The following is a 72,089-nucleotide window of genomic DNA, read 5'->3' as shown; positions in this document are numbered from 1 at the left end:
ATTCATTTTAATACATAATTTTTTATCCAGTCTAGCAATTTTAATTTTAATAAGTGTGTTTAGACTGTTTGCACATAACATGATGATTGATATGGTTGGATTTTGAGTTGATCATCTTATTTCCTTTTCTCTCTCGCTTTTTTTTTTTTTGGCCTTCTTTTGATTTTTGAGTATACCTTTTATTCTAATTTATCTCCTTAGTTGGATTCTTATAGTTAACTGTTTATTAGTCATTTTATGTTTATGATTGGTTTCTAACTCAACACATCTACCTTTAAGTATTATTATACCATTTCACACATAGTATATGAATCTTAAAATAATCTGTGTACTTATTTTTTCTTTCCAGTCACTTGTGTATTATTGTGTATTTTACTTCTTCATATGTTTAAGTTCTATATTACATTGTTATTGTCTTTAAACACCTAATTATCATTTAGAAACCTGAAAATATAAAAATTTTTATGTCTTCACTCATAAGGAAGGGTATCCTCTTCCTTCAAGGATTTCCTTTAAAAATTTCTTATAGTGTATGTCTAATATAATTCTTTCAGTATTGTAACTCTTGAAAAATATGATATTTTGCTTTTAGAATATGTTTGATGCATATAGGATCTAAGATGGCAGTTCTTTTTGTCCACAGTTCTTTAAGTATATTCCTTGACTGTCTTCTGCTTGCATTACTTCCAATGAGAAATCAGTTACCATTCTTAAATTTGTTTTTCTAAGCATAGTACGTTTTTATCTCCTCCATCTGGCTTTTTGTAAATTTTATTTAAATTCCATTAGCCAGCATATAGGAAATACTTAGTTTCAGATATAGTATTCAGATATAGATTCAATAGATTCAATTAGATTCAGATATAGGATTCAATAACTTACCAGCTCATCACATCATGTGCCCTCCTTATTGCCCATCACCCAATTCCCCCATTCCCCCACCCCCTTCCTCTCCAGCAACTCTCAGTTTGTTTCCTATAATTAAGAGTCTCTCATGGTTTTTCTCCCTCTCTGTTGACTTCCCATTCAGTTTGCCCTCCCTTACCCTATGATCCTCTGCCCTGATTTTTATATTCCACATATGAGTGAAATCATATGAAATTGTCTTTCTCTGATAGACTTATTTAGCTCAGCATAATGCCCTCCAGTTCCATCCAGGTTGATGTAAGTATTAAATATTCATCCTTTCTGATGGCTGAGTAACATTCCATTGTATATATATGTACCACATCTTCTTTATCCATCCATTTGTTGATAGACATCTTGGTTCTTTCCAGTTTGGCTATTGTGGACATTGCTGCTATGAACATTGGGGTGCAGGTGCTCCTTCAGATCACTACATTTGTATCTTTGGGGTAAATACCTAGTAATGGAATTGTAATAGTAGTGGGTCCTAGGGTAGCTCTATTTTTACTTCTTGAGGAGCCTCCATGCTGTTTTCTAGAGAAGCTGCACCAGTTTCATTTACACCAATAGCTTAGGAGGGTTCCCTTGCTCCACATTCTCTCCAACACTTATTTCATCTTGTTACTTTTAGCCTCTCTGAGACGGTATTTCATTGTGGTTTTGCTTTGTATTTCCCTGATGCCATGTGATGTTTTGCATTTTTTCTTGTCTGTTGGCCATTTCTTTCTTCTTTGGAAACATGTCTGTTCATGTCTTCTGCCCATTACTTGACTGAATTATCTGTTATTTTGGTGTTGAGACTGATAAGTTTTTTGTAGATACTAGATTCTAGCCCTTTATCTGATATGTCATTTGCAAATATCTTGTCCCATTCTGCATTTGCCTTTTAGGTTTGTTGACTATTTCCTTCACTATGCAGAATTTTTTTTTTTTTATCTTGATGAAGCCCTAGTACTTCATTTTTGTTTTTGTTTTCCTTGCCTCTGGAGATATGTCTAGCAAGAAGCTGGTGTGGCCACAGTTGAAGAGGTTGCTGCCTGTGTCCTCTAGGATTTGGATGGATTCCTGTCTCATGTTTAGGTCCTTCATCCAGTTTGAGTTTAATTTTCTGTATGGAGTAAGAGAATGGTCCAGTTTTATACTTTTACATGTGGCCGTCTAATTTTCCCAGCACCATTTATTGAAAGGACTGTCTTTTTTCCATCAGGTGTTCTTACCTGCTTTGTTGAAGATTAGTTGTCCATAGAGTTGATCATCCATTTCTGGGTTCTCTGTTCTGTCCTATTGACCTGTGTATCTGTTTTTATGTAACATACTGTCTTGAAGATTATTGCTTTGTAATGTAGCTCTAGGTCTGGCATTGTGATCCCTCCAGCTTTGGTTTTCTTTTTCAACATTCCTCTGGCTATTTACATTCTCTTCTGAGTCCATGCAAATTGTAGAATTATTTGTTCCCTCTCTGAAAAATGTCGATGGTATTTTGATAGGGATTGCATTGAATATGTAAATAGCTCTGAGCAGCATAGACATTTTAATGATACTTATTCTTCAAATCCATGAGCGTGGAATGTTTTTCCAATTCTTTTTGTCTTCTTCAATTTCTTTCATAAGTGTTATGTAGTATTTAGAGTACAGATTCTCTTTGGTTAGGTTTACTGCTAGGTATCTTATGGTTTGGGTATAATTATAAATAGGATTGATTCCTTAATCTTTTTTTGTCTGTCTCATTTTTAGTGTGTAGAAATTCTGCTGATTTCTGCGCATTGAATTTATATGCTGCCATGTTGCTGAATTGCTGTATGAGTTATAGCAATTTGGTGGTGGAGTCTTTTGAGTTTTCCACGTAAATTATCGTGTCATCTCTGAAAAGTGAGAATTTGACTTCTTTGCCAATTGGAATCTTTTTTATTTGTTTTTGTTGTCTGGCTACTGAGGTTAGGACTTTGGTACTATGTTGAACAACAGTGGTGTTGATAGTCATCTGTGTCATGTTCCTGACCTTATGGGAAAAAGCACTCAAATTTTCCCCATTGAGAATGATATTTGTTGTGGGCTTTTTGTAGATGGCTTTTATGATATTGAAGTATGTACCCTTTATCCCAACACTTTGAGAGTTTTGATCAAGAAAGGATACTGTACTTTGTCAAGTGCTTTTTCAGCATCTATTGAGAGTATCATATGGTTCTTGTTCTTTCTTTTATTAATGTATTGTATCACATTGATTGATTTGCGGATGTTGAACCTACCTTGCAGCCCAGGAATAATTCTCACTTGGTCGTGGTGAATAATCCTTTTAATGTACTATTGGATCCTATTGGCTAGTATTTTGGTGAGACTTTTCTCATCTAAGTTCATCAAGAATATTGGTCTATAATTCTCTTTTTGATAGGGTCATGTCTGGTTTTGGGATCAAGGTAATGCTGGCCTCATAAAATGAGTTTGGCAGTTTGCCTTCCATTTCTATTTTTTGGAACAGTTTCAGGAGAATAGGAATTAATTCTTTTTCAAATGTTTGGTAGAATTCCTCTGGGAAGCCATCTGGCCCTGGGCTCTTGGTTGTTGGGAGATATTTGATGACTGCTTCAATCTCCTTACTGGTTATGGGTCTGTTCAGGTTTTCTATTTCTTCCTGGTTCAGTTTTGGTAGTTTATACCTCTCTAGGAATGCATCCATTTCTTCCAGATTGTCAAATTTGCTGGCATAGAGTTGCTCATAATATGTTCATAAAATTGTTTCTATTTCTTTGGTGTTGGTTGTGATCTCTCTTAATTCATTCATGATTTTACTTATTTGGGTCCTTTCTCTTTTCTTTTTGATAAGTCTGGCCAGGGATTTATCAATCTTACTAATTCTTTCAAAGAACAATCTCCTAGTTTCATTGATTTGTTCTAATTTTTTTTGTTTCTATTTCATTGATTTCTGCTCTGATCTTTTTTTTTTTTTAAGATTTTATTTATTTATTTGATGGAAAGAAAGATCACAGGTAGGCAGAGAGGCAGGCAGAGAGAGGGAGAAGCAGGCTCCCTGCTAAGCAAAGATTCCCGATGCAGGGCTCAATCCAAGGACCCTGAGATCATGACCTGAGCTGAAGGCAAAGGCTTAATCCACTGAGTCACCCAGGTGCCCCTCTGCTCTGATCTTTATTTTTTCTCTTCTGATAGGTTTAGGCTTTCCTTGCTGTTCTTTCTCCAGCTCCTTTAGATGTAGGGTTAAGTTGTGTATTTGAGACCTTTCTTGTGGTCTGAAAATATGCAGGGAACGATCCCAATCTTTTGGTACCAGTTGAAACCTGACTTGTGACCCAGGATGTGATCTATTCTGGAGAATGTTCCATGCACACTAGAGAAGAATGTGTATTCTGTTGCTTTGGTATGGAATGTTCTGAATATATCTGTGATGTCCATCTGGTCCAGTGTGTCATTAAAGGCCTCTATTTCCTTGTTGATCTTTTGCTTGGATGATCTGCCCATTTCAATGAGGGGAGTGTTAAAGTCCTCTACTATTATTGTATTATTGTCAATGTGTATCTTTGATTTTGTTATTAACTGGCTTATATAATTGGCTGCTCCCATGTTAGGGGCATAGATATTGAAAATTGTTAGATCTTCTTGTTGGACAGACCCTTTGAGTATGATATAGTGTCCTTCCTCATCTCTTATTATAGTCTTTGGCTTAAAATCTAATTGATCTGGTATAAGGATTGCCATCCCAGCTTTCTTTTGATGTCCATTAACATGGTAAATAGTTTTCCACCCCCTCACTTTAAATCTGGAGGCATCTTTGGGTCTAAAATGAGTTTCTTATAGACAGCATATTGATGGATTTTGTTTTTTTATCCATTCTGATATCCTGTGTCTTTTGATTGGGGCATTTAGGCCATTTACATTCAGAGTAACTATTGAGAGATATGGATTTAGTGCCATTGTGTTGCCTATAAGGTCACTATTACTGTATATTGTCTCTGTTCCTTTCTGGTCTACTACTTTTAGGCTCTCTCTTTGCTTAGAGGACCCCTTTCAATATTTCCTGTAGAGCTGGTTTGGTGTTTACAAATTCTTTTAGTTTTTGTTTGTCCTGGAAGCTCTTTATCTCTCCTTCTATTTTCAATGATAGCCTAGCTGGATATAGTATTCTTGTCTGCATGTTTTTCTCATTTAGTGCTCTGAATATATCATGCCAGTTCTTTCTGGCCTGTCAGGTCTCTGTGGATAAGTCTGCTGCCAATTTAATATTTTTACCGTTGTATGTTACAGACTTCTTTTCCTGGGCTGCTTTCAGGATTTTCTCTTTGTTGCTAAGACTTGTAAGTTTTACTATTAGGGTGTGGACCTATTCTTACTGATTTCGAGGGAGGTTCTCTGTGCCTCTGGTATTTTAATATTTGTTCCCTTTGCCACATTAGGGAAATTCTCTACAATAATTAGCTCCAATATACATTCTGCCCCCCTTTCTCTTTATTCTTCTTCTGGAATCCCAATTATTCTAATATTGTTTCATCTTATGGTATCATTTATCATTTGAATTCTCCCCTCATGGTCCAGTAGTTGTTTGTCTCTCTTTTGCTCAGCTTCTTTATTCTTCGTCATTTGGTCTTCTATATCACTAATTCTCTCTTCTGCCTCATTTGTCCTAACAGTAAGAGTGTCCATTTTTTATTTCACCTCATTAATAGCTTTTTTTATTTCAGCTTGGTTAGATTTTAGTTCTTTTATTTCTCCAGAAAGGGCTTTTATTTCTCCAGACAGGGTTTATCTAATATCTTTCATGCCTTTTTTGAGCCCAGCTGGCACCTTGAGAATCATCATTCTGAACTCTAGATCTGACATATTACCAATGTCTGTACTGATTAGGTCCTTAGCCTCCAGTACCGCCTTTTGTTCTTTTTTTTTGTGGTGAGTTTTCCGCCTTATTATTTTATCCCAATAAGAATATATGAACAAGATAATAAAATACTAAAAGGGTGGCAAAAACCCCAGAAAAAAATGTACATTAACTAAATGAGAAGAGACCCCGAATCATGGGGAGAAGAATGGGGGCAAAAAAAAGTTAAAAGAAGTTAAAAAAAATTTTTAATTAAAAAAATTATATATATGTGTGTGTGTGTGTGTGTGTGTATGTATGTATATATACACACACACATATATATACATACATATATGTATGTATGTGTGTATGTATGTGTGTGTGTGTGTGTGTGTGTATATATATATATATATGACTGGTTAATATATGACTGGATAATAGAACAGAGCCACCCACTTGATCACTTGATTTTGCATATATTTTTAAAGAAAAACTTATATATATATATACAAAAGTAAGGGTACACATGACCAAGTGATGGAATATGACTGTAAAGATGAAAATTCTTTAAAAAATTTCTAAAAAAGGAGTTGATAAGTTGGATGGGAAAAGAAAGAAAAAGTGGAGAGAATTTTCTCAGGCTGGAGACTAGAACAAAGCCCTGTGCTAGATTTAGGGTATATTTTGATCTATAAGAAGAATTTGTATTCCAAAAATTTTGTAGAATAAAAAACCCTAACTGTATACAAAAAATAAAGTTAGATACAATGAAGGATAAAATATGACTATAATAATGAAGGTTCAAAAAGTTTTTTTAAGAAAGGTATTGTTAAGATAAATTAGTTTAAAAATGTTAAAAGAAGAAAGAGGAAAAGTTAACAAAACTTAGAATAAGAAAAAGAATAAAATTAAAGAAATTTAATTAACTTTGCAAGACTAAGGAATCATTCAGAGAAAGCCATGAATTCCATGCTTTGCTTCCCCTCCTCTGGAATTCTGCTGTTCTCCTTGACTAGTGAGCTTGGTCTTGTCTGAATGTTCTTGCTGATCTTCTGGGGGAGGGGCCATTTGTAGTGATTCTCAAGTGTCTTTGCCTGAGGCAGAATTGCACTGCTGTCGCCAGGGGCCAGGCTAAGTACTCTGCTCAGGTTCACTCTTGGGAGCTTTTGTTCCCTGAATGCTTTCCATAGAGCTCTGGAGGACAGGAATGAAAATGGCATCCTCCCAATCTCCAGCCGAGAGGAACCAAGAGCTCAGGGCCCCACTCCTCAGTGCGCCCTTGGAGAAAAGCACTCAATCAGTCCCTTCTTTCTGGTCTCTGGCTGCTCTCTGAGCTCACCAGGCCTGTGACCAAACATTTCTGTCTCTGGCACACAGCCCCGTTTGGAGTCTCCAAACCCAGCAGATTTCTGCTGCTCTGCTCTTTCAGGGGTGTCTCCACAGATCTACCACTTCTGGGGTCCCTGTTCAAAGAGCAGTGGTCTGACTGTGCCATGGATCACAGTATAAGGTAACCCCAAGCTCTGAGCTCACTCTTTGGCTACGTCTCTGTAGCCAGCTTCCCTGCTCTAATACCTGTGAGCTCTGCTACACTCAGACACCCTGATCCTTCTGTGACCCCGTGAGACCTGAGGCCACGCTGTCCCCACAAGCGCCCCTCCCCCCCCCCGGTTAGTGTCTGGAGTGATGTCCCTCAGCGGAGCAGACTTTGTTTTTTTAAATTTATTTATTTGACAGAGAGATCACAAGTAGGCAGAGAGGCAGGCAGAGAGAGAGGAGGAAGCAGGCTCCCTGCTGAGCAGAGAGCCCAATGCGGGGCTCGATCCCAGGACCCCAGGATCATGGCCCAAGCCGATGGCAGACTCTCAAACCACTGAGCCACCCAGGCACCCCAGGAGCAGACTTTTTAAAGTTCTAATTTTGTGCTCCTTTGCTCTGCCACTTAACCAGGAGCCGGCCCCTCCTTCCACAGTCTATCTTCCCGTCACTTCAAATTCACTTCTCTACACATCCTACCTTTCAGAAAGTGGTTGATTTTCTGTTTCTAGAATTGCTGCTCTTCTTCTCTTCAATCTCCTGTTGGATTTATAGGTGTTCAGATTGGTTTGATAACTATCTAACTGAACTCCTGCAACCTGATGTCATCTCAGTCTGCTACTCCTCCGCCATCTTGAACAGATGCTATATTTTCTCAATTTTTTTTTGCATTGATTGAGAGGATCATATGGTTCTTGTCCTTTCTTTTATTAATATGATATATGATGCTGATTGATTTGCAAATGTTGAACTACCCTTGCAGCCCAGTAATAAATTTTTCTTTTTCATGGTGAATAGTCCTTTTAATATACTGTTGGATCCTACTGGCTAATAATTTTGTGAGAATTTTGGCATCCATGTTCATCAGAGATATTTGTCTATGATTTCCTTTTTTGGTGGGGTTTTCTTCTGGTTTGGGACTCTAAATAATGTTGACTTCATAGAACGAGTTTGGAAGTTTTTCTTCCAATTCTTTTTTTTTTTTTTTTAAATAGTTTCAGAAAAATAGGTATTCATTCTTCTTTAAATATTTGGTAGAATTCCTTTGGGAAGCCAGCTGGTCCCAAACTCTCTATTTTGTGAGGTGTTTGTGGGAGTTAGGTTTTTGATTACTGCTTCAGTTTTCTTGCTGGTCATGGGTCTGGTGTGGTTTTCTCTTTCTTCCTGTTTCAGTTTTGGTACTCTCTAAGTTTCCAGGAATGCATCCATTTCTTCCAGATGGCCTAATTTGTTGGCATATAGTTGCTCATAATATGTTCTTAACATTATTTGTATTTCATTCATGTTGGTTGTGAGCTCTCCTCTTTCATTCATGATTTTATTAATTTAGGTTCTCTTTTTGAGAAGTTTGGCTAGGAGTTCATTGATCTTACTAATTCTTTCAAAGAACTACCTTTTAGTTTCATTGATCTGTTTGACTGTTCTGGTTTCTATTACATTGATTTGTGCTCTATTGTTTATTTTTTCTCTGAACCTTTTCATTTAGTCTTTATTTGCTGTTCTTTCCCCAGCTCCTTTACTGTAATGTTAGCTTGTGTATTTGAGATTTTTCTAATTTTTGGAGAAAGGTTTGTATTGCAGTGTACTTCCCTCAAAGGACCTCCTTTGCTGTAACCCAAAGGTTTTGAGCAGGCATATTTTCATTTTCATTTGTTTCCATGAATTGTTTAAATACTTCTTCATTTCCTGATTGACCCATTTATTCTTTGGTAGGATGCTCTTTAACTTCCAAGTGTTTGTGTCCCTTCCAAATTTCAAAGTTCCTTCCAACTTTCAAATAATTGTGCTCTGGAAATATGCAGGCATTAATCCTTGTCTTTTGGTTGTGGTTGAAACCTGATTTGTGGCCTAGTATATGATCTATTCTGGAGGATGCTCCATGTCCACTTGAGAAGAATGTGTATTCTCTTGCATTGGGATGAATGCTCTGTCTGTATCTATGAAGTCTATCTGGTCCAGGATATCATTCAAAGCCCTTGTTTCCTTGTTGATCTTCTGCTTTGATGATCTGTCCACTGCTGTGAGTGGGGTGATAAAGTCCCCTACTATTATAGTATTATTATCAATGTTTTCTTTATATGGTTATTCATAGGTTTGTATAATTGGGTTCTCCCAAGATAGGAGCATAAATACTTAAAACTCTTAGATTTTCTTGTTGGAAAGACCCTGAAGTATGATACCATGTTCTTCTTCATCCCTTACTATAGTCTTACTATAGTGTTCAGCTTAAAATCCAATTCGTCTGATAAGAGGATTGTTTCCCAAGATTGCTTGAGGTCCATCAGCATGGTAAATGGTTCGTCACCCCCTTACTTTCAATCTGGAGTTGTCTTTAGGTCTAAAATGAATCTCTCATACACAGCATATGGATGGGTCTTGCTTTTTTATCCAGTCTGATAAGTTGGTTGAAAAAGGAAAGAAGAAAATATTTTTAAAAATTTTTTAGAAAAAGGGGGCACCTGGGTGGCTCAATGGGTTAAAGCCTCTGCCTTTGGCCCAGGTCATGATCCCAGGGTCTTGGGATCAAGCCCTGCATCAGACTTTCTGCTCGGCGGGGAGCCTGCTTCCCTTCCTCTCTCTCTGGCTGCCTCTCTGCCTACCTGTGATTGTCTGTCAAATAAACAAATAAAATCTTTTAAAAAAATTTTTTAAAAGAAATAAAAAAAAATAAAGTTAAAAGACTAAAGAATCATAGGGAGAAAGCCATGAATTCTATGTGCTATATTCCCTTAGGGCTGGAGTTTTGCAGTTCTTGTTGATTGGTAAACTTGGTCTTGGCTGGATGTTCTTGATGCTCTTCTGGGGGAGGGGCCTGTTGCATTGATTCTCAAATGTTTTTGCCCAAGGCAGAATTGCACTGCCCTTGCCAGGGGCCAGGCTAAGTAATCTGCTTAGGTTTGCTCTCAGTAGCTTTTGTTTCCTGAAATCTTTCCACCCAGCTTTAGAGCATGGGAATGAAAATGGCAGCCTCCCAATCTCTGGCCCCAGAGGGCCTGAGAGTTTAGGGCCCCACTGGTCAGTGCGCCCTCAGAATAAAGCAGTCACTCTTTCTCTGGTCTCTGGCCACACTCTGTGCTCCCCAGACCTGTGATCAAGACTTCTGTCTCTGGCACATGACCCCATTTGGGGTCTTGGTACCCACCAGATTCCTGCAGCACACTCCCACACCACGCCTCCTGGGGAGGAAAAGGAGTCTTCCGTCTCCCTGGACCTGCTGCTTGTTAAGTCCTTGCTCAAAGAGCAGTGGCCTGACTGTGCTGTGGATCACAGTTTATGGCATCCCTGAGCTAAGATCCCACACTTCAGCTCACTTTGCAGCCAGTATCCCTTCTCCAATACCTGGAAGCTCTGCCACATTCAGGCATGCCTGGCCTTTCTGTGACCCTGAGGATTCTGAGACGACACTGTCCTACCTAGGGTTTCACCCCCTGCTCAGCCACCAGAATGATGCTGAGCCTAGGATAGCTTATACTCCTCCACCATCTTCTCTCCCCCAAGTTCTTTATATGTTTTCAATATCAGCCCCTTATCAGACATATCATTTGCAAATATCTTTTCTCCTTCAGTATTTTTGTGTATGATATAAGAATGTGGTCCAGTTTCATTTGCATGTAGCTGTCCAGTTTTCCCAATACCATTTATTGAAGAGACTGTCTTTTTTCCATTGTACATTCTTCTCCTTTGTCAAAGATTAATTGACCACATAAGTGTGAGTTTATTCCCAGGCTCTCTATTTTGTGATATTGGTCTATATGTCTGTTTCTGTGCCAGTACCATACTGTTTTGATTACTACAGTGGTTTCATAGAAATTATAGGGTCATTTGTTCTACTTCTGTGAAAAATGCTGTTGGTAATTTGATAAGGTTTGCATTAAATATGTGAATTGCTTTGAGTAGTACAGACATTTTAACAATATTTGTTCTTCCAATCCATGAACATGTAATGTCTTTCCACTTCTTTGTGTTGTCTTCAGTGTCTTTCATCAGTGTTTTATAGCTTTCAGAGTACAGGTCTTTCACCTGTGTGGTTAAGTTTATTCCTAAGTATTTTATTGTTTTGGGTGCAATTATAAATAGGACTGGTTTCTTAATTTCTCTTTCTGTTGCTTCATCATTATGTATAGGGATGCAAAAGATTTCTGTACATAGTTTTGTATCCTTTAACCTTACTGAATTTATCAGTTCTAGTAGTTTTGTTTGTTTGTTTTGTTTTGTTTGTGGTGCCTTTCAGGTTTTCTATATATAATTACCAAGTCATCTGCAAATAGTTAAAGTTTTACTTCTTTCTTACCAATTTGGGTGCCTTTTATTTCTTTTTCTTATCTGATTGCTGGGGCTAGGACTTATCATGTTGAATAAAAGTGGTGAGTGCAGACATCCCTGTCATATTTCTGACTATAGAGAAAAAAACTCTGTGTTTCCCCATTGTGGGATTTTTATATATGATGTTTATGATGTTGAGCTATTTTCCCTCCAACCCTACTTTTTTGAGCATTTTTGTAATGAATCAATGTTGTACCTTGTCAAATGCATCTATTGAAAAGGTTATGTGCTTCTTATCTTTTCTTTTATTAATCTGGTATATCATGTTTATTGATTTGTGAATATTAAACCATCCTTATTGTGATGGTTTAAACCTCACATCATATTGTGAATATTAAACATCCCAGGAATAAATCCCACTTGATTGTGGTGAATCATTTTTTAATATATTGTTGTGTTTGGTTTGTTAATATTTTATTGAGAATTTCTGCATCTAACTTCATCAGGGATATTGGTCTTTAGTTCTTTTTCTGGTGGGGGAACTTTATCTGATTTTGGTAATCCTAGCTCATAGAATGAATATGGAAGGTTTGCTTTTTCTTCTGTTTTTTGAATCTTTTGAGGAGAATAGGCCTTAACTCTTTAAGTGTTTGGTAAAATTCACCTGTGAATCCATCGGTCCTGGACTTTTGTTTTTTGTGAGTTTTTAAATTACTGATTCAATTTCATTGCTGGTAATTGGTCTGTTCAGAATTTTTTTTTTCCCCCTGATTCAGTTTTGAGACGTTATATGTTTCTAAGAATTTGTGTTTTTCTTCTGGGTGGTCCAGTTTTTTGGCATATAATTTTTCATAATATTCTTTTATAATCCTTTGTATGTCTGGGTGTCATTTCTGATCTTATTTATGTGGGTTCTCCCTCCCCTTCCCTCTGTGTCTCTCTGTCTCTCTATCTCTTTTCAGAATGAGTCTGACTAATGATTTACCAATTTGGTTGACCTCTTCAGAAAACTAGTTCCTGTCTTTATTTACTAGTCCTATTTTTTTTTTGTCTTTGTTTCACTTATTTCTGCTTTAACCTTTCCTTCCTTCTACTCTTTGGGCTTTGTTCTTCTTTTTCTAGCTCCTCTAGATGTATAGTTAGCTTGTTTATTTGAAACTTTTCTTGCTTTTTGATGTAGGCTTGTATTGCTATAATCTTCCCTTTTAGAATAGCTTTTGCTGCATCCCAAAGATATTGGACCATTGTGTTTTGATTTTTATTTTTCTCCATGTCTTTTCTGATATCCCCTTTGATTTTCTGGTTTATCCATTCATTGTTTAGTATCATGTTTTTTAACCTTCATGTATTTATGTTCTCTCCATATTTTTTCTTGTGATTGATTTCTAGTTTCAAAAGTTGTGGTCACAAAATATCCATGATATGAGTTCACTCATTTTGGATTTTTTTGATACTTGTTTTGTTGCTTAATATGTGATCTTCTGGAGACTCTTCTCTGTGCACTTGAAAAGAATATATATTTCACTGTTTTGGGATGGAATGTTCTGAATATATCTATTAGATCCATTTGGTCCAAGGTGTCATTCAAAGTCCACTGTTTCATTATTGATTTTCTGCCGGGATGATGTAAATGGGGTTTTAAAGTGCCAGGTTATTATTGTATTACTACTGATTTATTCCTTTATGTCTGTTAATAATTGCTTTATGTATTTGGGTGCTCCCATGTTTGATGCATAAATATTCACAATTGTATCTTCTTCTTAGATTGTTCCTTTATGATTCTGTAGCGTCCTTCCTTGTCTCATTACATTCTTTGTTTTAGTCTATTTTGTTCAATATAAATTTTCTTCTTGATTTCATTTGCAATTGTGTTTTTACATCTCTTCACTTTCTGTATGCATGTCTCTTTAAATTGTAGATGAATCTTTCATAAGCAACACATACATATGTGTTTTCCTTTTTTAACTATTCAGTCTCCTTGTCTTTTGATTCGAACATTTAGTCCATTATATTCCAAATGACTATTGATAGATATACACTTATTTCCATTTCATAACTTATTTTTACAATTGTTTTTGTAGCTCTTCTCTGTTCTTTTCTTCTCTTGCTCTTTTTCCTTGTGGTGTGCTGGCTTTCTTTAGTGATCTACTTGGATTCCTTTGTCTTTATTTTTGCATATATGTTGGAGGTTTTGATTTGCACTTACCATGAGGCTGATATATAACATCCTATGTCTATAATAGTCTGTACTAGGTCAAGTTTTGCTTAAATTCAAATTCTTTCTGAAAGTACTAAATTTTATTCCCCTGCCATGTTTTATGTATATGACATTATACTTTACATCCTTTTATTTTGTCAATTCCTTGACTGATTTTTTTAGATATAATTGATTTTATACCTTTTGTGCTTTAACCTCTGTATTAGTTTTATAGTGATTAATCTACCACTTTTGTTATATTTTATATGTACTTGTGAAATTGTTTTCCTTTTCTTATGTTCTTACTCAAGATTATGGCTTTTCCTTTCTTCCTCTAGGATTCAATTTAATGTTTCTTGTAAGGCTGAGACATTCCTTTAACTTATGTTTGTCTGGGAAACTGTATCTTTCCTATTCTGAATGACAGCCTTGCTACGTAGAATATTCTTGGTTCCAAGGTGGGTTTTGTTTTTGTTTTTGTTTTTTGTTTGTTTGTTTTTGGTGGTGTTGTTTTCTTTTCACTACTTTGAATCTGTTATGCCACTGCCTCTGGCCTTCAAAGGTTTTGCTGGAAAATCAGCTGATAGCTTTATGGGAGTTCTCTTCTATGTAACTGTTTTCTTTTCTTTACTGCTTTTCAAATTCTCTCTTTATCAGTACTTTTTGTTATTTTAAGTATTATGTGTCTTGATGTGGACCTCCTTGGGTTGATTTTGTTACGGGTTCTCTGTGCCTCTTGGATGGATGTCTGTTCTTTCTATGGATTAGGAAGCTTTCAGCTATTATTTCTTCAAACAAATTTTCTTCCCCCTTTGCTCTCTCTCCTTCTGGAATCTATGTAATGTGAATGTTATTACTCTTGGCGATGTCGTTGTGTTCTCTTAATCTTGTTTTTTACTTTTTCTTGTTGAGCTTGGTTGCTTACCATTACTCTGTCCTCTAGCTCACCTCTTCTACTTCCTCTAGTTTACTGTTTATTCCTTCCAGTATATTTCTGATTTCAGTTATTGAGTTCTTTATCTCTAGATGGTTCTTTTTAGATATATTCTATCTCTTTGTTGAAGGTCTTGCTAAAATCCTCCACTTTTTCCTCAAGTCTAGTAAGTAGCTTTACGTCAGGCATATCACTTATCTCTGTCTAATTTAGTTCTTTTGCTGTGGTTTTGTCCTTGTCTTTCATTTTGGACATATTTCTTCCTCTTTCTTCTTTTGTCTCACTTTCTGCATTAGGAAAATGCACTCTGTATTAGGAAAAGCAACTATAATTCCTAATCTTCAGAATAGTGGCCTTATGTAGAAGTCCTAGAGTGCCTTATAGTCCATTGTATCCTATTCACCAGAACCTGGTGCTTCAGGTTTGCCTACTATGTGTTTTGTATGCTATGCTCTCCTATTGTGGTTGAGCCACATTTGCCTTCAGTCCCATTGACTACAATGGTCCAGTTTGCCTGTTATGGCCTGGATTTCCTTTCTGTGCTGTTAAGGGATCAGTCTAAGGCTGCCTTGGGCTTGTAGTTGGGTCAGACCAGGTGCCTTCCTTCAGCCCTTTTGCTGGAACTGTGGTAGCACTCAACTGCAGGGCACTCTACCTATGTTATCCCCTGAGAAGCTTATTGGTAGATGGGGCCTGCAGTCAGGACCAATGTCTGCCCCTATTTTGTCTGTTGGGGCTACAGTAACCCCTAGCTGTAGTTCTTTCTTCTTATGCTACTTCCTGAGAGATTTTTCTTGGTGGATGAGGCTGGCAGTCTGATCAAATATCTTCTCCAAGCTCACTACTGGGACAGCAGTCAAACTGGTGTCTATGGTTATCTTCCCCTCTTCCCAGGACATGAGTCACTTTGGAGTGGTCCTGGCCACTGCTGGGGTTGCTCACAGAGCCATAAGAGGCCACTTTGGATGGACTCCTGCTGAACAGAATGAGTTCAAAGGGCCACTTATAGGAGAAAATGGGAGTTCAGTGCTCAGTGTCAGCAAGGTATGTGACATTGCCTAATAGGGCTGCTTGAAGGATGAGGGCTGGCCAAAGCCACTTGCAGGGGCTCCTGTGAGTGGGTGTGTTGGATGGGGTGGATCTGCAAAAGAACAAGAAGGTGGGGCACATGGTATTAGCAAGTTTCATGGGAAGTGTTTTTTCTAATCTCAGCAGGTGTCTAGATCTAGGCTTGGGGAATGGGAAAGAGAAATGGCACCCTTTAGCTCTTTTGTTCTTGGAGAAGACGTCTAAAGATCCCTGCCCCTCTAGCATGCTTTATGAGATTAGTAAATAAATCACCTTCCCTATATCCCAGGTGCTTTTCAAACTGCTAATTCTATGCTATACCTTGGAGGCATTGTTTGGTATATACTGACTCTTTAAGGACATGGACATAGTTTCTTATCATCCTCTGGCTCTCCCAGAGGCAGGCCTACTGATTTTTAAAGTTCTTTCTGTTAAGCCCTACTGATTGTAGTAACTTGTAAAGTTAAGCCTCTGGTTTTCAAAGCCAAAAGTTATGGAGACTAGTCTCAATGTAGGTCACCCATGTCTAGGGTGCTTGGTGTTGAGTCTTTTACTCTCTCTTCTCTATCCTTGTGGTGTCCCTCTCTTTCATGGTTAGTCTCACTGCTGAGTTTCATTCCTGACCAGGGCTCTGCCCTTCCTAGCATATTTAGATGTGACCACCTCTCTGTGAACTGTGAAGAGTCTGTTCTAGCAGTCTTCAGTTCATTTTCTGGATTAGTTACATTGATGTGGCTGCTACTTAGGTGTATCTGTGGGAGGAGGTAAGCTTAGGATCCTCTTACTCTGCCATTTCCCCAGGATCCTCCCTGTAACTTTGTTTTTGAGTGATATTGGACTAAATTTTCCCTTATTATATCATACTTGTAAAATTTTGGAAATGAGGTTATTCTGGCTTCATTGAATGAGTGGAGGAATGTTCTCCCAATAAGGGTAAAAGGAGCTGACTCTGTTTTCAGATGGCACTATTATGCATGAGAGGAGTTACAAATTATCTTCTTATTTATGACTTGCCTTAACAAAGTCTTCATGGGGATTCTCTTTCCTAGAGTTCATGATGCCCAACATAAACATATCAAATTTTGTGCTTGAGAATAAGGAGATAAATTACTCAAGAGAAGGACCCCTAGAAGTAAAACTATTGGGTCTTGAATACAAGCATATTTTGGTAAAGATACCAAATTGCTTTCTAAAAATTGTTCAGTAATTTTTGACCAAATAGAACTTCCATATTTCCAAATTTTTAGTCCTGTTTAGTATTATTCTTTTGTTTTATCTTTACCAGTGTAATAGGGGATATGGCACATCTCTCGTGTCTTAATTCATATTTTATTACCTGTTAGATTGGGTATTTTTTCTGTTTTTGTTTGTCACTTATATATTTTTCTTTTTTAAAAGATTGTATTTATTTATTTGAGAGAGAAAGAGAACATGAGTGGGGGGACTGGGACAGAGGGGGAGAGGGAAAAGCAGACTCCCCACTGAGCAAGGAGCCTGATGGAGGGCTTGATCCCAGGATCATGACATGAGCCAAAAGCAGACACTTAACTGACTGAGCCACCCAGGCACCCCTGTATATTTTTCTTTAAATTTGCTTGTGATATTTGACTCATAACCTTTTAGATAATGAAATAAAGTTGTCACTTGAGAGTTAAGTTCTCTAAGCACACATAATGGATAGGAAAACATATGCCAGCTCTTGATTAGAATGATTCCTGGAATGGTGTGTCTTATTTTAAACTGGTGAGAAACATTAACACACCTACAAAAAGATTGTATGTAGTCCTGAATGTATAGATAAATAAGAAGAGGAGCCACTGAGACAATTCATTAAATTAATGTCAATTATGAGGTGTTTTCGTGACCAGCCATCTAAATCTCCCATCCTAGCTGTATCATTCTATAACTCTTATACAGAATAAGTCCTTTGTCATTCAAAACTTTTGTGGATCTCTGCTTCGTTAATATTCAGTCATTTCCATGAGGCTGGAAATATTCCTTAATCTTTATGTGTCCATAATACCTGGCATACTTAATTTAAAAAATTGCAGGGGGTTTCTTTAAGTTAAACAAAACTGAACTTTAACACACTGAAATCAACTCAGTATATGTTTTATATCTATTATATCCTACTTGCCTTTATTACCTAATTGCTAACAAACATTTTTATAGCTACCTTGATTGATTTGAAAGCTTTTATTGAACATGGGATTATGAGTTTTGCCTCTTTTGTAATACCTGTAACCACTTATTTTAATATTCTTACAAACTTTTTTTGATCAGTGTCAGTTTATTTAGGTAACATCCAATGAGGTAACCTCAAACATGGAAAACTAAATATGAAAACTACAGAGCACAAGCACTCATAAAAATCTGAGACCTAGATCTGGACCATCTAGTTTTCCACTGGCTTCCTATTCCATCACTCCAAATTGCCTTGTTTGTATGAAACAACAGTAGAATTTACCTGGAAATCAATGCTCTGTGTGCTTGTATTCTCCCTAGGGCACTTACTGTATGTGCTAGCCTGTTAAACTTTTGGCAAATGGTCACATATGGTAAGAACTAGAACAATAATGGTCTGAGGGACTTACAATCTGTTCTAAGTAGTAAAAACAAAACCATAATCATATCTTCAGTTCAAAAACCACAGATTTGAACATAAAGCTGACATAAATTGAGTAAACTCCTCATGGCATGGAATCAGTGATGCAGTGATGATTCTGTGACTAATAAGAGACTGAATCAATCAGCTCACCTTCCTTCTCCTATTCTTTCCATGATATGGCAGGATCCTCCTCAAATTGCATTTAAAATTTTAGAAAAATAAATGCTACAGGATGCTTTTTTAAACAATGCCTATATAAGGGAAAAAACTACTTAGGAATTTTAATATATATAGTTGATTGTTTCAGGGAAGATGAGATGAGCCTTAGAGTATTAGAACTAGTATCATATGAGATTTTGCACTGCATTTACCAGCTTTAGATCACCAGATGAAGGTCCTCTAGTAGCAAAAGACTAATTGTGACAGAAACACAACAATAAAGTCATACACGTGCTTTGCAAAGGACATTAAGTATGGATTTGTGTTACAGCTTCACAGTCGTCTAAAAGACTTCCTTGGAACCCACATGTCGGTTCCTTAGCTTTTTCATGGCTTCCTTTACATCTTTATTCCTCAATGTGTAGATCATGGGGTTCAGGACAGGAGTAAAGACAGTAAAAAACACAGAAATAAACTTGTCAATTGGGAAGCTTTCAAAGGGCCAAATATAAATGAAGATTAATGGACCAAAGAACAGAACCACAACAGTAATGTGGGCAGACAAGGTGGAAAATGCCTTGGACATGCCACCAGTGGCTTGGTGGTGGACAGTAGCAAGGATAATAATGTAAGAAATGAGCAAAAGGAGGAAGCAGATAAGCGAGAGCAGGCCACTATTGGTGAGCACCAGGATCTCTAAAACATATGTGTCTAAGCAGGCAAGCTTGATCACAAGGGGAAGGTCACAAAAGAAATTATCTATCTTATTGGGTCCACAGAAAGGAAGATTGACAGTGAATGCCAGGTGGCTGGCTGAGTGTAGGATGCCAGTGGTCCAGGAGACCCCCACTAAAACAGTGCACACCCTTTGGCTCATGATGGTCATGTAGTGCAGAGGTTTGCATATAGCAATGTATCTATCATAGGCCATGGCAACAAGAAGCACCATCTCACTACCCCCAAAAACATGCAAGAAAAATATTTGTGACATGCATCCCTGGAAGGTGATGGTCTTGTGTTCATTGAGGAAGTCTGCAATCATCTTGGGAGTGGCAAATGTAGCCTGACACACATCAATAAAGGAGAGATTGCTAAGAAGAAAATACATTGGGGAATGTAAGTGAGAGTCTATAATTACTGTGAGGATGATAAGGATGTTTCCCAACACTGCAGCTCCATAAAACACCGAAAAGATAAAGAAAAGGAGGAGTTGGATGTCCCGAGAACTAGACAGGCCCAACAAAATGAATTCAGTAACCACTGATTTATTGCTCCATCCATTAACTGACTCTGGGCTGCTGAAGTTATCTGCAAGAAACACAGATAATTGAAAAGGATAAGGAAACCTGGTGATTCACAGACCTGTACCCCTGGGGCTAAAAATACATTATATGTTTATTAAAAAGTAAAAAAAAAATTTTAAAGGATAAGGATAAGCATTTCACCACTTTGCAAATGGAGTAGATGCTTCAGTTCAAATAATTATAAAAATGATATAGTGAGACTATAGGACAATGATTATTCACATTACTATTAGGAATTGTTATTTTCCCTGTGATTATTTACATAATTATATGAATTGTTCTTTACTTTTGCACTTAATGAATTGGCATGAGGGGGAGAGAGAGAGGAAGGAGGGAGGGAAAGACAGAGATAGTTATCTAACACATAAGTCAATATGGAAGGAAGGAAGAAAGAAGTTGAGTATTTGCCTTTGTGTTGTAAAGTGTTTTTGTAGAAGTGTGCAAGATCCCCGTAATACCTTTAAAGATACAAACATTGTACTTACGCATTCAGATTATAAATTGCAGAAAATGAGCCTGATGCCTTTTACAGAATCGTGAAGGGAGAGAAAAGTTAGGCCAAGTATAAAGAGGTGGAAATCAGCCCAGTTACTTAGGTAAATGATAACAGAGAAAGGAGTGTGATGTGGCCATGTATTTGAGATATCTGCAGTTATAAGAGAGAAAAAAGTTAATTTGTAACAAGTCAAATTAGTGTGAGCAACAGATTGCGTTCACTATTCTATATTAAAACAATTAAGTTTTATAGCAATGAACTTTATGATTTAGCAGTGAAAAATTATCTTTCCAGAACCTCAGAAGCATATATTCTTTTAAATCAAAAATTATTATTTTATGAAAATGGAAAATGGATGCAAACAAGTATCACAGAAGGAGAACTACAAATAGCCAATAGCCATTTGAAGAGATGATCAACCTCCCTGGTAACCAAAGAAATAAAATTTCAGTGAAAAAAATTATCCATCAACAGAAGAGTTGATAAAGAAGATGATACACACACACACACACACACACACCGCACACACACAATGGAACATTACTCAGCCACAAATAGGATGAGATTTTGCCATTTGTGACAATATGCATGGGCATAAGAGGGAATTATGCTATGTGAAATAAATCAGACTGAGAAAAACAAAGCAAATGGTAAATAGGCAAACAAATAGTCTTTTAGTATCACAGCTGTACTATTTACTTTTTTCAATGTGATTTTTCTTTTAGAATAGTTGAATTCAGTACTAAAAATAGTCTGACTAGCTACCTGCTCATCAAATATGAGACTGAAAGCAATTTTAATTAGCAAGCATGCTAATTAAAATTTAATTAGCATGCTTGCTAATTAAATTTATATTTGTACTACTTATGTTTGCTGCTGATTTTATAACCTCTTCTTTCTCTAATGATGTTACTATCACAATAACAAAAGTATTTTTCCAAAGCCTACCGAATAGTGTAATTGATGTAATTAATTAATTCAACAAATGCTATAGGTTGCCTTCTCTGTACCATGAACTTTTATAGACTCTGAAGACAAAGCAATGAAAAAAAAGTAGACAAGAACAAGTGTTCAACCTCCATGTAGCTTGTGTTCTAAAGGGGGTAGAAGGGATGAGAGAAGCTATTAAAAATAAATAACATATACATTTATGTCAGTTAGTGACAAGTGCTATGGAAAAAATTAAGCAGAACAAAGATATACGGACTAACCAGGTGGTCAGAAAAAGCTTCACTAGGTGGGTTACATTTTCTCAAAGATTGTGGGAAATTAAGAGCAAGCCTTGATACTAAGAGCATGATAGCAAGCATGTGCAAGAACTTATTTAGATGAAATAAGCATTCTCTTGGGAAATGTCAGTATAATTTTGTCAGTTTTATTATAAATTAAATGAATGGGACATTGGCTTTTAACCTTATTATGGAATTGACAAATGCATAATTGTCTTTTCTGAACAGTATTCTACCTCATAGGCTTAAATACATCTACAGTTTTCAGGAACTATAAATTCAGTCTTACAATAAGGACATGCATTTTAAACTAACCTTTTTATTTGCTAGAATGAAATGTGAATATTACAAAAATTGCTTTACAAATTTTATATCTTCATATATATGTAATCTATAAGCAAACTTGAAAGACAATTTTATATATTCTTGTATTAATATGCTAATTTTATCATTCAAAATAAAATTGAAATGATCTATGATCTCCAGAACAAATCCTTTGAAATGAAGCTCATACCCAGATATCAGAAGCTGGGAAGACCTCCCTGTGTTAACAGTTAGTGACAACTAGTTGAGATTATTTATTTATTTATTTATTTATGGCATGACTTTCAAATATTGAGTCCATTTAAAATATAAATATAAAAAAATATAAAACTTGCTAATTACTCTTTTAATAATACCCCCATAGACTTTTATGCCTGTTGAAACTTTTCTGTATTATTTCTCTGTGTATAAAGACCTGACAAGAGTTTGCCAAGTGAGAAATGTATTAAAATAAAAGGATGCCTGAGTAGCTCAATTGGTTAAGTGGCTGCCTTTGGCTCAGGTCATGATCCCAGGGTCCTGGGATCAAGCCCCGCATCATGTTCCCTGCTTGGCGGGGAACCTACTTTTCGCTCTGCCTCTGCCTGCCACTCTGCCTGCTTGTGCTCTCTCTCTCTCTCTCTCTCTCTCCCTGACAAAAAAAAACAAATAAAATCTTTAAAAATGTATTAAAACAAAGTTTTCTGATTTTAAGCCATCCCTGTTTATGTCTAGTTAGTTTTATTGAATTGACTTGGTTTAATTCTAGATTTATAGGCAGAATTTCTCTAAAACCATCCTAAAAGGATTTTTTCCATATTAAGAGCTAATCATATTTTTATTCACAGTTATGATATCAGCCAGTCTTCATAGGAAGACAGAGTGTGAAAATTTCTACAGTAAAATATTAATAGCACATGTTTGAGATCAAAAAATCTGGACTTAGTTCCTGCCTCCACTACTAACTCTTTATAATAGTGTTTGTTCATTAATTCCCACTTATTGAGCACCTGCTATGATTCGTGTCAAGCATTCTGTAAGCCTGCAGATATAATAATGATCACAACAGAGAGGATTCATGCCTTTGTGCAGTTCATCACAACTCTTTGAACTTTGTTGCAGCATACATTTGAAAGAGGTATATAAACTATGAAGTGATAACTTTTAGTTGAGTGAGCATACTATTGTATTTAAAAATCAGATAATAAAGTTTTACCTATACTTGGTAAAGCCAATCTAAACAGAAAAATACCTGCTTCTGAGCAGATTAATAATCTAGGAGATTTTAAAAGACCAAAAAATAATGAGGCATATATCATCATGTGAGATACGAAAGAGCTGATGAAAGACACAGAGGAGAAAGAAGATAGCTTCACAATAAAGACAACCATATTTATATGAGGAAATTATCTTCTTGTCTCTGTATATAAGTAATTAAATTGGATAAAGGCTTTTGGATATGTCGGACTTGATTTAGTTGCCTTACATTAATACATGACTAATAATTCCATAAATATATACCATATAAGAGAGTGCAAAAGAATAGAAGCTGGAAAATGTTCTCAATAAAAAAATATATATATATAGCATTCTGTACTTGTAAAATGCTGGGAGGAAAGAGCATCTGTTAATCACAACAACCAGAATTTTCTTAGTCAGCTTCATACAAAGCGCCATGTTAAACACTTCATCCATTATCTCATTTCTTCTTACAACAGTGCTCCAAAGGAAGTACTATTATTACCCTACATAGTAGAAACAGCTAAATCCTAGCAGTAAAGTTAGTGTCACAGGGCATAGCCAGACAGCAGGGGTTTGTGTATTCACAACACAACTGTATGTCACTTAATTAGAGGCCTGATCACTGAGAATCTATCAGAGGAAGTCTACCTGGTCGTTACAATGACAGTTTTGTGTCCTATTCTATTCTCTATCCTGATCTCTATTCTTCCAGATTTATGTATCAGTGTGCTCATCTTTACCTGGGTGTCTCAATCCATCACCTGTGTTAGCAGTAAAAATAATCAGATGGTTCAATACTGTGTTTGATTTAGAATCTCATAAACAGACTCCAAATTCTTATGCTCAAGAGCCTATGTTGTCTTAATTCCAATAATCACTTTAACCCAGAATCCCTTTAACTTTCTGAATGATGACATGTGAACTTAATTTTTTACCTGATGTGATTAACTTCCACATACCAATTATGAGAGAAATTCTAGGGGAGCAATAACAGGTTGAAGAAGGGAAACCTCTGAACTTTTTTTAAAGACTGAGTCACGAAGCCCCAAAAAACAAATGTTTACGTACCATACCACACACCCATATATCTTGGATAACCAGTACCATGGATTGCAATAGCTAATTAAAGAACTTCCTTTGTGAAGTGAAGTCATCTTGCTGTGGGAGTTATTAACACAATTTCATTTGCTTTTCCCAAAAATAAGATGGAATGGATTTTTAAAACGTTGCCCATAATTACACATGAGGCATATATCACAAGGGGGACATTTAGTGACCCAGAAGCTTGCAGCAGCTACATGCACTCTCATCTAATAATCTTTCTCCCTCCATGTGGCTTCCTTTTTCTATACATTTTTTTTAAGGAAAGAGGGGGTGGGGGGGCAGAGGGAGAAGGAGAGGGAAAGAGAGAATCAAGAGCAGATTCCACCCCAGCGTGGAGCCCACACACAGCTTGACAGTCATGACCTGAACTGGAACCAGGAGTTGGACACTTAACCAACTGAGCCACCTAGGCACCCCTCTCCGTGTGGCTTTCCACTGTTTAGAGTGACTGTGCCCATAAGTACTAGGCCACAAGCTCAGGAAAATGTAAATCTGGCAATGGGCCTAAGAGAATTGGAATTTTGTTTTCTCTAATCCTTCACTTCTTTCTTTTCACAGAAATATTTATGATAAAGTTTTTTTAAACTCCATGCTATACAGTATAGTATGCCACCAAAACCCCCGAATTTTTTAGTTGTCATTGCTCAGTACCTAACCATACATTAGAATCAGAAAGAAAGCTTAGTTGGACATAAGTGGGTAGAACTGTACACCTAGCTTCCTTTGGGACACTGTGGAAAGATACCTAAGAGCAGTAGAAGGGCTGAAAAGGTCTACAGAGAAGAACAGGTGACAGAAAGAAAATAGTTAATGTTGAGAAACAGAATAAATGCCCAGAAAATTTGGTGAGCCTGAGGAGCCTTGACTTCTCTGAGTTCTTGACTAGTAGACTAAATTATTTCTTGACATCTTCTCTTTAATGTTTCATAGGTATTTCAGTTCTTCTGTTTCCAAACCTATTTGTCCTTTACTCTGCCTCATGCCAGCTAATGGCACTTCTGTGTCCTGTGATTCTAGTCAAATATTTAGCTCCTTCCTTTTCCTTATTCCCTTTCTAAACCCTGCTTTACCTTCCCCCCAAATATTCCCAATTTATCAAATTATTTCCATCTTAACTCCCTGTCTAAATCTTTATTTTCTTTTCCCATTAAGTGTCTCAAAGGGCTTCTAATAGTCTCTGCCTTTTATCATTGATATTTTCCAGTCATTCCTCTAGAGTGATCTTTAAAAATAAAATCAGAATTGGTCATACAACTTTAAAATGGTGAATGCATTCCATTGCTCTAGAAATAAAATCAGTGCCCTTGCTGAGTGCATGTCATTTTACATTTCACATGTTAACCTCAACCTCATGTTTTCTCACTCTGCTCAGTCACTAAACCTATGCTTTCATTTCCTGGAATACTCCTTTTCATATCAGTGAGTTTTGCTTTCTCTTTTTTCTATCTGAATATCTTTTCTCTAGCTCTTCATGTTCTAAATCCTCATTTTAAAAAACAATTGTGTATTTATTAGAGAACATGAGCAAGAGAGCACAAGCAGGGGGCACAGCAGAGGGAGAGGGAGAAGCAGGCTCCCCACTGAGCAGGGAGCCCTATATGAGACTCGGTCTCAGGACCCTGAGATCATGATCTGAGTTGAAGGCAGATGCTTAGCCAACTGAGCCACCCAGGTACCGCTGTGTCCTCATTTTTAAAGTATCAGATGAAATATCATTCTACAGAGCAGATTTATCTGCATACACTTCCCTCTCTATATACTCCTCCTAATTTTGAATTTTTTTCACCTTGCAACATTATTTGCTCCCCTCATAACACTCATTACAGTTTTAATTTTTACTTATGTTTGTTTGTGTACATGTTGTTATTTGTCCTCTCTACCCCAATATTATAGGCTTCATGCATGCAAGAACTGAATCTCTCAGACCACTATTAAACTTGGCACATAACTTAGCAAATGGTAAATGACCAAATAATAGTATTGATTCAGTGAATAACTGAATAGGTAATTGCCCATGAGATGGATACATTTTATTTTTAAGAACTGCTATAAAGCTTTGTTGTTTTGAGAATATCACATAAATGGGATCATATGTGTTTCCTCTCTATACTGGCTTTTTTTTTTTAACCCAACATAATGCCTTTGAGATTCGTTCATAAGTCAATAGTTGCTTCCTTTTTATTCTGAGTACTATTCTAAACCAATTCTGGACTTGGCCATGTGTCTTGTTCTGTCCAGGAGGTTGCTTTGCATCTCACAAATGAGAGGCCATGTAGAGAACACTGAGGTGCCTTTGGCTGATAGTCAGCTAGCTCCTACTGCCAACTTGCCAGCCACCAAATATGTGAGTGATGTCATTGTTGATCTTCCAATTTCCAGACTTACCAGACAATATAGCAGAGATTATATATGCTAACCCACACCAGAGAAAGAACCCACTGGGTTTGTGAGCTAATATAAAATGCTTGCTGTTTTATTTGTTTATTTTTAAAATGCTTGTTATTTTCAAACAATAAATTTTGGAATGGTTTGATACCATTTTCTTCTACTTCTCCTTGCCACATCACTAAAATTCTAGCAGTAGTTATATCCTTGACTACTCAATACCCTATTGTCCTCTTTATGGATCCAGCTCTTACTAGTCTCATCCCCTTCTTTTGTGCTTCAGGCTAAGGGTGGCAAAAGTTCCTGCTGCTAGTTCCTGAATTCCTCATTTAATTTTGCCAGGACTTCTATATATTATATGTTATATTAAAAATCTCTGCCAAGTGTGATTTCTATTGCCTTTTGTGACCTTAATTTGTATACTTCTTGATGTATTCTAAAATTATCTCAGATTTCATCATTCCATTAAAACTATTCCCATTTATCTCTTATTTTAGCTGTCTGCTCAAAACTTAGAAAAACTTGCAGAAAAGTTGCCTGCCAAGGTACTTCACTAAATAAAAGGCCTCTGATAATTATATCATCCCAATGTGAGAAGAAAGTGCTAGAAATAGTTATGATATTAAATAGCATGTTTTCTCTGTACTGCATATCCAATTACGTACTGAATATATCCACTTCAAGTCCATTATGTACAATACTTAATCATCATCTTCCCCATATTTTATACATAATGAATATTTTTAAAATTAGAGAATAAACTCCTCTTGAAGTATATATCTTCCTACTAGTTCCCTAAGCAAGAAATCTGAGAGCCAATCGATAGGCTTATCTTTAAATACCTCTGAATCTGTTCAGTTATTTCTGTCCAACCCTCATCTCCCATTGCAGGGAATTCATTTTCTCTCCTAAAAGGCAGCATCCTTTACGAGTTTCTTTGATACTTCCAAAGATAATTTATAGATAGATAGAGATAATTTATAAATAAATGTAAATATATAACATCTCCTACATTCATATCATTAAACACAAATGGTAACATGCTTTGTACATGACTCTACATGCTGATTTTTCTGATAAATAATACTTTGTGGAGATATTTCCTATTTGTACATATATAATGCTGTAGTACTTTCTTTGTCTGAAAAAAAATATTGCCATTTGCAGCAACATGGATGGATCTAGAGGGTATTGTGCTAAGTGCAATAAAAGAAAGACAAATACTATATGATTTCACTTACATGTGGAGTCTAAAAAAATAAATGAGTAAACAAAAAGCAGAAACATATTAATGAATACAAAGAACAAACTGATGGTTGCCAGAGGCGGATGAGGTGAGGGGATGGGCATAATGAGTGCAGAGGGGTAGGAGGTACGAGATTCTGGTTATGGAATGAATAAGTCATGGGGATAAAAGGTACAGCATCTGGAGTATAGTAAATAGTATTGTAATAGCACTGTATGGTTATAGGGGGTAGCTACACTACTAGTGAGCATACCATAACAGAGTTGTTGACCATGTTGTACACCTGAAGCTAATGTAATATTTTGTGCCAGTTATATTTCAATTAAAACAATACTTATTATCTTTTATGGTTTCTGTGTGCTAAGAATTCAGTAATGGTTTGGGCAGTTCCAGCTTATGGTGTCTCATTCTCATAAAGCTACAATGAAAGGGTTGGCTGGGACTGAATGATACACTTCTCTGGCTGGGAGTTGGTGCTGGAGCTTGGAAAGAGGCCTCCATTCCTCTCCATAGACTTACTTGAGTGTCCCCATGATATAGTAAGTGACTTCCTCCAGAGTCAGCAGTGTAAAGAGAACTAAGTTTTCTATGATCAGATCTCAGAAATACCTCCTTGTGGTCACTTTTACCATATTCTGTGGGACACACAAGTTGGGTCTAACTTGGTATGGAAGGGACAAAAGAAAAGCATGAAAGCCAGGATATTCAGATCGTTGGAAATTGGCTACCACAATTGCAGTATTTAATTTTGGCAGGAATGGGAGGCAATGGGTTCCTTCATATGCTACTGCTAGGTGTGTAAATTGGTGTATTTCATTTAGGGGTGATTTGATAGTGGCTAATAGGATTTAAAATGCACATATCTTTGCATATATTCTATGTCCACTGTAGCAGTATTTGCAATGACAAAAAGAAAAGGAAAAAATAAATGTCTGTAAAGAAGGGAGTAGATCAATAAATTATAGAATACTATGGAGGATTTAAAAAGATGTGTGCAGGGGCACCTGGGTGGCTCAGTGGGTTAAGCCTCTGCCTTCGGCTCAGGTCATGGTCCCGGCGTCCTGGGATCGAGCCCCATATCGGGCTCTCTGCTCGCTCGGCGGGAAGCCTGCTTCTCTCTCTCCCACTCCCCCTGCTTGTATTCCCTCTCTCGCTGTGTCTCTCTCTGTCAAATAAATAAAAAAAATCTTAAAAAAAAAAAGATATGTGCAGATCTATAATTGGCCATAGAAAGATTTCTAAGGAACATTGTTAAGCAACAAACAGAAAGAAAATACTCTTCCATTTACACAGGAAGGAAAAAACACACAAAAACGGATTTTGTATGTTGCATATAAATGAATGGATACAAAACTCCATGGTAAACCTCTTGAAGGATAGTGTAAAAATTTTGGCAGTTACTTCTGAAAATGGTGTGGAGTGGAGAGTGGAGTGGCGGCAGTACCTTTGCTGTATAATATTTTGTCTTACTTGAATTTTTAACAAAATGTCTTTAACAATTTAAATATTTAAACTTGGTAACAGACTGACAACTTAAGATAGCCTCTTCTAGTAAAGAATATAGTGTTTAGACTTTATGATATCTATTTTAGCTTTCAGAGCCCCTTTCTGGTTTATAGATTTCTAATTGCTGCTACAATTTTGTTGGCCTCAGAGCAAGTCTTTAGAAATAATTAAGGGAAGAGGGCAAGGTCTCAACTTCAAGCCTTTTACTTATGGTGTTATAATGCATAGGAAGTGGCTGTTAGATATACAGACATTAAAATATTGCCTCCCCTTAGCCTCAGTTATATCATCTATAAAGTATAGATAAAATATAACACTGCCTACCATATAATACTACTGTGATCAAATGTGACACTGACAGTTGTTGGCACTTACCAGACATGCAAAAAGTAGCCACTGTTAGTTTAGGTCCATTCTACATTTCTTATCAAAACTAAAGCATTGTTTTGGTCAATATGGAGGACGTGACTGAATATATGCTAAGTAGAATGAAACCAATCATGATGGGTGTTGGTTTACTCTTATTCTTCCCCCAAGAGTATTTAAGGAAGGAATACCACCTGGATCAGAGCTATGTTATCTTATGAGAGTGTATTTTTCTTGGACTATACAATCAAAACACAAAATACAATCTATTGCATTACAAGGGGAAAAAATCTTTAAACAATTATTACATAAATACTTAAGCATCCATATCTAGATATCTGTTATTAAATTGTTTGGAGGTCATTTATATTCTCTGGGCTTGAATTTCCTTAGTGAAAAATAAAGAGTCTGGGTTAAATTATCTCTAACAACCCTTCCTATCCCGAAAGTCCATAATGAAGTGCTCTCTAGCCCTCCTTTAATCTGGGCCACTCCTTTTCCTTATAACTGGAATACAGCATAAGATGGTCTCTAGTTATTTTTAATAGCTAGGCAGCATTCTATTTTATTGATGTACCAATAATATATTTTAGAAGTCTACATTGATTGACATTTAGATTTTTATATTTAGATTTTTTAAATCTTTTGTTCTTGGGGCACCTGGGTGGCTCAGCGGGTTAAGCCTCTGCCTTTGGCTCAGGTCAAGATCTCAGGGTCCTGGGATCGAGCCCTACATCGGGCTCTCTGCTCAGGCAGGGAGCCTGCTTCCCCCTCTCTCTGCCTGCTTCTCTGCCTCCTGGTGATCTCTCTCTGTCAAATAAATAAATAAAATCTAAAAAAAAAAAAATAAAATCTTCTGTTCTTAAAATCAGTGCTTGCAATACATACTAAGTCCATATTTGCTTTTACATTTGTGTAGGTATATCTGTAAGATAAAATGCTAGAAGTATAATTACCAATTCAAAGTTTTAAATTTTAATAGATATTTATATTTTCCTTCATATATTTTACCAATTTAGAGATTTAATAATATTTGAGGTTTCTTTTTTCTTGGGAGGGTTTGAGATTTGAGGTTCATGTTTTATCAGTCTTGTCAACATGTTATACTATCAGACTTTTGGATCTTTGCCAATCACATAGGTAAACAAAAGAATTTTGCTATACTTACACTTGTATTTTCTCATAAGATAGTTTTACTGTTTATTTGTTTATTAATATGTCCAAGAATCACTTTCATTACATTAGTAGTTAATTCCCTATTCATATACTTTGCTAATTTTTCTCCTGCCTTGTAGGCACTTACTTACTGGCTTCAAAGACTTCTTTACAAATTAAAGATATAATCCCTACAAATAATCCTGCTTTTCACATAGTTTTATTTTTAATTTTATAATAGGCTTTTAAAACAACAACAACAAAACAAAACCTCTGTGGAAATTATGTTGTCAGATTTATCAATCTTTTTTTTTTAACTTTATTACTTTAGGATCTTTTGGTCAAACTTGATGTGATAGGTTATGCCTGATCACTCAAAATCCAAGTAGATCTAATAGTGAAGAATTTGAAAGTGGAAGAATGTGTCTCTGGCAGTACAAATAATTGAGCAAGTCAAATAGCCACTCATTAAATTCTAATTTCCCTCCTCCTCCTGATGCTCTTCTTATTCCCCCTTCTCCATTTTCCCCTTGTGCCATAGCCTTTCTCCCCCAGTTGAGGATCAGAGCAGCAAAATGACTTGATTTTTTAAGAGTGCTATCAGTACCCCCCATTTTCACCAGTAAGGTAGAGTTATAAAGAAAAAAAATGGTATCAAGAACGTCATGACTGCATTAATGTTTATTGTGTATTTTTAAAGTTTTTGACACTGTGTAAAAATATATAAAAAGTAGTCAAGTATAAAAGATCATTATCATATTTGACATTGTATGAATGAACCACAAAGTCTGAATTTCTAAGAAACCTAAAGTTGATAAGAATTATCATGGTCTAAAAAGACTGTGTGTCTATATCTGAAGCTCTGCACTAGGATTTAGCATGCAGAGTTAAATTCTATGCATATAGCCACTAACTTATAGTCTTACAAGTGAAATACTGAATCCAGAATGAAGACAATTACAAACCTTCTGTTTTATGTTAAGCAATTTTCTTCAGTATTAGAATACATTTAGTCTTCCTGTTACAAAGCCTTTTTCATGATGTAAATCACAGGGAGAAGTACATAAGAAAAATTTGGCTAACGAATGAAATACTAATAATAGATTTTTAAATATTTATTATTAGATACACACAAATTTTACTTTCCCTCTTCTGGTTTACAAAAAATACGAAAGGATAGATTTCAGATTTGGTCATCAAATAATTTTGGTCACTTTGCACATCAGCATACTTTAGGTACACATAGAACTTTTAAAACTTTTTCTGTGAATAATGAAGAATTCATTATAACCAATTATTTCTACTTAAAATAAGTAAACTTGGAAAAAAGATACATAGACAGTTCTCAACTTATGATGGTTTGACTTACAACTTTTTTGACTCTTTGATGATGTGAAAGTGATAAGCATTCAGTAGAATCTGTACTTTGAATTTTGAATTTTGATCATGTCCTGGGCTAATGATATGTGGTATGATACTGTTGCGTGATGCTGGGCACCCTCAGTTCCCAGTCAGCCAAATAGTATGAGGATAAACAACCAATATACTTACTACCATTTTGTTTCCATACAAGCATTCTGTTGTTCACCTTCAGTAGCGTATTCAATAAATTACTTGAGATTTGAATACTTTATTATAAAATGGGCTTTGTGTTAGATGATTTTGCCCAGGTGTAAGCTAATCCTAAAATAGGCTTTCTGTTAGATGGTTTTTCACAGTTGTAGGCTAATGTAAGTGTTCTAGGCACATTTAAGGTAGTCTAGGCTAAGCTATGATGTTCAATAGGTTAGATGTATTAAATGCATTTTCAGCTTATGATATTTCAACTTACAGTGAGTTTGTCAGGAAGTAACTCCATTGTACTTCAAGGAAGGTCTGCAGATGCTGCTGATAGCAGTAAATATCTAGAAAATGCTTTATAATGAATATAAATGCATATTAAATCATCTAGAGGAAAACAGAAAAATTGAGATAAGAAAGATGATACATAACCAAATACCCTTGATCCTTGAACAATGCAGGTGTTCGAGACACCAATTCCCCACAAAGTAGAAAATCCAAGTGTAACTTTCAACTGTCCCCAGATTTAACTACTAATAGCCTACTGTTGATTGGAAACCTTACTGAGAACATGAACAGTCAATTAGCACATATTTTATATGTTATATATATTATATACTATATTCTTACAATAAAGTAAGGTCAAGAAAAATATTAAGAAAATCATTAGGAAGAGAAAAATACACTTACAGTATTATACTGTATTTATTTTTTAAAAAGCCACATATAAGTGGACCCATACAGTTCAAACCCACATTGTTCAGGCATCAACTGTATATATAACCAAATTATAAATTACCAAAATATTCAATACAGAAAGAAAAGATAAGCTAACAGATATGCATGAATGAGGTAAAATCTATGTTGCAAGACACATTTCTTTTTACTATGTCAATATATGGAAAAGTATAATTAAGTTGAAAGTCTCAAAAGCTCAGTTTGCTTATACATTTTAAGTGCAAGGTATAAAAATGTCATGTGTTCAGTTGAAGAGAATCACAAGTTTAGTAACATGAGTAGCATTTTTTGTAGATTAGAATATCATTAGCAAAAGTGATTGGCATGGTGTTGTGATCCAGTAGAGGCTCTTTATTCCCATTCAGGATTACTTCATGGTGATCTCTAGTTTTTCCAGGAGTTCACATGACGGTTTCTCAGTTTTCGCATGGCTGATTTAACATCTTCATTCCTTAGAGAGTAGATGATGGGGTTCAGCAGGGGTGTACAAACAGTGTAGAACACAGAAAGGAACTTATCGACAGAGAGTCTGCTAAAAGGCCATATATAGAAGTAAATGCAAGGCCCAAAGAAAAGAATCACTACTGTAATGTGAGCAGTTAATGTAGAAAGTGCCTTGGATGACCTGCTGGAGGACCGGCGACGAACAGTGATCAAAATGATGGTGTAGGAAATAATCAAAGCCAGAAAACAACCCAGTGATATCAGGCCACTGTTAGTTAGGGTCATAATTTCCATTTCATAAGTATCCATACAAGCCAGCTCTATCACCAAAGGAAGGTCACAAAAGAAGCTGTCTACCTCATTGGGGCCACAGAATGGCAGATCCACTGTAAAAGCCAAGTGACTCACAGAATGAAGAATACCCACAGACCAGGAAATAAACACAAAAATTATACATAGTCTCCGATTCATAATTGTGCTATAGTGTAAGGGCTTACAGATGGCTATAAATCTGTCATATGCCATAGCTACAAGCAACATCATCTCACTCCCAACAAAACTATGAAGAAGGAATATCTGGGCCATGCAGCCCTCAAAGGAGATAGTCTTGTGTTCAACAAAGAAGTCCAAAAGCATCTTGGGAGTGGCAAAATTAGATTGGCAGATATCAATGAAGGAAAGGTTACTGAGCAGGAAGTACATAGGTGAGTTCAAATGGGAGTCAGAGGAAATTATAACAATAATCATGATGTTGCCCAGAACTGATGTCACATATACTAAAGAGAAGACGGCAAAAAAGAAAAGCTGAAGTTCCCAAGATTTAGAAAGTCCCAGAAGCACAAACTCAGATACCACTGATTCATTTGTGTTAGCCATGAAGCCACTCTCCTGTTACCTAAGTAAAGGAAAATCAGGAAAGATCACAATGGTGGTACTATATCCAGTATATATACAAAAGAAATATGATAAGATTTCAATTAAAAGTTAATTTAGTTTAATGAAATTATATAAGTAATCAATTGACTAACATCTGCAACTGCAATGTAAAGTAGAAGTATGGAAAAAAGGGTATGATATGGATGGTTTCATAATTTGGTAGATATACATATTAAAAAATATATATATATATATACACACACATATATATATTAAATCACATACAAGCAAATGTGATACATTAACACCACAAATATTAGTAAGAGGAAAGAAATTATGCCAAAATGGTGAGGTAAGGTGTCATGGGATAGGTATTACTTAAGCTAAAAAACTTTTTAAAAGTTTTGAATTTGCCAGCCAAAACTGAATAGAAAAGTCCATTTCAAGCAAAGGAAATAATGGGAAGAAAGATATAAAGGTGGAATGGAAAGACATTTTCACAAAGCCAATAAATTGAATGGCCTGGCTAGAGGAGGGTATACTAAGGAACAATAAAAATGAAGATGGTGATGACAGATCAGAAGCAAAGCATGGAATAGTTATTAATGCCTTGAAAAAGAAGGCTAAGTAGACTAGATTAATATTCTTGGAATTGAAAATCATAAAGTGCTTGACATTGTTTTGAGAGGCTTAATGGAAGCAATTTGCCATATTATGAAAAGAAGAGCCAATGTCGATGTTCTGAAGTTTCTTTAAAGATCAAAAATGTTTCGGGGCGCCTGGGTGGCTCAGTGGGTTAAGCCGCTGCCTTCGGCTCAGGTCATGATCTCAGGGTCCTGGGATTGAGTCCCGCATCGGGCTCTCTGCTCAGCAGGGAGCCTGCTTCTCTCTGCCTGCCTCTCTGCCTGCCTCTCTGCCTGCCTCTCTGCCTGCCTCTCTGCCTACTTGTGATCTCTCTCTGTCAAATAAATAAATGGAATCTTTAAAAAAAAAAAAAAAAATGTTTCTTTCATCCATGCAACAGTCGTTTATCAGAGTCCACCTTCTGTCACATAAAGATCAATTTTGAATCAACCACCCATGTATTTTCAGTGTATTCTCTTTACATTTTGTCTCTTCTTAAACACATCTGACGTACCTGTATGTATCAAAATCTGTGACACCTTTCAGATATCCTTTTGGAAAAACTCCATATAACTATACTTGGTGCATTTTGAATGCATGACAGATTTTCAGAAGAGTGAAGCTTAGTGTTTAAATTGCCTCTTGAATGTTTTTGTTTGTTTTTTTTGTCATTGTGACCATTGGATCCCAGAAGAAAATCCTATACAACCTCTGGTTGTCCAGGAATCATTTTTGCCTTTAGTCCTAGATACCCAAAAATATACAGTAGGAATTTGTCATTATACTTATTGATTCTGTATTCTGTATTTGGCCATGATAAATATAACTAATATAATAAATATTTAAAACTTTTAAGGTAAATTGTATAGGTGAACATAAATCAATTAAAAATGTTACAAACTTTCATTGTGGTTGTTGAAGCACTAAGTCCTGCTCTTTCAAGGGTTCCCATCTTTGCATATGAATTATGATATCTAGTTTTTTTTGTTTTTTATTAATTTTTAAAATTTTTTATAAACATATAATGTATTTTTATCCCCAGGGGTACAGGTCTGTGAATCGCCAGGTTTACACATTTCACAGCACTCACCATAGCACATACCCTCCCCAATGTCCATATCCCCACCACCCTCTCATGACCCTCCTCCCCCAAGCAACCCCCAGTCTGTTTTTTGAGATTGAGTCTTTTATGGTTTGTCTCCCTCCCGATCCCATCTTCTTTCAAAATTATGATATATAGTTTTAAGAAGAGTGCCAAAACTTAAGTGACTGAAGAATATAAACAGATCAGTGAGGCATGAACTGATCTCCATATAAACTTCTATTATGAAATTCTTATCTCCATGGGGAAGAGTTGAGCCAATGTTCAGATGTCTGATCACGTATTTACAATGCAAAGGGGAGAGAAGGAGGCAAATAAACATTGAAAAGGAAAATGATTCCTATTTCTAAGATCTAAAGTCCTAAAGGACTACAGTTATGAATTTTTAAAAAGATAAGATTAAAATTTCAAATTCAAGAAGATGCCATGAAGGACTTCTTACAGTGTTCAATTTATTGTAAAGCCTGCCAACTGTGGTCACCTAGTAAGATAACACTAAAGAGTGAGAGGAAGAAGAGAAGAAGGAAGAGAAGGGGAAGCATAATGGTTAAAACATGTTAGATAAAGTTACTGGTATTAATACCATTTTAAAAGATCATTTTATCTTTGAAAAAAAGATACCCTAAAAATAAAATTTTCTACAAATTCCACCTTTCTAATACCTAATGAATGTTAAGGTTTGTCAGTTTCATTTTTCAAAATACATGAACTAACTAGAAAATCCTTTCCACACTGAATTTCCTATGATTTCTTAATCCAAGTAGAGTATACCAGGTTCAGTGTTAGATTTCATTTTCTTTTTAATAATTAAGGTAGGTACCCATTAGAAGAGATACATAATATATACCACTTAGTAGTTATGTGACTGACCTTGGAAGATAGAACTACATTATTTCCAAGGCTGTTTTCATCTCTCAAATTCTAAATGCAGAGGCATTTATATTATGGAAACATGTGAAGTTTATACAAGTCACTCAATTCCTTGGGCTATGCACAGAACACCCAGAAGCTTCTCCATTAATAAGTCATTCATGTGTTCATCACTAGACTACTTAGAGATAACAAATGTTTTCAGATCAGAAAATATACTGTGAGAAAATTTCCTCTTCCCAGTATAAGACCAAATCTGATATGTAAAAGTTAATGTTATATCCATACCCATCTAAAATATCGCAATGGAACTTCAAAACCATAAACATGCATATTTTTTTCTTTTCGTTATTTTGTCTTATAATAGTTGATTACCTATAAGTCTAGCAGTAAAAAACAAAGATACCCTTTTTGACCTACTTTGTGTAGCTACTCCTTCTTTATTCCAGGGAAATTTTGATGGTCAACAAATATTTGCTTAACAAATGGCTAAATATTCTTGAATAGAAAGCATGAAGGAAGCAAAGAAGGGACGGATAATGGTTATAGCATGCTTCCCTTTGTTTATCAGATGCTGATCCTATTATATCAGAGCTGCCCTAAGCCAGTATAGTGGGAAATCAACAGAGAAGTAGAGAGCCAGTTATTTGCCTCTTTTAGGTAGAGCTTCCAGCTTGACTGAGACAACAGTGGCTTTTCCTTTTCGACCTTCTAGTTGTTGATTTTGGATCTAGAGGACAGTTTACAAATTATCTAGTCCAAACACAGTGATCAAATGCATGTATAATATTTACACTTTTAATGATTTCTCCCAGTCCTTCAGTTCTTCCTTATTTTCTCCAAATACAGTGTCCCACAGTTAGTTTCTAAGCTCCCCGCTTTTGCTGTGAGTCTTCATGCCTAAAATATTTGTGATATATTCTTGACTTGATGCATTTTAAGTAGGTCTCTGCACTAAGCTGTGCAGAAGCAAGCACCTCAGATAGCGAGGCTCCTCCTTTGCTCCTGACTCTACAAGTGCAGTATCCTAAAGTAAGGCAATATAAAGCCTTTATCCTTGTTCTATGGAACAGATTTCACTGGGGAAGTGAGAAATCACTCATTGGAGATCTGATGTCACCCTGCGGTGGGAGTAATTATGTTTTACAAAATTTTCTTTCCAGGAATGGAAAAGAAAAAAAAGTTTTTTACCAGCTAGTTGGTATATAGGAAAGCAAAATATTACTAGATTTTCACTGACTTCCACTCAGCAAATACTTTTTCAACCACTAACTTTTTGTTAAAATAATCAAACCATCCTAAGAAGGATCACCTAGCCTCAGGGTGATTTCTTGCATTCACAGGGAGCTCAGTATTTCCCAAGATAGTTCCGTCTATTGTTAAATTGCACAACTGGTTCTACCACTAGTAGTTTAGTAGAACAAATGTGTTCTCACTTCAGCAACGTAGATTTTCAAATATTTGAAGGTGCTCTTCATTTCCATGAAAAATCTTTTATTTCTCTAAACATATGTCAGCAGTTCTTCCAATATATTTTACATAGGAAGTTTTCTTATTTCCAAAGCTGGTAATGTAGATGTGAGTTCCAAATGGTCATCTTTAAAAAAGGAAATTGAAAATAAGTTTCCCTGTATATGCTCTGTGTGTCTGTGTGTGTGTATATACTGTAGTAAAATGTTCACATACCTAGCAATGCATGACCATTGATATTGCACCATTGATTGAAAGAGATAGCTAATACTGGAAAAACACCTACATATCTATGAATTTGAGAGTGAAGCAATATAATTTTTTAACATAGAATAGATTCAATGATTTAAATTATTTTTGTATATTAATTTTTGTATATGAATTTATGTGTCATTATAAAACATGTCAGGAGAAAGTAATTGGAGACTGATAAAATTATTATGTGCATATTTTTATAATGAACAAACTTATGAAAAAAGTTTTGAAATACCCAGTAATACAAATTCTAAACTGAAATGAAAACAAAAGAAATGGTGTGAAGAAATGTATAAAAGGGACTTAAAGTGAATCTGTAAATATTTTTAGAAGTTTAAGCTATGGCCAAATATACTATATGCATAATAGCAAGTTTAGCAAATATTATTTTAATATTTTACTTTCTGTATTTTTATATCTTGACTATTTGGCAAAAGTGTGATCTTCAAAAAAGTTAGAAAAATATGTTAAATGAGAAAAACTTAATTAATTTATTTATATTTATTTATTTAGTGGGCTCCATGTCCAAAGTGGGGTTTGAACTCATGACCTTGAGATGGAGAGTTACATACTCTACTGACTAAGCCAATAAGATGCCCCAGTGAGCAACAGTTTATAAAATTACAAAGAAAATACAGTGAAGGACAGTTTCCATTCACAAAGATAAAATATAAAGTATCTGGGAAAAGTTAATTGTAAATTTACAGGTTGTACATGGTCAAAAACTTAAAACAGTGGAAATATGAAAGGAATAAAAAATACAGGGAGGTATATTTCTTTTTTTGATTAGAAAGACTCAGTTTTGCCAAAAATTTAATATCTCTACATCTAAATATAATATAAATTTAATGTAAATTGTTTCAGAATTTTTTTTTTTTTGGGGGGGGATGCCAGGGTGGCTCAGTCTGTTAAGGGCCTGCCTTTGGCTTAGGTCATGATCCCAGGGTACAGAGATGGATTCCTGCATCAGGCTCCTTACTCAGCAGGGAGCCTGCTTCTTCCTCTGACTGTGCCCTCCCCTGCTTGTTCGTGCTCTTTCTCGCTCGCTCTCTGCCTGTCTGAACAATAAATAAGTAAAATCTTTTTTAAAAGAAAATACTGTTTTTAAGAAAATATTCATTATTTATTTTTAAGAAGATGACAAAATTAGAGGCCTAGGATAATGGAGGGGGACAGCAGGCAAGGAAGGAAAACCCATATCTGGAGTAGGAGTCCATCCAAATAAGGATAAATCAGTGCCCCCCACATGGAAGAAGGGGTGTGATATATTTGACTTGCCACTGAATGGATGTGATCTCACTGCAGAATGGCATCATTCAGGTTTTCAGGTTCAGTCCCTTCTGCTGATCAAGTGTTCAGGAGCAGTACCCAGAACTTAGGAGACTAATCTTAATAAAAGGGAGTCCATGGCTTTGGTCTCAGATGGACACCAATGTGAGGTATAAAAATCCACACACTTTGTGCCTACTCACATAGACCTGTCCTCATTTTTCTCTGCCACATATTCCAATTTTGATATTTTAAGACATCTACCAAACCAATAAAACTATATTTCACTCTCCAGGAATTCATATTTACTTCTACATAGGACCAATTTTCCATCCCAAATTTGATAATTGAGTAAAATATTTATGGCTTTTCCCAGTAATAGAATTTTCCTTCACCAGTTTCCATTAGAGTCATCTGAGTGGACAAGAATGCAGCAGTTGTCCATTTTTGGCTTACATCGAGACAATCAGATCATTTATAGAAACCCTTCTATGAGACCATAAAATTGATCTGAAGAAAGGGTATTAATGCAACAAAATTAGGTAATATAGAATTCTGGACTACTTAAGGATGCTGATTACTTGTGATTTTATACCTGCTTCAGCCTGGTCCCAGAGGTACCAGTTGCAATACATGTTGGCTTACTGCTGTGACAGCTAGAAATTGTGACTCGTTGATACTTGGTTCATAATGAGCAGTGCTAGTCACACAGTCACTTGAAAACCCATGGTCTCTGACACTAGAAAACTCAGTTTCTGGTAGGGCCCTGCAGCATCCTAGGATTTGCTTCTCAACCACAGCGTAGTTCTCTGCTGCAGGATGCAGGGCTTCTTTTCTAGGATCCTAGGAGTTAGCATTGTCATTCTTCTAGTGGCTTTGCTAAAGAATCTGCACAGTGTTCTTATTTATCATCCCTACCTCTATTTGACTGGTTTTCCTGGTTTATATAGCATGAGTAGTAAGGGCAGCTTGCACTCAAGACTGGACTAGGTACAAAAGATTCATTGGAAATTGGAAATCCTGTGTGACTTAACCCAAAATGGCATCAAAGCCATGTTTGCAAGGCAGCTTTATGCTGCCTCCAAGATTCGGTGAGCCTGTAAGCACTGTGTCTCTTTCTCAGTGGTAAGAAGTACAAAACAAAATTACATTTTTGTATGTTCTGAGGGGATTCGGTATCATGCCCCAAAATATTCAAACCTTTTTTTAATTAATTACTTAATTTTAATAAACATATAATGTATTTTTATCCCCAGGGGTACAGGTCTGTGAATCACCAGGTTTACACATTTCACAGCACTCATCATAGCACATACCCTCCCCAATGTCCATATCCCCACCACCCTCTCCTATCCCCCCTCCTCTCAGCAACCCTCAGTCTGTTTTTTGAGATTGAGTCTTTTATGGTTTGTCTCCCTCCCGATCCCATCTTCTTTCATTTTTTCTTTTCCTACCTCCCCCCAACTCCCCAACATTGCATCTCCACTTCCTCATATCAAAGAGATCATATGATAGTTGTCTTTCTCCGATTGACTTATTTCGCTAAGCATAATACCCTCTAGTTCCATCCACGTTGTCGCAAATGGCAAGATTTCATGTCTTTTGATGGCTGCATAGTATTCCATTGTGTGTATATACCACATCTTCTTTATCCATTCATCTGTTGATGGACATCTAGGCTCTTTCCGTAGTTTGGCTATTGTGGACATTGCTGCTATAAACATTCGGGTGCACATACCCCTTCGGAGCACCACGTTTGTATCTTTAGGATATATACCCAGGAGTGCAATTGCTGGGTCATAGGGTAGCTCTATTTTCAGTTTTTTGAGGAACCTCCACACTGTTTTCCAGAGTGGTTGCACCAGCTTGCATTCCCACCAGCAGTGTAGGAGGGTTCCCCTCTCTCCGCATCCTCGCCAGCATCTGTCATTTCTTGACTTGTTAATTTTAGCCATTCTGCCTGGTGTGAGGTGGTTTCTCATTGTGGTTTTGATTTGTATTTCCCTGATGCCGAGTGATGTGGAGCATTCTTTCATGTGTCTGTTGGCTATCTGGATGTCTTCTTTGCAGAAATGTCTGTTCATGTCCTCTGCCCATTTCTTGACTGGATTATTTGTTCTTTGGGTGTTGAGTTTGATAAGCTCTTTATAGATTTTGGATACTAGGCCTTTATCTGATATGTCGTTTGCAAATATCTTCTCCCATTCTGTCAGTTGTCTTTTGGTTCTGTTAACTGTTTCCTTTGCTGTGCAAAAGCTTTTGATCTTGATGAAATCCCAATAGTTCAATTTTGCCCTTGCTTCTGTTGCCTTTGGCGATGTCCCTAGGAAGAAGTAGCTGCAGTTGAGGTCAAAGAGGTTGCTGCCTGCATTCTCCTCAAGGATTTTGATAGATTCCTTTCTCACATTGAGGTCCTTCATCCATTTTGAGTCTATTTTCATGTGTGGTGTAAGGAAATATTCCAATTTCATTTTTCTGCATGTGGCTGTCCAATTTTCGCAGCACCATTTGTTGAAGAGGCTGTCTTTTTTCCATTGGACATTCCTTCCTGCTTTGTTGAAGATTAGTTGACCATAGAGTTGAGGGTCTATTTCTGGGCTCTCTATTCTGTTCCATAGATCTATGTGTCTGTTTTTGTGCCCGTACCATACTGTCTTGATGATGACAGCTTTGTAATAGAGCTTGAAGTCTGGAATTGGGATGCCACCAACTTTGGCTTTCTTTTTCAATATTCCTTTGGCTATTCGAGGTCTTTTCTGGTTCCATATAAATTTTAGGATTATTTGTTCTATTTCTTTAAAAAAATGGATGGGATTTTGATGGGGATTGCATTAAATGTGTAGATTGTTTTAGGTAGAATAGACATTGTCACAATATTTGTTCTTCCAATCCATGAGCATGGCATATTTTTCCATTTATTGTGTCTTCCTCAATTTCTTTCATGAGTACTTTATAGTTTTCTGAGTATAGATTCTTTGCCTCTTTGGTTAGATTTATTCCTAGGTATCTTATGGTTTTGGGTGTGATTGTAAATGGGACTGACTCCTCAATTTCTCTTTCTTCTGTCTTGTTGTTAGTGTAAAGAAATGCAACTGATTTCTGTACATTAACTAAAGTCAATATCCTGACACTTTACTGAATTCCTGTACAAGTTCTAGCAGTTTGGGAGTGGAGCCTTTTGGGTTTTCCACATATAGTATCATATCATCTGCAAAGAGTGATAGTTTGACTTCTTCTTTGCCAATTTGGATGCCTTTAATTGCTTTTTATTGTCTGATTGCTGAGGCTAGGACTTCTAGTACTATGTTGAACAGCAGTGGTGATAACGGATATCCTTGCCATGTTCCTGACCTTAGCGGAAAAGCTTTGAGTTTTTTTTTTTTAAAGATTTTATTTATTTATTTGACAGAGATCACAAGCAGGCAGAGAGGCAGGCAGACAGAGAGGAGGAAGCAGGCTCCCCGCTGAGCAGAGACCCCGATGCGTGGCTCGATCCCAGGACTCTGAGACCATGACCTGAGCCGAAGGCAGAGGCTTAACCCACTGAGCCACTCAGGCGCCCCAAAAGCTTTCAGTTTTTCTCCATTGAGAATGATATTTGCAGTGGGTTTTTCATAGATGGCTTTGATAATATTTTTTTTGATGGCTTTGATAATATTGAGGTATGTGACCTCTATCCCTACACTTTGAAGAGTTTTAATCAGGAAGGGATGCTGCACTTTGTCAAATGCTTTTTCAGCATCTATTGAGAGTATCATATGGTTCTTACTCTTTCTTTTAATAATGTATTGTATCACATTGATGGATTTGCGGATGTTCAATCAACCATGCAGCCCTGGAATAAATCCCACTTGGTCGTGGTGAATAATCCTTTTAATGTACTGTTGGATCCTATTGGTCAGTATTTTGGTGAGAATTTTCGCATCTGTGTTCATCAAGGATATTGGTCTGTAATTCTCTTTTTTAGTGGGATCCTTGTCTGGTTTTGGGATCAAGGTGATGCTGGCCTCATAAAATGAGTTTGGAAGATTTTCTTCCATTCCTATTTTTTGGAACAGTTTCAGGAGAATAGGAATTAATTCTTCTTTAAATGTTTGGTAGAATTCCCCTGGGAAGCCGTCTGGTCCTGGACTTTTGTTTGTTTGGAGATTTTTGATGACTGTTTCAATCTCCTTACTGGTTATGGGTCTGTTCAGGTGTTCTATTTGTTCCTGGTTCAGTTGAGGTAGTTTATATGTCTCTAGAAATGTATCCATTTCTTCCAGATTGTCAAATTTGTTGGCATAGGGTTGCTCGTAGTATGTTCTTCAATTGTTTGTATTTCTTTGGTGTTGGTTGTGATCTCTCCTCTTTCATTCATGATTTTATTTATTTGGGTCCTTTCTCTTTTCTTTTTGACAAGTCTGGCCAGGGGTTTGTCAATCTTATTAATTCTTTCAAAGAACCAGCTCCTAGTTTCGTTGATTTGTTCTATTGTTTTTTTAGTTTCTATTTCATTGATTTCTGCTCTGATCTTTATGATTTCTCTTCTCCTGCTGGGTTTAGGCTTTCTTTGTTGTTCTCTCTCCAGCTCCTTTAGGTGTAGGGTTAGGTTGTGTATTTGAGACCTTTCTTGTTTCTTGAGAAAGGCTTGTACCGCTATCTATTTTCCTCTCAGGACTGCCTTTGTTGTGTCCCACAGATTTTGAACCATTGTGTTTTCATTATCATTTGTTTCCATGAATTTTTTCAATTCTTCTTTAATTTCCTGGTTGACCCACTCATTTTTTAGAAGGATGCTGCTTAGTCTCCATGTACTTGCATTCTTTCCAAATTTCCTCTTGTGATTGAGTTCTAGCTTCAGAGCATTGTGGTCTGAAAATATGCAGGGAATGATCTCAATCTTTTGATACTGGTTGAGACCTGATTTATGACCCAGGATGTGGTCTATTCTGGAGAATGTTCCATGTGCACTAGAGAAGAATGTATATTCTGTTGCTTTGGGATGGAATGTTCTGAATAGATCTGTGATGTCCATCTGGCCCAGTGTGTCATTTAAGGCCTTTATTTCCTGGTTGATCTTTTCCTTAGATGATCTGCCCATTTCAGTGAGGGAGTGTTAAAGTCCCCTGCTATTATTGTATTACTGTCGATGTATTTCTTTGATTTTGTTATTAATTGGTTTGTATAGTTGGCTGCTCCCATGTTAGGGGCATAGATATTTAAGATTGTTAGGTCTTCTTGTTGGACAGACCCTTTGAGTATGATATAGTGTCCTTCCTCATCTCTTATTATGGTCTTTGGCTTAAAATCTAATTGATCTGATATAAGGATTGCCACCCCAGCTTTCTTCTGATGTCCGTTAGCATGGTACATTGTTTTCCACCCCCTCACTTTAAGTCTGCAGGTGTCTTTGGGTCTAACATGAGTTTCTTGTAGGCAGCATATTGATGGTTTGTTGTTTTTTTTTTTTAATCCATTCTGATATCCTGTGTCTTTTGATTGGGGCATTTAGCCCATTAACATTCTGGGTAACTATTGAGAGATATGAATTTAGTGCCATTGTATTGCCTGTAAGGTGACTGGTACTGTATATTGTCTCTGTTTCTTTCTGATCTACTCCTTTTAGGGTCTCTCTTTGCTTAGAGGACCCTTTTCAATATTTCCTGTAGAGCTGGTTTGGTGTTTGCAAATTCTTTCAGCTTTTGTTTGTCCTGGGAGCTCTTTATCTCTCCTTCTATTTTCAATGATAGCCTTGCCGGATATAGTATTCTTGGCTGCATGTTTTCCTAGTTCAGTGCTCTGAATATATCATGCCAGTTCTTTCTGTCCTGCCAGGTCTCTGTGGATAGGTCCACTGCCAATCTAATGTTTTTACCCTTGTATGTTACAGACTTCTTTTCCCGGGCTGCTTTCAGGATTTTCTCTTTGTCGCTAAGACTTGTAAATTTTACTATCAGGTGACGAGGTGTGGACCTATTTTTATTGATTTTGAGGGGCGTTCTTAGCATCTCCTGGATTTTGATGTTTGTTCCCTTTGCCATATTAGGGAAATTCTCTCCAATAATTGTCTCCAATATACCTTCTGCTCCCCTCTCTCTTTCTTCTTCTTCTGGAATCCCAATTATTCTAATGTTGTGTCATCTTATGGTGTCGCTTTCTCTCGAATTCTCTCCTCTTGGTCCAGTATTTGTTTGTCTCTCTTTTGCTCAGCTTCTTTATTCTCTGTCATTTGGTCTTCTATCTCACTAATTCTTTCTTCTGCCTCATTTATCCTAGCAGTGAGAGCTTCCATTTTTGATTGCACCTCATGAATAGCTTTTTTGATTTCAACTTGGTTAGATTTTAGTTCTTTTATTTCTCCAGAAAGGGCTTTTATCTCTCCGGAGAGGGTTTCTCTAATATCTTCTATGCCTTTTTTGAGCCTGGCTAGAACCTTGAGAATCGTCATTCTGAATTCTAGATCTGTCATGTTACCAATGTCCATATTGATTAGGTCCCCAGCCTTTGGTACTGCCTCTTGTTTTTTTTTTTTTTTTTTTTTTGTGGTGAGTTTTTCCCCCTTGTCATTTTGTCCAGATAAGATTTGTTTTCTCCTCCTCTGGAATTCCACTGTTCTTGGTAAGTGAAGTTGGTCTTGGCTGGGTTTCTTGTTGATCTTCTGGGGGAGGGGCCTGTTGTAGTGATTCTCAAGTGTCTTTGCCACAGGCAGAATTGCACCGCCCTTACCAGGGGCTGGGCTAAGTAATCCGCTCGGGTTTGCTTTCGGGAGCTTTTGTTCCTTGAGCGCTTTCCGTAGAGTTCCAGAGGACAGGAATGAAGATGGCTGCCTCCCAATCTCCAGCCCTGAGGAGCCGAGAGCTTAGGGTCCCAGTCCACAGTGTGCCCTCAGAGAAAAGTGCCCAACTGCACACCTCCATGGCCTGTGGTCCCACCTGTAGGAAAGCAGTCAATTGCTGGCACTTGGAGAAAAGTGCCTGGTCACTTCAGTCTCCGTGGCCTCCGGCCGCGCTCTGAGCCCACCCAGCCTGTGACCAGCACAAGGTAACCCCGGGCTGAATGCTCACTCCTCGGCTTTGTAGCTGTAGCCGGCTTCCCCGCTCTAATACCTGCGAGCTCTGTGGCACTCAGACACCCCCGGTCTTTCTGTGACCCCACGGCACCTGAGGTTACGCTGACTCCGCCTGGGCTTCCCCCCGGTTTAGCCTCTGGAGCAATGTCCCTCCGTGGAGCAGACTTTTAAAAGTCCCGATTTTGTGCTCCATTGTTCCACCACTTGCCGGGAGCCGGCCCCTCCCCCTGCAGTCTGTCTTCCTGTCGCTTTGGATTCACTTCTCCATAGGTCTACCTTTCAGAAAGTGATTGATTTTCTGTTTCTAGAATTGTTGCTCTTCTTCTCTTCAATTTCCCATTGGATTTGTAGGTGTTCACAATGGTTAGATAAGCGATCTAGCTAATCTCCTGCTACCCAATGTCATCTCAGCCTGCTACTTCTCCGCCATCTTGACTCCTCTCCAATATGTGGGTTTTAATACACAAGGAATTCCAGTGCTTGGAGCGTAGCTCCCACCATACAGCTTTTCCTCCCTGGCTGCCAAGCCTGCGCCCCAGAGTATTCAAACCTTTAAAACTTGAATGACTTAACAGATCCCTGAAATGTTAGGGATTATCTCTAACCTCTTTTATGTCATTTCTGTTCAAAGGTCCAATCACTATTTGCTTTCAGTGTAGTGGACTATATGATGTTGTATAGACTACCAGGACCGTTAAGTTTACTAAGGGATATATTGTGACAAAGCAGGAGAGCCAATATAGAAGTGGGTCAACAACAAATATTTCAGAGGGTGAGGGAGTGACTGATGTGGTTTTTTTCTTTAATTGTGAAAACTCTGTCACAAAGTAAAGTTGAGAGGTTTTCTTCATTGGTATTTCAGTTACTTTGTGGCATCCTTCATGTATTTGGTCCTGATATAGTTTGGAATTTCAAGATACTGGAAATACAGCACATTATATGTCAAGGATCTTCTCTAAAGGGGAGTATTTATGATGAAATACAATTTTGTCAAAAAAAATACCTATGATGAAATACTGGATCTTGATGTTATCAGATTCTTCTCTCCCTTTTCAATCTTCTAAAGACTATCATGATGTGCCTTATAGTCACTTAATGTGTTTCTCCTGGAGGTTTCTGTTACTGTGCATTATTTTTATTTTAATGGAACTAAAGCTTTGCTTTTTACCCTCAGCTAGCATCTTGAGTTACACTTACTACTGGCCATATTGTCTCATCTCTCTAGAGTCTACTCCATCACTTCAGCTCCTTTATTCTCTGAGCTATGCATTGAGTTTCTATTCCTTGTCTGAAGTGTTACTCATCCACTTAGCTCATACACATAGCAGAAGTAGTTTACATTCTGAGAGCAGAGGGAACAAACAAGTCTTCCCTGGCTTTTGGCTCTATATCTTCTACAAAAAATCACATTATGAAAAACATTTTCGGGATATGTCCACCTGCCATAGACAAAGTTCCTGTTATGGAGTTTACTTCCATCAGGGAGAACCATATTACTTAAATGAGGATGTGGGTTAGTGTGGTGATATGAATAGAGAGCCAAGATCCTTATTAATCAGATTAATGAGGATTCCTTTTCTTTTTTTTTTGAAAAATATTTTTTTATGTTTTATTTTATACTTTATACCTTTTTATATTCAAATTTTTATTTTATGCTTTATACCTTTTTATAGTCAAATTTTCTGCAACAAAATGTTTTTTTTTTTCACAATTGTCAAAGAACTATAGTAATTATTTTTCTTTTGCCCTAAGAGTAATGCATAGGAATTGAAAGATTTTAAGGAAGGGACCTGATCAAAAGCAAGTAATCTGCTCAAGAGCACATAATAATAATATAGTCTGTGCTTGGATTTGAAAAGTCTTATGACAAGCAGTGCAAAAGTTATTTTCAGATTTCTAAAATGTACTTTCATTTCCCCATTTTTCTGCAGTTAAATTTATGTCTGTCAGTTTCTCAGGGTATAGGAAAAGTCCACAGAGATCTGTAAACTGGACAGAAAAAAAAGGAGTATTTCAAATTATCATTTTAAAATACTTCCATGAAAAAAATGTATTACCAAATTATATTAAGATTTGTTTTAAACAAAATATAACATGGGATTCTACTGCTCTTAGTGTCTCAATTCCAGCTGAAATGTATTGCTAGTTACCTTGAATAGTTGACAGTAAATTAAAAAAGCATTTGTTTTAGTATTATGATGTCTCTTTTTGTTTTATTGGAACTAGAGTAATTTGGAACATTTTATGAAAAAGTTTGTTAAAGTCTATGAACTCTTGGCTTTATATTTTGTTTGTTTTTATCATTGCATGTGTGACACAAAAATGCATTAACACAGAGTGGTGCTGCTTCTGTTTTGGCAATCATCTTGACCTGCAGGGTAAAGATAACAAGCAGATTTATCTTTTCAAATGGAAAGCTCTTCAGTAGGATCTTCTCAGGAAAAGCAGACTGATGATTAAAACTTTAATACAAACTTTAAGGATTCAGTGTTACATACACTTGAATTCTCCATTTTCCCTCATTAAAGAGCACTATACAAGGTTTCCTATCACATTAAAATGAAATCCATGAATGACTGGGGAAAAACGAATGAGCAAAAACAAAACCAAACCTTTGCTATGGAAATAGTCACACTGGCTTGGAGCAGAGAGTGAAATTTTATTTTATTTTTTTTTAAGTTAGTAAATACTTCATTTGTTGTCTTAGGAGGAAAAAAAATTAAATAGTTGACAAATGATATCTACACTATGAGAATATAAATAGATGAAAGTGCTAACATTTTTTGGTACAGCCAGCTCTTGAGTTTCCTCATTACATGTCATATTTTGTGAACCACTTTTAGATGCTTCTGGCTTTTCAATATCTTCTAAGTACTTAAATGTTTCTGTATCTGTCAGAGTGCCATCAGGAGACAGAAACTACACTGGTATTTTGAACAAGGAATATTGAATATGGAGACTGAGCAACTTGTAGTAGTATGAAAAAGGGATGAAAGAGAACTCCAAATAACATTCTAGGGCTGAAGGACAGAACCAGGGAAGGAATAGGCTTTGAAGGGGGATCCCTTCCCCAAGGGTGAGTTTCAGAATTCTCTGGGGAGCTTATGAATAGGCCTCTGGACAAAGCTGGTCCCAAAATGGAGGGATGAGGAGTACGAAATGAAAGGCTGAGACTGGCAACAAAACTTGCTGGAGAGCGAGTGCCACTGGGTAGCCCATGGTAGCTGCAGTGTAGGAGAAATAAATTAAGGATACTGGAAGTGGGAAGAAAAGCCTCTCTTTTCCGTGGTGTTCATCCATCATCCTTTCATGACAAAGGTGAAAGGTTTGAGTCCAGTTCATATACCACAAAGCATGCCAATGAAGGGTGGACTTCATGTCAAGAGACAACAAATTGATAATTTATAGAGCTTCCTTGTCAAAAAATACACAAAGGAAAAAAACATGATTCTTCTGTATTAAATGGAGTATTTTATTTTCAGCAACTTACCTTCTCTTGTTACTCTTTTGATGAGAAGAAATTCAACACATTATTTTCATCACTACTCTCTTCCCTGACATGCATTAGTAGAAATTATTCTAACAGCTCTGAAATTGTGTCTAAGAAAGTAGTCAACTTTGTCAACATTCAACATATAGGACTTTGAAAATCCAGCTTGTCAAGGGATTATACCAATAATTGAAAATAAAATGTGTGTTTTTCTCTATTACGAGAAAACTTGCTGGCTTTCCAGGCATCCTTTGGAAGAACTTCACTGAAATATAAACAGCACTTCATCTTTTCTTGAATGAAAACTTGCAAAAATAGTTTGTAAGGAACATAAATCATGCCATGTGAAAAAATCCAAAGAGTTTGGGAAAATTTGAAGTTCTTTCACTCAAACATTTTCTCTTCTGTAAATATTAGCTATGAAAGTTCAGACTCCATTTCTTTTTTTTTTTTCTTACAGATTTATTTATATGAGAGAAGGGGAGAGAGAGAGAGCGCACATGTGATTAGGGAGAGGGAGAGAAGCAGACTCCAGGCTGAGCTGGATCTCAGGATTCTGAGTGATGACCTGAGCCAAAATCAAGAAACATGTAATGCTTAACCAGCTGAGCTACCCAGATGCCCCCAGACTCCTTAATACTTACTTTATTTCAGAGATTCCAGTAAAAGTTTAAGATTAATTCAGTATCATAGACAGCATATACTTTCCTCTGTTAAAGATCACTCTACAGTCAATTTTTTAACTGAAAACCAGAAATCAGTTACTAAGTATTTACTAAAGTAAATATTTACTAAATTTACTAATATTTACTAAAGTAAAATATTAATGTATATTAAATCTTATGTTTAAGTGTTTATGCTGTTGTTTGGGAAGGAGAGCTATGATGTTTATCATATTTTCAAAAGAATCTCATAGTCACAGAATGTTATGAGTGCCTGAGTAGTTAATCACTGGTCCAGTTAACCAGATTACATACTTTCTGAATTTCTTAACACATTTATTCTCATTGTTTACCATGGTTAACATAACATTTTTATAAAATACCTAACAAGAAGGATGTGTTTCATATAATCTAGCATCAAATCATCTATCATTGAAAAAATAATGAAATTAATAAGCTTTCTAATGAATTATGCCTCCCTAATACTTTGGTACTATAGGCTGATTAAAAGAAAATCATACAGTACATATAGTCTTTTATTCAAGAAGAAGGGAAATCATAAGCCTGGACCTCATTCCCTGAATAGAATAACAAGGCAGCCTGCATGGTTTAGAGTCTGGAAACATTGGTAAGATCTCTTCTTTCTGCCACTGTTTCAGATCTAAGCTGCTGACTCTCCCCTCTCACTATTGATGGAATGATATGCTAAAATTAAAAAGAAATCAATGTGTACATATTCCTGGAAGAAGTAGCTGATGTCTTTAAATTTACACTGAAGTGTAAATTACTGTTAAACTACCCTTACTGGAAGGTAAGCTTTGAGAGTAGAAAAGAGCAAAGAATATCAGGTCTTAGAAGAAGTAGAAAGCTATGGAGAGAGTAAAAATTGAGTGAATGGGAGAAAAGGAAATTCCCAAGGTTTTTTCAATATTTTACTTAATGATGCTTTATTACAGTTGGGTTCAGAAAAGATAAGATGGAATTGGGAAGATAAGTAGGCAAACAACAAAAAGCAAAACTAATGTTTTCATCCTTGGAGAGACTAATATTTATTTTTGTCTAATTACCTTTTATGAGTTGAGGAGTGTTAGGGGGGAAAGCTTAAAAACTACTAATGAATCATTGAACACTGCATCAAAAACTAATTTGGCTAATTTAAAAGATAAAAATAAAATAAAATTTGAGAAGCATCCAAAAAAGCCCTTAAAAACAATTATCAACATTAATAAATCCTCTAATGGTCCTGAGAAGTTCACGGTAGAGATCCAGAGGTCTTTCAGGATCCAGGTTGCAGTTAGATTGTATATTTATCATTGATTCATTGTCACTAAGAACTCTGTATTTTGTCTAAATGCAAATACTGTTGCGTAGCTACTTATAGCATAAACAAAAACGTCAGTGTTTTCAGAGGAAACTGAAATTATCTTAACAGATTATAGAAAGGCCATTAAGTGAAAGATTTGAAATGCAAGCTCATGATTCATTTTAAAGCATTGTTAGTTATTGGAAAACAATATGGGATAGGCATAATTGATGTTAGGGTAGGGGTTCCATAATTTTAAAATCTCCACTTAAGTCTACACACTTAAATCAGTGGAATGGCTATCTTCTGGTTGGGAAAATTCACTTTCACATTCTTAAAATTATTATTCATCTATATAGATTTTTCAGCGTACAAATTAGGAAACTGCTAGGACCAGGAAAAATGTCTAAATTTATGCCCACCAAAGAATCAGGTACTCCCTTTTTTTTTCTATCATATTCATGCTGCAACTAAAGCAGTGAAAACATTAATACTATCCACATATAGTCATTCTGTTCATTTCCAGAACAAGTAATCATGATATATTTTCCCCTATTTTTTTTATATTTAGGTTTTGCTTAGGTGGTACCTGGGAAGGGACTAGTTAATATCCATTAGATACTCTCTATATCATCTTCCTCATCACTTCCACCATTATTAAGATATGCCACAAGAACACATTGAAAATATTTATAGACAGAGTATCAGTTTGAGGAATTTGAAGGAATTGTGTCTTAATAAAGGGAATTCCTTGCTACTAGTGGAATTTCAGAGATTTTCTTGGGCCTCAGATAATAGGTCATAATCTTCCTCATGGCAGCCTTCATATCCCTGTTTCTTAGTGTGTAAATAATGGGGTTTAGAATGGGGGTGAAAACGGTGTAAAATATGGCAAGAAGTTTATCCACAGGGTAAGTGGTAAAGGGCCACACATAGATGAAGATGCAAGGTCCAAAGAACAATATTACTACAGTGATATGGGCGGCCAGTGTAGAAAAGGCCTTGGCCATTGCAGCAGAAGACTTAAACCAGACAGTGACAAGAATAATGATGTAAGAGCCAACCAAGAAAGAGAAAGTGCTTAGGGAAAGGATTCCACTATTGACTACAATTAGTATTTCAATGATGTAAGAGTCCAGGCAGGCAAGTTTGGTCACTCGAGGAAGGTCACAAAAAAAGCTGTCTACTACATTGGGTCCACAAAAAGGCAGGTTCACGGTAAATGATAACTGGCTTAATGTGTGCACCAAGCCCACAGCCCAGGAGACCATTACCAGGACAGTGCACGTCCTTCGACTCATGATGACTACATAGTGTAGGGGTTTGCATATGGCTACGTATCTGTCATATGCCATGGAGACAAGTAGTACCATCTCTCCTCCAGTAAAAAGGTGAATGAAGAATATCTGGGCAATGCAGCCACTGAAGGAGATGGTCTTATGTTCACTCAGAAAATCAGCAATCATCTTAGGGGTAGCAAAAGAAGCCTGACAGATGTCCACAAAGGAGAGATTTCCCAGGAGGAAGTACATGGGGGAGTGCAGTCTGTTATCAGAAGTTACTGTGACAATAATGAGAAGGTTTCCCAGCACAATGACCACATATAACACAGAGAAGAAAACAAAAAAGAAAAGCTGGAGCTCCTGAGAACTAGAGAGTCCCAGCAATACAAATTCAGACACCACTGAAGAATTGACCTTATCCATGGATCCAGGCTGCAGATGGTCTCTGCAACAATCCTAAAGGAGGGGAAATAGTAAGGGATCAGAATTCTGAACCACAGACTTTTAAAGTGAAGGATTCTGAGATCCCAGATATAATGTGTACTTGCTGAATAAGAAATGTTGAAGAGATTATGATAATATATGTGGAGGGTGGGAAGGAGCTTAGAACAATGTCTAAATAAATAATTTTATCTTCTCATTAGAACCCCTTGAGTTTTGGATAGTCTTAATAATCTATTACATAGTAGTAAACAGGCTTATCCATGAGCTTACTTATGATCACAAGGCTAGAGGAATGACTTAAAGCCAGCTCCACAGGCTTTGTAGATTGACAAAAATAATCTACATCTGTTGTTCTTCTGGTCATTTTCCATCATTAATTGTAATATATCCTGAAGTATAACATTCTCTTTAACTTTCCAAGTGATATATGTGGCTTAATGTTTATTATGTGATGTCAAGTCACACTGACTGTTTGACTTTAGACTACTTTTTCTGAGCTTTAAGTCCACATTTCAAAAAAGATGGGAAGTGATAAAAATGCCTACTTTACAGAAGGCTTTGAAGTTTAAAAAAGTTGATGACATTCTTCTATCAAAGTAATTCTAACATAATAGATGTTCTTAATATATTAAATATTCCCATATTAACAAAACTTTACCTTACTGCTATTGTAGGAATCCTACACAATTTAGACAATCCCTACTAAAGAGATACTGTTATATATTATTGGGGTCTATAGTCAGACAACCCAGTTTGTCAATTATTCATCTGTATAATTTCTTAAAATATATATTGTAACTTTAATTATCTAAAACTCATTTCTGCTTGATTATTTAGGAACAGTACCTAAATTTTCTTTATGCATTTTGTTTGCAGATCACATTTAGTTTTAGGCTGGAAAATTGTTCAGAGAATAGATCCTAAAAGTTCTCATCGCAAAATGAATTTTTTTCTTTTTATTTTATCTGTATAAGATGTTGGTATTAACTAAACCTATAGTGATAATTATTTCAAAATATATATAAATCAAACCATCGTGCTGTAAAATTACACAGTGATACATGTCAGTTATTTCTCAGTAAAACTGGAAAAATTATATTTATTAATTTAATTAAATTATATTTAGGCTAAATTATGCTTCCCTGCTTTACTATCATCGATGGCCTTATTCATACACCTTTATAACTGATGAAAGAACAGTTGTAGGGGTTTTTGCATAAAGAGATAAAAATGATGAGTTATAAATGTCTCATGTTCCTAAAATTATTTTTCGGGGGAACCAGAATAATCTTAATAATCCTAAAAAATAATCCGGCATCTCATTATTTTTTCCTATAAGGATGCAGCCCTGCTTTATAAGTCTAATTTAATTGAACTAGAAAAGCCTTCAAGAAGTTCTATTTTAGGAAATCATACTAGTTCTGACAATTAATTTGACCACAGTTTTAGTAAGGAACCTGAATGTGATGTAATTTTAACCCCGTCTAAGGGCACAAATATATCTTTCATTGCCTGTTTATTTCATACATGAAGCCAGTCTTCCTAAGTCCCTAGGATACACCCCCTAGTCTTTCATTTTCTCCTACCAGTTTTATTGAGTTATAACTGAAAAATAAAACAATGTGATGTTTTGATATACATATACATTGTGCAATGATTATGGTAATCAAGCTAAGTAACCTATCCATTACCTCACATAGTTTCCTTCCTACCTCCCTTCCTGCCTGCCTGCCTTCCTTTCTTCCTTCCAGCAAGAACAACTAAGATCCACTCTCTTAGCAAATTTCAAGTATATAATATGGTATTATTAGCTAGTCACCATGCTGTACACTAGATCTGCAGAACTTATTCATCTTACATCTGAAACTTTATATCCTTTGATCAACACAGCCATTCATTTAAATGGATGTTGAAGGGGAGCAGAAAATACTATCCCAAAATATATCACTTTGGCATATTGGTTATTTTGAATTAAAGTTACTTGAAAAACAGTCAAGAAGAATACTCTGAGCCTCCTTTGTTCCCCTGAAAGCGGGAGGTAAATCTCCCAGGTGAAAGGTACCCTCCCTGTACCAAGAGGGTAGAAGGCATCCTTATCACCAGATATAAAGAGTTTAGGAGTTTATAGAAGACTATATAAGCAACTATTATTATTTCTACACTAATTTAATACCTCAAGCCCAAATCCCTCTATCTTGTCAGTTCTTCACAAACTTACTGTTTCTTTGTCTAAAAGGTACAAAAATTTCCTGCTTTGGTCACTTCTTTGAGTCTCATTTTTTTTTATGGGATTCCTGTACAAACAAAATGAAATTCCTCTTTCTCTTATTAATCTGTCATATGTCAATTTAATTACTAGATTAGCTAAAGAACCTAGAAGGGAAGAAGAGAAAACTAAAAAGTTTCCACCCAGACAACGTAATTACATTCCATACAGGGAAGCCTTCAAGTACGGAATCATTTCATGTACTCATTAGAATGTTCAGAGAAACACATTTAGTCCACATTTCAGATATACTTTTTATGGACTCTGGAGTCAGAGCAAAAAATTAAGATGATTCATAAAAATTAAGTGAATTCATTAGCAATAATGAATCAGTATTTATTATAATAGATAATAATAATTGAGCAATAATTGAGAAGATTCTGAAATATACTGTAGGTTATATTATTTCCTTATCCTGTGTGTGATTCTTTTTGTTTCCCCCTTTCTAAAATAAAGTTGTTCTTCCTCAGGTTTATGGATTTGTTATGTAAAATGAACTCTACCTAATGAAAATGTTTATTGTATAGATATAATGTCTATAAATTAACAAATGAGGTAGATTTTTTAGTGAGTGATAAATAATAATTTTAAAATATGGAAAAGAAAGCTTTCCAGGCAGCATCAGTTGAGTTAGATGTTTGTGTTTATGTTGCATCAAGTGATGTGTACAACAGACCTGAGGGGAAAGTATTATTCCAGAGGTATAGAGGAGAAAACCAAGGATCAGGTAAATTTAGTAATCTCCAAGCAATTTATGTAAATTAATTGACTTTCCCCATAATATTACATGGTAAACACAGTCCCATTTTGCAGGAAGTCAGAGTAACAGAGATGATAAGTAACTTCACTGGAGTTATATACCTGGAAAGTCAGTGAACTAGAACTTGAACCCAGACCTTTAAGTTCAGGGCTAGCTCTCTCTGAGGCTACATTCTAGTTTTAGATCTGAATGATGTGAAACCCATACCATTTATACTGGGCTACACTTGAATAGTTCCTCAATATATGCTCTTGGTTCTTATCTTTCCACCAACTATGAAGTATTAGTTCTTCATTTAAGCCAGGTTTCTCAACCTGGGCACTATTGACGTTTGGGGTTGGATAATTCTTTGTTAGGGAGAAGTCTTGTGTACTGTAAAATGTTTAATAGCATGCCTGTTCTTGCCTACTAGATGCCAATAGCACTTACCTCCCTCTTGTGATAATCAAAATGTTTCTAAGACATTGCAGAGTATCAGGGGTTACCTTGACTTTAAAATCTCTAAGTTAAGCCATCTTTAGCTTGCATTTTTAGTCTCTCCCTTGTCATTTAAACTTTGCATCTACTGAAAATGGACATAGTCTGACTCATTCAAGAAATAAGCAAAAAAAACCCCAAAAAACAAAAAAACAAAAAACAAACAAAAAAAACCCCTCATAATTCTTCTACCTTCTTAAGTTGCTTTCCTACCTACTCAGACCTTACCATACTCGATTATGCCCTTTGCCATCACAATAAGGAAAACTTTTTTGATCAAAAGTTTTCAAAGACCTTGCTATGATAGGTAATTTTGTTTTAAGTGAAACAGTCCCCGGTATACCTCTTGAAATTTTTATGTTATCTATTTTAATTAATATTACTAATTATTTAATTATTTATATTATTATTCCTTCATCCACACACTGGCCCTTACGAATAGATTTCCACTGAGGACCTAGCCTAGATTTCCAGATTTGTCCCTTCCCCTTCTGCACACCTTATACTCTTTCTCTCTTATTTTATGTTCTCATTAGTCTCTCTTCTCTTTGTTCCCTCTCTTCCTTTGGGCATTCCATTCAGCACTGTGTGATGACCTCGAATTTTGCAGCACCATTTCTTACTACACTTCAGTAATCAAACATGTTTCTGACAGTTTACTGGATGTGAATATTACACAGCCATCTTATCACATCATCATCTCATCACAATTTCTCTCCTCAGGTCAGCTCTTTTTTTTCCCTTTAAACTTTTCTTCACTATTTAACTTTCCCTCTTATTCTTCCAAGTTGTAAACTTACTTTTTCCTGGATCTCATTCTCCCACTTGTAACATCTCATCCCTCCTTGAAGTAAAATAGTCAAATTTAAAGTCCTTAGAATAACAGCCAAGCATATAATTTTTTATGGTTTTAATTATACCCCTTGCTACGCTCTAGACAAAACCAGACTATTCAACATGTTATTAAGCTGGGAGACCTTTTCTATTCATTTTCTGATGCTCTTCACAGATAATCTATTCCAGTGCAAATGCCAACTCTTCTAAAAGCCTTCCTAGAGGCTTAAGTTGAAATTTCTCTTTCCTAATGCCACTGTATCACTTTGCTTATATGTAGATTATGTGTTCTCCCAAAGTAAGAGTTTTTGTGTATATCTTCTTCCCCTGCCATGTTTGGTGCTCCTTGTATTCTCATGCTTTTATGTATCTTTCATAGGATTTAGTATATAGATGCACATGGAATATTTTTCATAAATGTTTTTTAGTGTTAACTGAAGTATATTCCACTTCATATATGTCATTTATTCAACTTTTCATGTTATAATCTAACTGTGCACAGAGATCTTCCTAGTGATAGACCTCAAACTCTGCAAACCATAAGCCACTTGCATAAACTTCATTCCTACATGGAACAAGAATATTTTATCTCATTAGTGATACAGGCTAATACTTAAGTCATCAAAATCAGTGCCAGTAATCAAACCAGCAACAGCAAAGGGGATAAAATAATCCTTTAGAATCATAACATAGAGAAAATGGATTATTTGTTGTATTAAAAGTAAACCATATTTTGTTTACCAGCTATAAGGTAGTTAGAAGAAATTTTCACTCTGATTTTATAAAATTAAGTAAATTTTATCTACTTTAAATGCAGAGTAAGTAAAATAAATCATTAATGCAAAGATATACAACTACAAGCCTCTGACCTGATCTTGGTATTTAACATTCCCATGAATTTTTAAAATAGCTTTACTGCATAGTCATATGTCCACGAAGAAATATATAGCTTTGATTCGCATTTTTATTTAGTTTCCTTAGGTGGTAGGTAAGCATGTCAACATGCATTTTTTTAAGTACAGAGTTTGTCATAATCTCTAAAGGAAACTCCGCCTCTGTACATAATTTCTCACAAATTCCCTAAATCATGCTAAGACACATGGACATCCTCACCTTGGTTCACTTCCTTTGACTTCTAATACATTTTTCTCCCATTTATAGATCTTCTCTAAGGCACAGTATAATAATTGAATATGTAACTGGACACAGTCTATTTCTAATGTTTATCTTTTTCAGATATAGCCTACCTGATACAATACATGTCAGAGATGTAAATTGAATTCTTCAGTTTTTCTGTTGGGTTAATTTCTTTCAAGTAGTGATATTTATAGATGCTTTTTTCTTTTGTCAAATTGGAGTAGTACCATGGTTTTATCTAATTGATCAGTTGAAGCTTTGGATAGCTAGTAATAGATGTCCAAGTTTCATCTTCCAATGGGGATTATTATTACCTTCCACTACATATTCCTAATGGAACAAAGTAAGTAACATCCACATTATTGACAATTACAAAAAGGACCATAGGGGGAAAAAGCAGGATCATTTAACCCTTGGGCAGTGTATAGAGTAAAATATGTTCTGTGAATTCCATACAGTTGAACCAGCTACACTAAGGGAAATGTATGGGAAAGTACATTCTTCTTGTCTAGATGAGAAATGCTTTGGCTTTAATGGAAGAACATGCTGTGTCCTTACTGTTTGAACATGTGGTGGATACAGAGGAAAGGGTAATTAGAACTTAGAGGACATGGGTTCTTGTTCTCGGTTCTGTCAAAAACTAAGAATAAGTTATTGGACAAAGACTTAACTCTCTGAATCTCAGTTTACCCATGTGTAAAATGATTTTAAATATTTCAAGTATATTGAAAATAAAGGAAACTACTAATTTAATGTCTTTGTTTATGGTATTCAACTTTGTAAAATTTTAATGTTTTCCCATATTTCCTTTATTTTTGTTAGGAATAAAACACTGTGAAAGGTATTAGAATATGCTACCCCAAAATATGCCATTTTGTCATATGAATCATTTTGGGCTGAAGGCAACTGAGAAAAAGCAGATACAAGAAAAGTTCTCTACCTTCTACCTATTTGCCTAAGAGCAGGACATAAGTTTGTAACAGTGTACCCCTGTCCCCTCTCCACCAGGAAGGACAGAAGTTAATCACCAGAGACAAGTCTAGATCCTTTTCAGTCCAGAGAGGACACCAAAGGAATCAGTATAACAAAACTTACTAAAAGACTAGTGACTTTATCTTTTATTAGTTCCTCCATATATGTGCCTTTCCACAGTTTTGCTGCCCTAGGAACTCAGAGACCTTTCCTTTGTCTTGTCAGTTCTTTAAAAGTTATAGTTCTAAACTGAGGATTGATAGAGGCAGGTAGGCGGGAGATGGACTGAATGAGTGATGGGCATTAAGGAGGGCATTTGTTGTGCTGAGCATAGGTGTTGTACGTAAGTGACAAATCACTGAATTCTACTCCTAAAAACAATATTACACTAGAATTTAAATAAAAATTTGACAAAAAATAGAATGTATAGACCTTTTAAAATGCTTTTTAAGACCAAGTTCTAATGACCCTTTGAGTTACTTCTTGTGTATGTGCAATGCATATGTTAATAATTCTTGCATGATTTCTTTTATCTGTCTCTTGTTAGTTTAATGTACAGGGCCCTAGCTAATAAACCTAGAATGGGGGGAGGCAAAAATGATTTTCTCCTCTCCTACAGTTGTTAGTTGAAGTATCTTATATAGCAGCACAAACCAGTTTTTCTTAACCTGAGTTTGATATTTAACCTTCCCATGACTTTTTTTTTTATAGTTTTACTCACAAGGTTGTATCCACAAAGAAATACATAATAGCCTATATTTGCATGTTTATTTAATTCTTTTGCAACTTGCTATTTTCCACTAAATAAGTTATTTGGGACAGTTATCAATAGTCATGCATGTAGTTTTAGTTCATTTTAATGCTATACTTTTCTTATTGTATAAATACATTGCTTATCTGTCATTTTTTTGTGAATAGACACACAGCTTGTTTCCAGTTCTTGGTATTATAAACAATGTTAAAATGAACATTTGTGTGAATAAGTACATGCTAGAGGTTTTCCAGAATGTATTCCTAGCAGAATAATTGCTAAGTTGTAAAGGATACAAATTTTCAACATTACTAGATGTTTCCAAATTATCCCACAAAATGGTTTTGCACATTTGCACTTAGTTTTGTTTATCTGTATATTGCTTTTCAGCTTTGAATTCATCCTTTTTTATATGTCCCATCATGAGAATTCCTTTAAGTATTTCTCCTTTAAAGTGACCATGACATTAACCTTTCTCAGAGGAGGGACCTAAAGGCACAATATAAGATGAAGGGACTCTCCTACCAGTTCAGGCATGGGCTGGGGTCAGTGGTGTGTGAGGACATCCAGTGGAAATCCCAGACACTGACCCAAAATGCAGTCCCTCTCTGACCTTGCAGACCCCATTCTGGTGATAACCTTTCCACAGCACTCTCCAAACAGAAACCAGGGATCTCCACTCTGAAAGGCTTTTGCCCATGCCAGAACCTAGAGGCCTGTGTACACACACCCTACCAGTTACTGATTACCTGTTTCCCGGCTTGCACAATGGGTGGGACTAACATTGCCCAAGAAGTTTGAATCACCTCTCATCTGACCAAACCAGTGAACTTCTTTACTAAGCTGTGAGAGAAACCAAACTTTCTCCTTGAGTTTGAGCCCTTTAGAGATTGTCCTTCTTTGGGCATACAGAAAATATATTAATTTTTATTTATATTAATTTTTCTCCAATTAGGCACATGTTCACAGGTGTATTTTTGTGGTTATCATTGGTTTTTCTGTAGTTATTAATGAGTTCTAACTTGTTTCACAAATTAATAATACATGTAGTTTTCTTCTGTGAAATGCCTATTTTTAACAGTGGTGAAAAGTGTCAGTAATGGTTTTTCTCATTCACAGAACCCAGATGAACTTGGTTCAGTCAGAAGTATGCCCATCAAAGGACTTGAACTAGATAACATGTCTAAGGTAAATTAAGTCTCAATTCTCTCTCCTACTTGTGTTTATTTTCACTACTATGCTTTGTTTTTAGTTTCTTTTCTATTTCATTATTGCCTTTTATTAAATAGTTTTATCTTATTTTTGTTTCCTTTATTAGTTTGAAAATCATATATTTTATTTTTATTTCAGTGACTGCCCTCACAATTTTAACATACATAGCAAGTCAATATTAATATCTTTTCCCCATTCATTTAGGTAGGAAGAAGTATTTTCTATCTTGTTGAGAGTAGAATGATCTGTTTTGTCTATTACCTCTCTACTCTTCAAAATGAGGAATTTTTATTCCCCATTTCAGTTCACTGATGCATTCCTTTGTCTCTTCCTTTCTGCTGGTGAGCCCATCCACTGAATTTGGGTTGTTGTTGTTGTTTTTAATTTACATTTGGTAATCATTAATAATCAATTATACTTGATTTAGTTTACATTTTTTAAATTTCCATTGGTTCTTTTTTGTAACTTCTATTTATTTGGTAAGACTTTGTATTCTGTTCTTTGCTGAGATGTCGAATTTTTTATCATTTATTTTAAATGCATTCATAATTGCTCATTTTTAGGATAGCTTCATTAAAATCTGGATAATTCTAACACCACTATCCCCTTCTTGTTAGCATCTATTGATTTTCCTTTTTCATTCAAGTTGAGATTTTTCTACTCTGTATGATTAATGATTTTTAATTGAAATCTCAACATTATGTGTATTATATTTCAAAACACTGAACCTTTTTCAACTTTTGTTGTTTTACTTGGCTTATTTTTACATTTTCCTGACAGATGAAGACAGAGGAACACCACTTTGTTACTGTCAGGTGGGTGTAGAAGCCCTGTTTCCCAACTCTGGTTCCATCAGCACCCAAAGGAAGGTAAGGACACTTCTTGTTACTGCTGGGAGGGAAGGAGAGCTCTAGACCCTCACTAGGCCTCCAGTGATTTCCCTGGCTGGGAGGGATAGGATCGCCTATCCTATGTCACTGCTACTCATTTACACCATGGGAGGAGGTGCTGATTCCTGTCTGATAGAGATGAAAGTTCAGGTTTCATACTTGGCCTTCTCTGACACCTCCTCAGGTGTATGCAGGTGGATGGGGTCATTTGCTACATCTTGGCCAGCAGTAGGAGCCTTGGGCTACCCATTTGGCCTCTGCTGGTGTAGGTGAGGTGTGACCAAAGATTCTTTTGTGGTGTTTGGCTGAAGTAGAGAAGATGTTGTATAAAATATTTATCATGTTAGGCAGCCCCTTTCCTGGTTGTTTGGCTAGAATGAACCGGCTTTTGTTGAGGACTTTTTTGGTCTATTTTCCTTAGTGTTCCTGAGTTGTTGGTGTCTTCTCTCATGTCATGTAATTTCTTGGGTCCCTATGCAGTTTGCCTTTCTTCTCTCCAACTTTCAGAGTGTTACTGTGTTTGTCTTATATATAAATCAGTTTATATCAATCAGTGATTGTAATTATATTTAACAGGAAGAACATGGAAAACTATGTTTACACCCCTTCCCAAGAACAGAATCACTGGCTTTTCTTTTATGATAGCAATATTTCTCCTTTTATATTTGTTTTGTATGGTTAGTCATTTTGAATATATTTGCTTCATAATGTGCATCCAATAGATTTATTACTGATTTGAGAGGAGAGTGAGAAGTTAGTCTGCTGTTTGCTCAACTGACTGCCATCATTGTAGATAGTCTCTGTGTGTGTTTGTGAATTTGACTCAATTCACTCAAGTTCAGCTGAACTTCATGTATCTAAACCTGTGTGGCCAGTTTCAAGGAAGCAGCCATTCATAAAGGCTTTTGGTCTGTGCTTTTTTAAATGACCCCCAAATTTCAATGACCCATTGGGTTCCCAATAGCTAATATTGATTTTTTAGGTTAAAGCTCTTCTGACTGTGCAGAGATTATACATACAGACCCAAACTCCTATTTCCAAAAGGAATTAATTTTTCTATCCATAAGTTAGACCAACGAGGATAATTTGGTCTTTTCCTTGTGCTTTTTATTATCCTCTTCTTTTTTTTTTTGAGATTTTTATTATTTATTTATTTGACAGACAGAGATCACAAGTAGGCAGAGTGGCAGGCAGAGAGAGAGAGAGGAGGAAGCAGGCTCCCTGCTGAGAAGAGAGCCCGATGCAGGACTCGATCCCAGGGTCCCGGGATCATGACCTGAGCCGAAGGCAGAGGCTTTAACCCACTGAGCCACCCAGGTGCCCCTGTAGTATCCTCTTCTTTTAAGAGTCCTGGATTGAAAAGATCCAATTCTACCTCATGCTCTTGCAAGATAATATTTTCCAATAATGGCCAAGTGCACTGCCCATCATTTTCATGACCTGCAAACACTTTCCACCAATTTTCTTCTCTCAAAGCATCTGTTTGAGATGCCATGAGGTCATTTATTTATTTTAAAGAATGTGTCTAGAATTCATAAGTATTTTTGTAATTGTTTGAGAATTACCTAAATTTCAGTATTTTCAGTAGTAGAGGTGTGATCTTATTTTTCTAATCTGCAGATATTTTGTGAGAATCAAATGAGATGATATAATGGTGCAATTTACATGTTACATTATGATCATTAAGTATGTTTGGCTTTCTCATTATCATCATCACCACCATCATATGACACAGTCCTATATTTATTTTTTTTAATTCTATGTTTCACAAAGGAATCAGCAGAGCATTGTGGAGTGGTAAAATCATGAAAGGAAAAATGAGTCAAAAATTGTTTAAAGCATACTTGGTACTAAATCTTATCCCACACTGCTGTTTCTTCTACACACTCTGTTTCAAAAACACAGTTTGTCTTCAGGGAACGGCTTTCTTTCAAATATTAGAAGTCAGAAATTGAGGGGGTTTTGTATCATTTCTTCTATTTGCTGATTATGATTGTGCTCGACTCACTTGTGTGATGCATGACTCTCGGTATTCTAAAGTTGATTGGTGAAAGAGGGGTTAGACTATAAGAATTAAATATTAAATTTAAGAATGATAATATAGTCTTCCTTTAAAAAGCCAAGATAATTCTCTGTTTTTAGAGAGCTTTGGAAAAATGTATTCTGAATTATGTTTTGTTGGTTGGTATGGATTAGAGAGCATGAATGATGTAGAGATAGGTGAGACTATATAGAGCAGTGTTGATGAAAACTGTCTACTTACATAGGGAGGATATCCATTTTTATGTGTAGTCATTGAACTTTGAATGTCAATTCTAAACTTTAATACACTGATATAGAAAAACACCGTGGCCTCAAGTTTTAGTATTTGTAGCATGGTTAGTGTAAATTTATGAATCTAACTTGGTTTCTGAGTTTGGATGATGAGTTCTACAACATAATCTGTTTGCTCTTTGGTCCCTATGTTTGGATACTTTGTCGTGAGAGTTCACATTGCAAAAATACCATCCATGCATACAAAAAAAAAAAAAAAAGTCCTAATCTATTTAGTTTCTTAGTTCAGATGGCAATAGTTTGAATAGCAAAGAATAGAAATACAGTGTTTGTATACATTTATAAACGAGAGAGAGAGAGAGAGAGAGAGAGAATGAGATATATAACAAGAAATGGTAAAAGCATGGTAAAATTTATGATAATACCTGCCTCTCATTTGTGATACCAGGTAAATGACGACTGGGGAATAACTACAAATCAGTCACTATCCTGAAACTTTAAAATGATTTAAATATTTTACATTACTTTAGTATTTTGTACATTTTTATATTAAGTTGATTGGGAAAAGCATGGATTTGACAGACACATTTTATAATTAAAAGACATTATAAATAATTTTAGTCTGAAATAAAAATTATTTCATAAGTAAAAAATAGGAAGTCCAATTCTCTTATCTAAAATTGTTTACTATTAGAAAATACTAGAAAGAGAAAGAAAATGGATGCTATGATATTTCAGAACAGTAGTTGACAGAGTAAGGTACACTAACCTGGCTTTTATTATAGGTGTTATTTATCACAAGGAATAGCTGGGAGACTTTCAGAAACACACTTGTCGACTCCTTAGCTTCTGCATTGCTGATATCACCTCCTTGTTTCTTAAGGTGTAGATCATGGGGTTTAAAAGAGGGGTAAAAACAGTATAAAATATGGAAAGAACCTTATCCACTGGGAGACTGCTAAAAGGCCAGGCATAAATAAAGATGCAGGGTGCAAAGAAAAGGGTCACCACAGTGATATGGGCAGTCAGGGTGGCCCTTGCCTTGGCCATGCCTGCTGAGGAATGCCGCCGCACGGTAACCAGGATGACTGTGTAGGAGATCAGCAAGAGCACAAAGGAGCTCATGGCCATTAGACCACTGTCTGAAAGCATCAGTACCTCAAGAGTAAAGGTGTTGGTGCAGGCAAGTTTGATAACCAGGGGAAGATCACAGAAAAAACTGTCCACTTTATTGGGGCCACAAAATGGAAGGTTTACTGTGAAGATTAACTGACTCACTGAATGGAAAACTCCAATGAGCCAGGAGCCCACCACAAGGCTTGTGCACTTGCGCAGACTCATAATGGACGCATAGTACAGGGGTCGACATATGGCGACATATCTATCATATGCCATGGCCACAAGGAGCATCATTTCACCACCAGCAAATACATGCAGAAAGAATATCTGGGTCATGCAGCCCTCAAAAGAGATGGTCTTGTGCTCCATAAGGAAATCAATAATCATTTTGGGTGTGGCAAAGGTGGAGAGACACACATCAATGAAGGAGAGGTTACTAAGTAGGAAGTACATGGGTGTGTGTAGTGCAGGTTCGGAGATGACAGTGAGCACAATGAGGAGGTTCCCCACCACAATGGAGAAATAGAAAAGTGTAAAAAACACAAAATAGAAAAGTTGTAGCTCTTGAGAACCCGAAAGACCGTGCAATATAAATTCAGTCACTCCTGATTTATTTCCTTGGTCCATGATTTCAAACATCTGAGATGGGATCAGAAATGTTCCTGTCAAGTGAAATGGAGAAAACATCATCATATTGTGCCAGTGAATGAGCAAAGCTAAGCCTGGGCTATCAGATTCCAGTCAGCATGCTTATCTATTTAGATCCTCATAAGCACACAGATAAACGTTATATGCAGTCATTTATTTTGTAATGACTCTCTAACCTTGGCTTTCATCTCTGAATCCCAATCTGATAGTCACATTTTAAAACATAAGTTTACATGTCACTTCCATGACTAAAGGCATACTGATAATAGTGTCCTCTCCCTTCCATAGCTTCCATCTCATTTTAAATCACTCCCTATAGGTAATAAAATCAATGTATTTCTGTTTTTCCCTCCTGTTTGTATTTTTGAAAAAATAAACATGTACTTATTAAATAAATAAATCAATAAGTAAAATTCCTGATAAATGGGAAACTTACAGTCTGAGTCATACGGACAGGTTTCAAATGCTATTTCTTATGATTCCTAGTGATATGACCTTGGGGAAGTTAATTAAACTCTCTGTGCTTTAGTTTTTGCCTCTGTGAATTAGGAGAAATAATAGTATATGCCTCAAAGGATTATTGTAAGGATGAAGAAGACTACAATAGATGAACTACTTAGGACAGTACCTGGCCCATAAGAGATGTTCAGTAGGGGCGCCTGGGTGGCTCAGTGGGTTAAAGCCTCTGCCTTCGGCTCAGGTCATGATCCCAGGGTCCTGGGATTGAGCCCCGCATCAGGCTCTCTGCTCAGCAGGGAGCCTGCTTCCTCCTCTCTCTCTGCCTGCCTCTCTGCCTACTTGTGATCTGTCAAATAAATAAATAAAATCTTTAAAAAAAAAAAAAAAAAGAGATGTTCAGTAGATGTTAGGTACTATGCCTTTGTTCCCTCAATGATGAAAATGTTTTCAGGTATAAACTAACATACTACATAAATTACTAAAGTATGTACTAGTCCTACTTAAGAGAACAACTACTTCATGCATGTTGATGGGTCTGTTGACATGTAAGTGTGTGAATATTTGAGTTAATAATTGATATCATATTTTTAGCTTTTTAATTAGTTCCTAATTTAGAGTCGTTGTAAATGTGTAATGGCTTTTTTTTACCCAGTGACTCTGAATTTCTGTGAATTTTATATGTGATCCTCAGCATCAAATACAGGAAAAGATACCATATTTGCTGATATTATCAATCTATATCTTCTCTCTCAATTTATGTAAACACATTTTATGATTCTGAAGGAAATTATATTTTATTAATTCTTTGATTTTTTTACAGTACATTACTCATAGATAGTATTCAATAATATTTGTTGATCCTACTATACAAAAAATAAAATTTTAGTTTCACATCAGTTAAAAGAGAACTGCTTTTATTTTCTTCTGTAGGCTAATTATGCCTGTGTGGTTTGTAGGAAACTAAAAAAAAATTCTTTTTTTGTTGTTGTTGTTGTAATAATTTTTTTTATTTCTTTTCATCATAACAATATTCATTGTTTTTGAACCACACCTAGTGCTCCATGCAATATGTGCCCTCCTTAATACCCAGGCTCTGATTCTTGGGTCATCTGGGTGTCTCCGTCCATTAAGCATCTGGCTCTTGATGTCAGCTCACGTCATAATCTCAGGGTCACAAGATTAAACCCTGTCTCAGGCTCCCTGTTCAGTGGAGAGTCTGCTTGAGATTTTCTCTCTCCCTCTCACCCTACCCCCAACTCATGCTCACTCTCTCTCTTTGTCTCTCTCTCAAATAAATATTTAAAAAAGGCTTTGATTCTTTTCTTTGAAAAATAGCTCTATTCTGTTTCTCAGAGTCCACAGTCTCTCATGGTTCGGGTGGGAGGTTGGGTGAGCCTGGCAGTGGGTATTATGGAGGGCACATATTGCATGGAGCCCTGGGTGTGGTGTATAAACAATGAATTCTGGAACACTGAAAGGAAATTTGAAAAAAACTGCTATTAAATATATAAACCACAAAAAAATAGCTCTATTTTGATAACTTATGAAGTTGGAATGATGATGGAGGGGAGGGAAGTGAGGGGATGCGTGAGCCTGATGGTGGGTATTAAGCAGGGCGCATATTGCATGGAGCACTGGGTGTGGTGCATAAACAATCTTTGGAACAGGAAAAAAAATAAAATTAAGGTGTAAAAATTAATTTATTAAAGAAAATTCTGTAGAAACTAAGTAGGATGCATAATAAAGAATACCTGAAGGGCACCTGGGTGATTCAGTGGGTTAAGCCTCTGCCTTCAGCTCAGGTCATGAGCTCAGGGTCCTGGGATCAAGCCCCACATTGGGCTCTCTGCTCAGCAGGGAGCCTGCTTCCTGCTCTCTCTGCCTGCCTCTCTGCCTACTTGTGATCTCTCTGTCAAATTAATAAATAAAATCTTTAAAAAAAAAAAAAAGAATACCTGAATGCCACAACATAAGAACACATACCTTTAGGAAGGTTGGTGTCCCTGTGTTTTTCACTATACTCCTCTAATAGCAATAGTTATGAACAGGTATATTTATTTACCTGTGAATTATATGCATACATCACTATACTAATATATTACATACACTATAAAATATAACTGAAATTTAAGAAAGAATGATATTTTGTAAATGTGGAGAACTCTAAATATTTTTTCTCAAACTGAAGCAGCTTACTTAGTTGTGTATGTACACCCTATTTTAGATCCAAGTAATTAAGAAAAGTAGGTGGCTCTCTGGAGTGAAATTTCTTAAAATCCTATCTTATGAAAGGTACACAGTAAACTTGTTATATGTGGCACTCCCATTTCTGGAAGAGAAGCCAAGAGCCTTTGCAGGGCAGGAAGAAGCTTCCTCACCTTGGACAAAATGTTCAAGGTGGTAAAATGCTTGTCTTAGTTCCTGTCTCTACTTACTTTTGTTTACCAACTCCGTGGTCTCTCTCCTTTTGACTTTTTTTTTTTTTTAAGATCTCAAGAATACAAGTTCATCTTGTTCCTTTGTGGAGGCACCTAATGAAACTTGTAGTAGACAAAATAATATTCTTGAGTATCCAAACCTGTAACTTTATCTGGTATTAAGGAAAAGTACAATAGGGGTCTGAAACACGGTTGCTAAAATCAACTGTATGATCTCTTATTACTGTCATGTACCTAGAAAAGATTATAAAGACCTACTGTAAATTATTAAAAGTGGTTATCTCTGAGTAAGAGAGTTTAGTAGTTTTATTCCTTATTCATTTATGTATTTGCTGAGTTTTTATCTTGCAATAAGCATACAATCTTTTTAAACTGAAAAAACAGCAAAGCTCTTTTTAATTGACAAGTTTCTATTTTTAATTTAGAAAATTTAGTAACAATATGAAATAAGGTTATCTTTTTTTTTAATTTTTTATTTCTTTTCAGCGTAACAGTATTCATTGTTTTTGCACCACACCCAGTGCTCCATGCAATCCGTACCCTCCCTAATAACCACTACCTGGTTCCCCCAACCTCCCACCGCCCGCCCCTTCAAAACCCTCAGGTTGTTTTTCAGAGTCCATAGTCTCTCATGGTTCACCTCCCCTTCCAATTTCCCTCAACTCCCTTCTCCTCTCCATCTACCCTTGTCCTCCATATTATTTGTTATGCTCCACAAATAAGTGAAACCATATGATACTTGACTCTCTCTGCTTGACTTATTTCACTCAGCATAATCTCTTCCAGTCCCGTCCATGTTGCTACAAAAGTTGGGTATTCATCCTTTCTGATGCTGGCATAAAAACAGACACATAGACCAGTGGAACAGAGTAGAGAGCCCAGATATGGACCCTCAACTCTATGGTCAAATAATCTTTGACAAAACAGGAAAAAATATCCAGTGGAAAAAAGACAGTCTCTTCAATAAATGGTGCTGGGAAAACTGGACAGCTATATGTAGAAGAACGAAACTCGACCATTCTCTTACACCACACACAAAGATAAACTCAAAATGGATAAAAGACCTCAACGTGAGACAGGAATCCATCAGAATCCTAGAGGAGAACATAGGCAGTAACCTCTTTGATATCAGCCACAGCAACTTCTTTCAAGATATGTCTCCAAAGGCAATGGAAACAAAAGCGAAAATGAACTTTTGGGACTTCATCAAGATCAAAAGCTTCTGCACAGCAAAGGAAACAGTCAACAAAACAAAGAGGCAACCCACGGAATGGGAGAAGATATTTGCAAATGACAGTACAGACAAAAGGTTGATATCCAGGATCTATAAAGAACTCCTCAAACACAACACACACAAAACAGACAATCATATTAAAAAATGGGCAGAAGATATGAATAGACACTTCTCCAATGAAGACGTACAAATGGCTATCAGACACATGAAAAAATGTTCATCATCACTAGCTATCAGGGAGATTCAAATTAAAACCACATTGAGATACCACCTTACACCAGTTAGAATGGCCAAAATTAGTAAGGTTATCTTTAATGAGAACACACAGGGATAATAACTGTTAATATAAATCCCAATATATACAGT

General features: G+C 36.2%; 4 protein-coding genes across 4 annotated transcripts; all 4 read right to left on the bottom strand.

Annotated features, from left to right (window-relative positions):
- Positions 1–18,818: 18,818 nt before the first annotated feature.
- LOC308346633 (olfactory receptor 4K1-like) lies at positions 18,819–20,268 on the bottom strand (the record flags this gene model as incomplete). The annotated part of the gene is made up of 2 exons (XM_080809696.1): positions 18,819–19,783; positions 20,265–20,268. 2 exons carry the CDS (start codon positions 20,266–20,268, stop codon positions 18,819–18,821), a joined length of 969 nt encoding a protein of 322 aa, XP_080665822.1.
- A 13,225-nt stretch (positions 20,269–33,493) lies between these two features.
- Positions 33,494–34,429, bottom strand: LOC308346814 (olfactory receptor 4K1; the record flags this gene model as incomplete). The annotated part of the gene is made up of 1 exon (XM_080809862.1): positions 33,494–34,429. The coding sequence occupies one exon, from the start codon at positions 34,427–34,429 to the stop codon at positions 33,494–33,496; it is 936 nt and encodes a 311-aa protein (XP_080665988.1).
- An 18,830-nt stretch (positions 34,430–53,259) lies between these two features.
- Positions 53,260–54,231, bottom strand: LOC308346781 (olfactory receptor 4K5; the record flags this gene model as incomplete). The annotated part of the gene is made up of 1 exon (XM_080809823.1): positions 53,260–54,231. One exon carries the CDS (start codon positions 54,229–54,231, stop codon positions 53,260–53,262), a length of 972 nt encoding a protein of 323 aa, XP_080665949.1.
- A 12,413-nt stretch (positions 54,232–66,644) lies between these two features.
- Positions 66,645–67,571, bottom strand: LOC308346632 (olfactory receptor 4K15-like; the record flags this gene model as incomplete). Its single annotated transcript, XM_080809695.1, has 1 exon — positions 66,645–67,571. The coding sequence occupies one exon, from the start codon at positions 67,569–67,571 to the stop codon at positions 66,645–66,647; it is 927 nt and encodes a 308-aa protein (XP_080665821.1).
- Between the last annotated feature and the right edge of the window lie 4,518 nt (positions 67,572–72,089).

This window comes from Martes martes (assembly GCF_963455335.1).
Source record: "Martes martes genome assembly, chromosome: 7".
NCBI classification, from domain to species: domain Eukaryota; kingdom Metazoa; phylum Chordata; class Mammalia; order Carnivora; family Mustelidae; genus Martes; species Martes martes.
The sequence above is the reverse complement of the archived record's forward strand: the minus strand, read 5'-3'. Positions and strand labels throughout refer to the sequence as shown.